We start from the raw sequence: 54,224 nt of genomic DNA on the forward strand, positions 1-54,224 counted from the left end.
TCCAGGCTGTTTAATAGCGAGACTCCCTCTAAGCTGCATCCAACATGAGAACGCTGCTTCCAGGGTTACGTGTGTGTGTGTGTGTGTGTGTGTGTGTGTGTATGTCGGTTAATTACTTTGTGTGTGGTGCCTGTATATGAACTTGCGCATCTCTGGGTCACAAATCTTCCCTTTATACAACCCAGAGGTGAAGCTAAAACAACAGTTTGGGTGGATGGATTTTTATCAAATATGAGATATTTTTTTAAAAATTAAACACACAAAAATGAACTGCAAGTAAATTGTAATTTCCTTTTGATGCATTTTTTTTTTTTACAGCAAATGAACTCAAAGGAACTTTGACGCAGAAGTTATTATTTTGCACCGATTCCAGTCTGTTGATTAAAGATACTCCTGATTATTCATTTATTCATTCAGTAGGAATTTATTGACGTCACGATCAATCTAATTTGCCATTGCCGTGGTGCCTTTTTCACAACAACAATAAACACAGTAATTTACAGTGTGTGTGTGTGTAAATGTCACACACACACTTAGGCTTCAGTGTGCATGTGCTGCTCCCGGAAGACGGAGTAGTGAGATTTCCACGTGGTTACATTCAAGCTACGTCACAAATTTCATCACAGTGTAAAAGAATGCTTTAAAAAATAGTCTAAGAAATATTGTGTTAATAATACAATGCTTTGGACATGCAATATCAAGACAAATAAACCTGTAGGCTTCATACTTTGCTTCCCCCCCCCTTTTTTAAAAAAAAAAGAAATAAAATCTGTTTAATATCGCTTTTGAGCCTTTAACAAAAGGTTGGTATGAATGTCTTGCACAACAAATATCTCAAATGTTTAGAAGAGATCTGTAAAATTAGGGTTAGATCAATCCTGCAGCCTTAATTTGTTGGGAATGTGCAAAAACTACAAAGATATTTCTTGGCTCCCCTTACGCGCTAATTGTTCGTACTCTTAAGTGTAAACAGAAAAGGAGTCTGCGTTTGAAACTCATTTGTCTGTGTGACGCAACAGGCTGTGGATTCAAGTCGATGCCTGACTAAAAATCAGAGCGAGTGGGTGGGCACACTTCTGCTAATCCGCCTACAGCAGGCCAACATTTTTCACTCGGCACTTTTGCGTTATTGCTAAACGTCTTGTGCAATTATAGACTTTATTGTCATTCAGCTGCACATTTACAATGTGCATATTAAGCAAAGTTCTGCTGCAAGGCTCCAATGTTATTAGCTTCTCCTAAATTAAATTTTTCCAAATAAATTCCAAGGTGCTAATTTACTTGGCTGTTTTGTGAATCTTTGCTGGAATAAAATTTGACGTCTGTGTTGAGCTTTTGGTTATTGTCTGTTTAGATTTCTTTTCAAGAAGACGTCTATAGTCACGCTCTTACTCTGAAGTCCGCAAAGACCGCTTACGCAGGCCTTCCATTTCCTCTCCTAATGTTCTCCACCGTTAACGCGGTGCAGCAAACGGCGCGTTCACACCAAACGCGTCCAACGCTTCAGGTTCAACGCGTGTGGACTCTGAATGCAGACGCTTAACATTTCACTCTACACCTAGAGTTCTGTGCGTCAGGTTTACATTCACAGTCTATGTTGGGGCGTGTCGGGGTGGACGCTCGAGCCGTTGTTTTCTGTTGTCGGACGTGTTGGATGCTCAAATTCTTCAAACGTTTCAAATCGCCGGGCCCTCGACACACCTCCACTTAGACTTTGAATATAAACTAGACGCACAAAATGTGTTTGGTGTGAACGCACCATAACCATAACTCTACCCAGAATGCATTAAAAATCCATTGATGTCAGGTGTGCTTTCTGACCAAAGCCCTGCTGTGGGCAATTGGCCACAATCTGCTAACAGAGTTAGCAATGCTCAACACTGAAACCACGAGTGACTGGTCTGTTTCAGAAAATCACTTCTTGAAGCGCAACCTGACACAGTGCAAGCAATTACTGGCTTTAATGCTTTAGCTTTAGCTTCTGCCAGACACTATGTTGCTTTAGTGTGAGCGCAGCTAACGTTTATGATTAGTGGTTTAGGGTTAGTGCAGCTAACTTTTAAGCTAGCAGTACCCACCACTGGCACTAGCAGTGCCACTAGCCTTGAGCACAAGGTATATGTGCTAAAGGCACATAAACCTTTCCAGTGTCCAACTATCTACTAGGTTTCCATCTGTAGGACCAGCCTGAGACGTATTAGCAAGTCAACAAAATAAATAAATGTGAAAATGGTTTAAGACTGAATATGGCAGAATAAAAAATGACACAGACTTTGTGCTTGGTTTAAATCCTGAAAAGTCAGGCATAGACTAAACTTTGAGTTGCTTTTTTGACTGTTTCCAGCTACATTCAAGAGTCCCAGTCCATGTGAAGGTCGGAACAGTCCAGGAAGTCTGCTGAGAACACACTCGGGGGCGTTCGGGGGACCAGTGTGGACGTTTCCCATTCGCTCTCTCCTCCCACGGGGAAGCCCAGCCATTCCTTACGGTCCGCGCTCCGTTCCCTGTCCGAGGAATCCACGGCAGCTGGTTCCAGGATGCAGGTGGTGCACATAATTTGGTCATCAAACAAAGTGAGGAGGCTACCTGGTTCCACCCCATGGAGAGGCTTCCCAGGGATACCTTCCAGAAAGTCCTCCAGGCGTCCGCCGCCACACAGATCGAAGTGTTGCTTATAATCCAAGCCTTTGGCTGGAGTCCAGGGCTGCAGAGGAGAGTCGTGTTGTAGCGCAGCACTGATGGGGGAGTTGGGCGGTGACAACAGGAGGTGGAGCGGTGACGGGCGAGGTGAAGAAAACGAGAAGTCTCTGGCGTCTTTCAGTGTGTCAGGTGTTTCTGAAGGCAAAAAGGAAAACCTTCTTACAATGACTTACAAAATTATTCACATATCTTAACCTTTTTTCTATGATTTACAGCTTTACAACAACGTGCATCAATGTGTTTGATGGGGTTTCATGAGAAGTGAACAGCACAACGGTGCAACGTTTTCAAAGAAAAAGTGAAGTGTTGCCTATGAGATTGTCAGACAATATTAGATAAACTAAAGCTCTGCTGCCAACATGACTTCTTATGGCGTTCATTTTTGACACGTTTCCACCAAGGCCAGATTCGTAGAGAGCAGGACTAATCCTCGTGTTGCAGACTCATTCTCCAACCTGAGCTGTGGAGCTCTGCAGCTCCTCCAGAGTCATGGTGGCCTTCGTAACTTCTTCTTTGGCTGACCTCTCAGCTTCGGTGAAACGATGTGTTTTCATGGATTTGTGCCTTTTATGTACTTCTTTCCATTTCCAAATGAGGGATTAACAGTCTTGCACGAGACGCAAAACTCATGCAAGTGATTCTAAGATGCAGCAACTTGAAGCTGCAATTGTAATACGGGGGAGTTTTTCCCCACTTTGTGGAATTGTTATATTAGTCATTAAATTTTAAATGGTAATTATTGAGTTTTATTATAGAGCTAGAAAAGATCATTATTTATTCTAGACGGTCCACGGACTGTACCTCCAGTCTGCAGGATGAGGTCGATGAAATCCTCGTCTCTCAGCTGACGACAGAGAGAGAACAGCAGATTTTACCATCGAATGACTAAAAATAGTTATATGAAATCAAAATCATACAACTGACTGTGAAACCTAAGCGTGACTTAGAAAACTACACAGTTAGACTTCAAAACATTGTCATACTTTATCGTGAGACGGCGAGGCTGCCGTGTCGACCGAATCTGACGACAGAGGACTCAACAAGACATCCAGACCTGGAAACATCTCCTGTAGGTCACAATACATCAGGGAAATAAAAAATATGTATATATATATATATATATAAAGAGAGAGAGAGGTAAAATCTGCAGTGACAATCTAGATGAATGTTCAGGTTGCTTACAGTTTGACAGAAAGGTGAAGGGGAGTTTTTCCATGTTTGAGGACTCTGCAGCCTGCGTGGCGCTGACGGACGATGGGCCGCTGCTTCCTGCAGCTCCACGCGTTCCTGACACGCCTCAGTCTTGTTCTTTAACGACGGCGTGTCATTAAAGAACTTTAAAGAAAGCGAGTTAGATTAAGAAGATAAAACAGAATTTGTTTTTTTTTTTTTTTACTTAATTTGGCTGCCTTTAAATGCTTGTAGGAAAATGTTTGACATATAAATAAACGAGCAGGAAACTAGAAGAAGTCGGCTCATATTTTAAATCGCAGCATTCAGCGTACATCAAGAAGAACGGCGAATTGAAAAGAAATTGCAGCAAAAAATAATTAGGATGATTAGTAAATCAGTTGGAGAAGTGTTTAATACGTTCATATTTAATTCAAACAGACTTTATTTCTCTGAAAGAGAAATGAAATTGTGTCATTCAAGTGTCTTGGAAGAGTCGTTGTGAATGAGTGATGCTGTGGGCAGGAAGGATCTTCCATAGCAGGAGATTTTAAGCACTAATCAGCTGATTCCAGTTTTACAGAAACACTAACCTGTTGGTGTGGTTAAAATCAAAACAATTATCTCCCCTTCAGTGAATCAGAGCTTCTCCCAGTGTTTTATAAGCCTGGTGGGCCACCAGGCTTTCCTTGCTCCCCCACCAGGCTGAGAATTGTTCATTTAATCACTATAGATTTTTTTTTTTAATAAACCCATAGCAGTGACGGGATAAAGAGTCACTTTGGTGAAACACAATGGCAACATGGTAAGGTCAGTATGTGAACACAAGAAGACTTTTTATTCACCACTTCCTGTCTTTACCGGTTCACATGGCAACCACTTCAGCAAATAAAAGTGACAAATCGTGGATAAGGAGAAAATGATTTTGGACACTTTTAATTAGGATGGAACAACTGAATTGCAAATAATTGATACTAATTTTAATTGTATTTTTTTTAAATGTATGCCTTTTTGACGATTTCTTTTTGTTGGTGTTTAGAAATTGTTGATAATGTTTTCCAATAACACATAATTACCTCGTCTTATTTTCACATTTTCGGCCAACTTTTAATTTTTTTTTTTAACTTGCTGGTTGCTCAACCTGTCCACCTGCAGCGCCGGGTTTTCCAAATGGAACCCCCGTGAATAAATGTTCTCAAATTAAATGCTTATTTTTTTCCTAAATTTTCAGTGTGTGACATTTCACTAATGCAGTAAATAAGTTCACTTATGTCCTTCTACATATCTTTACCAGGTGTTCTAATACCGTTTGTGGGCTTTAAAAGTCCTAATCTGCACATTCAAATCTAATTCTGCTACTTTATGACAGTCAAAAACCAACGAAGGAGAAAAACAGTCGACGTGTTCCGCGTAAAGCGCCACTTCACATTAAATCCGGATGTTTTTAAGCCAGCCGGGGACGCTTGTAGAGCCTCTGCGGACCAAGATGTGATGAAGTCTTTGTTCCTCATCTCTCAACACCATTAATCATAGTAATGGAGGATGCTGTTAGGGTAATTAGCAGGGTAAAAATAATCAGCATCAGGCCAGTGTCAGACACTTCTCAAGCACTGCTGCTATTGTTTCAAACGGCATAGGCCATTAATTTCACAGCAATCAGACTGACGACGGCAGTTTCCTTACGCTCTTATTTCACCGCGGCGCATTAACAAGCTGTTCGAATTTTCTTTTATTGCGCAGGCAACAAGAGAATGGATTCAGGAACTCTGTGGTTCGGTTCCAGACGGATCTTCGAGGAAATCGTTAAGATGCTGTGCTTGCTGGTTAAACTTGGGTGTTTTAATGGTGATGTTTTTTCCAACAACAACAACAAAAACACATAGAAAATTCTCACAAGTTTTGCAAAAGCCGGTAATATTTTGCATCTTGTATTCATGCCACAAGCCGTGTTGGGGACGCAACAAACAAACGAAGGTGTTCTGGCCAGATGTGACCAAGAATTTCTGGTAAGACCACAAAGAGTCTTAAAATGTTAAAACCCGTGTGGGACAATTCCCAAAGGACGGCTGGTTCGACCAAATATGAACTCTGGGTGCTGAATACAAACACCATTTGAAAACCACTTTTCTTCCACTACAATCAGATGCCACCTTGTGTTTGTATCGCACATAAAATCTGAGTTTATAACATAACCAACCATGAAAAAAAGGTCAAAGAGTTTGAGGTGTTGCATCAACTGTCTTCACTGAAATTTGACTGTAGATACACGTCATCTAGTAAACAAATGATTGCAGAGGTCGTTCGACGCACCTGAGGTAAGTCGGGATTTGACGCCTTTCCTCGGTCTCCAGTAATGTGATTGGTCAAAGGAATCAGGATGGGCTTCCTCTTGCTGTCACCGACCACGGCTGGGCGGGAGCCGTTGCTCAGAAGATCCTGCGGGACGAAGGGAAAGTCTGAATACATCTTTTGATGTTCTGTACTTGTGTGGAGAATGCAGAACCTTGTAATCAAGCCAAACTATCTAAAGGAAAAAAACAGAGTCCGAGGTGGTGATTGTCTAAAATCCGTGTTGCGATTGTCCGTAACGTGAAGTACGTGAGGTTCTTCTTCTCTACTCCTACCTGCTGCTGCTGCGGATGCATCCTGTTCTGCGTCTGGACAGGTTGCAGTTTGTTGTTCTGCTGCTGGTGCTTCTTGGCGACGCTCTCTTGTTTCCTCAGCAGAACCTGTCGCTCCGGCCTCATTTTCTCCAGCTGGGGGCGACGCTGCTCAGACTGCGTCTGTAGGTGCCGTTTCTGAGATCTCCTTTGCTTCTGCGGACGGGGTTTTCGGTGGGCTTCCGGCGCCTCGTTGACGCTTTGAGCGGCGTGCTGCGGCTTCTTAGTGTTACGCTGCATCAGCAGCAGCCTACTGATGGCCTGTTGCTGAGCCAGCTGTCGAGCAGAGTCCTGCAGGCAAACCTGCTTCTGCTGGAGCTGAGGATGCGTCTGACTGTGAGGCTGTTGAGTTGGGCTAGACGCCTGCAGCGGCATCTTGGATGCTATCTCTTCCTCCACGGTTTCCTTCTTGATGGCTATAACCTCCTCTTCACTGAGAACGACTAGAGAAGGACTTGTTGACCTATCGGGAGGTTCCTCCTTCACTCTTTTGAGAACGTGCGCCTCCGGAGCGTCTCGGTTACTGTTTCCCAGCTGCATTCTCAGCTCCTCCACCAACCTGTGATTCTGCAACAGCATCCTGGTGAGCTCCGCAATCTGCTTATCTTTCTCCTGCAGCATTCTGTCTTTGTCAACAGTCGCAGGAGGAGTTGCCGCGGTAATAGCGGGGGCCGCAGAAGAGACCGAGCTGCGTTCCTGCAGAGAGGTAGACTTTAAGGAGAAGCGACAAGGCGCCGGGCCGGAGCGTCGGCGCTCCTGTTTGACGGCAGCAGACGCCAGAGCCGTGGTGAGCGGCCGAAGGCTGGGATCAGAGGCAGGAGAGCTCATCTGCAGAGAGAATGAAATGAAGCGCTGGTGATACTCCCGTAAATTATTCATATACGACACGTAAGGCGTACGAGCCTTCTCCGGTTCATCACCGTTCCTTCCGGGGATCACTTTGACTGATATCAGTGCTGTCTATCCATTATAATTTTGCACGTTTAACATGCTGCCTAATGCATCCCACACACTAAGAGTTGCCATAATGATTAATCACTTTCGTCGGCCTTAATGCAATGCCAAATCTGAGTGGGAAACCCAATTAAATTGTTGGAGAAGCATTAAAAACGTGGAAAGAGCTGCAGCAAGGATTTACTTCCTTACAAATTCTTCCTACAGTTTTCTTCTTTGTCTTGTCACACTTCAAAGTTTCAGATCATCAATAAATTTTAGATGAGGAAAAAAAGATGCAAAACTGTGTATTTAGGGAGAAAATAGCATTCGAACCAACTTACACAGAAAAGTGAATTGCCCCGCTCCTTAAATAATGACGTAGCTGTGACTGACCGCAGTCAGTTTGCTGTTTCACTCACCACACCCAGTCCTGGTCGCTGTCTGAGCCTGGGCTGTTTGAGGTTAACATCTCTCAAAAATCCCCCAAATCATCATCAGATGAGAAAAACAAAATCCCTGACAAGCATTAGTCTGGAAAGGGATACAAATGTGTAACATCTCCGGTTCACCACAGTAAGAGAGATTATCTACAAACGGAGAACGCATGGAGCAGCGGTGAACCTGCCCAGGAGTGACCGGCCTTCAAAAGCTGCTTCAATGATCATCAACAAAATATGCCAGAAGAATATTTAAAGCATTGCAGGCTTCGTTTGCTTCAGTTAAGATCAAAATTCATGATTAAATAAAAGCTTGGTAAAATGGAGAGAGATCCAAGGTCAAGACTTCTACTGACCAAAAAGAAAATAGAGATCCAGCGAATAAATTTGGGGAAATGTTCTGTGGACTGACAAGGCATTTCAGGACCGAACATCATACTAATAGCAAAACATGGAGGTGGGAGTTAAATAGCAGCGTTGATGGACAGGAACGCCCCATTGTTATGGACAGAAACATGAATATCTGTCAGCTGAAGTGTTGACCATTATGCCAACACAGTGATCCGAAATCCACCAACAAGTTCACATCAGAATGGCTTAAAAATGTCAGACTTTAGGAAGTTTCACCTTAAACGTGTCGTTCATCCTTCAAAGGTTTCCAGTATGGCTGAACTGAAACCATTTTGCAAAGAAGAGGGGAGTAAAATTCTTCCACATCCATTGCTGGTTATTGGAAACGCTTGATGGCAGCCTTTGCCACCACTAAGCAGTTATTAAGTTTAGGGGAGAATTACTCTTTTCTTTCTTTATCCTTCAAATAGGCTTGCTTGAATAGTGTTTTCTGACACGCTCGTAGCATTAAAAATACACATGTAGTCTGAATCTGGTTTTGAAACATTTTCCGCGACACTTGAACTTGAAAGTCTAAAGCCATTTCGAACTGAATCCAGCGGAAACATGGACATGAAATGAAGTAATCTTGATCAGCACACACAACGTTTGTGACACAGCTCATCTTGAAAGTGAAATGATTTGAACAGTGAATGTTTCATGTCTGACCAGTTCTCCCAGTGGGTCAGAGTTGAAGCCGATTTCTGCTGGATTCGCGCCGTTCGGCAGGCCGGGCCCGTCACACCTCAAGAGCCGCTGAGGCGACGGCTCACTGGCACCGAAACTGCCGCCTGCAGCGCCAATACAGAAAGATTCGAGCTAATTTAGTCTTATTTATGCTCAACAGCGGTGTAAACTGTGAAGAATAAACCCTGGTTCACCTGTTTTGGAGCGCGGTCGTGCTCTTCCCGGCTCTGGCTCGCTGGGTCCCCCTGCTGTTGGAGAGGCGGTACTGCAGAGTTCCTGGTACGTCCTCAGCCTCTCGATGAGATCCTTCCTGGTGCCAGAGACGGGCAACCTGCGCAGCTTCAACTCACACTTCAGTTCTGCGACCTGGCGGCGGACGGAGTAAAGGACAAATCGAGAATGAGGGAGGGAAGCGAGGAGAAAGCGAGATAGATGAAGGGAGAGGGGAAAAGGTGACAGCTGAAAAAGAATTAGAGCAAGGAAGAATAATCTGTCACTGTCGCTGGGGCTATATTTTATGGGGAAAAACTTGTTCCAAGCTTCAGTTTCTGTTTACTTTAATGAAGTTTCACCTCGAAATGAGGGTCAGTTTTTTCCTCCATTCAGTCTCAATAAGCCTGGATTGCTTAAATACAATTATTTTGTTGCTTTCTTTCGTTTCTGCGGTTCTTCTGATTCACTTGTGTTTCTTGCTGGTCTCCAGCTTACCTGAGTTTTCCCATAAAGTGTCTCTCTTGTTCATGTCTGCTTTTATATTAAAGTTGTTTTCAATGAATGTGTGTGCCAAGCACCAGTCAGACGTTTACACACACACTTCACAGAAGCAGAATCCACCTAAATCGATTGAAGGAAGCCGACGCGTGACCTCAGGAAAGAAACACGTCCCACACTGTCAGACACGGTGGTGGCAGCGTCAGGCTGTGGGGCTGTTTTGCTGCTTTCAAACCAATGAAAACTGTACAAAAACATTTATTTCCTGTTTGCTTTAGATGTCTAGATGATGTTTATCGCCACATTTTACTCTAAATTTGGGCTGCGCACAAACACAGTGACTGTAGACAAATTGTTCTTTAAGGGATTGATAAACCTGGATCATAAATCCAATGTTCCAGCATGGTGGTGGCAGCATCATGCATAGGGGCTGATTTGCTGCCAGCGCATGGAGTAAAATGAAAAACTTTTTGAATTATTTAAAATGAAAATAATCGTCTGTTCTACCATGAAAAATAAGCTATCTGTTGACCTCAAGCCCTGTTGGAACTATTATTAATATGATTTATTGATATTAATATTTTATTAGAAGTCTGTTGTGTGCCAGAAAATCTGAATTTTAGCGTTTCTGAAAAAAATAATAGAAACTATCATTAAAGTTGTTTTACAATCATTTCCCCCTGGGAAAAAAAAAAAAAGTTTAATACGCAAAATATTGGGAATGAATTTTTTATTTATTCACTCATTCATTTGTACATTTACTTACTTTAATCTAAAGCAAAATCGAAACCTTTTTCTTTTAAAGATATATCAGGATATAACGCTCCACATGCGAAGGGAAATCTGTTAGGTTTCTAGTTGGGACTCAGATAAGTTGGATTGCTACACCACTAGACAAGACACGGCCATAAAAGCAACAAAAAAAAAAAAAAAAACTGGGGATGAACGAACCTTCATTTCGTCCAGATTCGGACGGAGCGATGAGACTTTTGTCCCAGAACTTGGACCTATGTGGATGCGAGGAGAGGAGTCAGGTGGGAAGGAAGTGGAGGTCAAGTTGGACGGAGAGGATGAAGGAGGCGGGTCCCGATCCCTGTCGGTGATCCAGAAAGTCAAACATGAAACCTCCACAGAAGGCTGATTCACGGATCCGTAAGAACTGTACGCTTACGCGGGCAGCCGGGCGTGGTAGCTGTGCTGCTGCTGACTGAGGATCTGAAGCTGGAGGAAGAACTGCTGCTGCTGGAGGATCTTGGCGTGGGAGGAGTCCAGATCGAGAAGAGGCCCGGCATCTCCCTTCTTGTCAGGAGGAATGTACTGATGGTACTTCAGCTTCTTTATCTAGAGGGGAGCCCGTTCATTCAGCGTCACAAGATTCTCCCTCCAAAACCAAAGCGACAACACCTACCTTTGGTGCGCTGGCTTTTTCTGTCTTGTGTTTCTGGGTGGAGAGGCGCTGGGACTAAAAAACACAAGACAAGTAAGTTTTACTCAGACACTCATGAAGCTCAGTTTTTCGTGCTTTTTTATGCATCTTACCTTAATTTGAGGGACTCCAAAAGTCCTCTGCACAGAGGAGTTTGGACGAATGGAGGAGAGGTGAAAAGGAAGAACTGACGGAGGAACCTGATGGGTGGTTACAGACGGAAAGTTCTGGTTAAAACTTTGAGAGAGAGAGAGAGAGAAAAAAAAGGGTTCTGGACGCATAACACTAAATGCATTTGAGCCGAGTATCCACGGTCGGATCCGTGCGGTGAAACCTGTCAGGATATCGTCTACGTCCAATCCACATGCCCACTCCTGTAGGAGTGACCGTACCTCAGTTGGAGAGGCGAGGTCGCTGCCGGCCGGTTTCTCTGCTGAAGGTTGAATGCCCAGAGGACGCTCCCGGCTTTCTGACTGACGTGGAGACAGGCGGTCATTACTGTCCTCGTCGCATGATGAGTTCCCCCCCGAGGGCTTCGGAAACCGCCTCTCTAGGAGAGGCAGAGGAGTGGAGAGAGAGTCATTTATATCCTGCTAATTTTAACTGCAGAAGAAACAGGAAGTGCCGGCCATCTTGGAGTTCATGTAACTCACCTGCTTCGATCATTGGTGCATAAAGTCTTTTTTTTTTTACAAAAAAGAAAAAAAGTCACAGTTATTTTAAGACTTTACGCACCAGTGATCGAAGCAGTAAAGGTTTTACTTTGAGTACATTTATTCAGTGGTGAAAAAATTAATCAGTAGTGTTGTAACTGTTGGTTCTCCAGCAGGTAATGCTTCAGGGACAACTTTTTTGTCAATAGCTCAAAACTTATTCTTTAAAATTTCACAGTCGGAGCATCCAGAGAGAAATGTTTGACCGTTCCTCTTTGTAACCGTCTCTATTATTCAACCAGAGTTCTGGTTCCTCTCTTTTAGCATCTTCTCCTAAGTTGAATTTGTGTCTGAGGAACTGTTTTCTGTCTTGATTTGGTTAAATGTTTTGGACACTGAGCCAAATCTCAGAGAGTTTGTGATGCCGTGCGGTCTAACAGGGTTCCTAGTGCCTTAGGAAGAGAAACACTTTAGTTAAAAGGACTCAGGAGTAGCCAAACACACCTGGAGTGTTTTCTGCCTAAAATTTGTCTCTTTAAAGCACACAGTTCCAGTTAAAGTCCCTGTAGAGTTTGGCAAACTCCGCATAAATATGGTTTTAACAGGAGGAGAAAACAGAAGTAGATTATTTATCACGGTTGTTGTGGAGACGTGGCAAAACACAAGACATGCTGCATTTTAACAGCGAGGCGTTTGACACTGCGTGGCGGCGGCAGCAAAATTAGCTTAGTTTCCGATTCAGTCTACTGACCACAAACTAAACCAACATTATGTACAGAGCATCACACCTGGAAACAGGAAGTCATTGATTACGACTTGGAAACTACCAGAAACTTTAAAACAAAGATATTTGTTGAAAGTGGTAATGATTTATTTGTTTCAGAGGAATGATTAGAGGGATAAATGTTTGTGCTACTGGTAAATGTTTTTCCCCAAACTGACATTATGCTGCTAATTCAAATGGTTTCTTTTGCACACATCCAAATCTATTGACAGCCCAGTTCGGCTCTGAAGTTTGCAGAGAAAGAGAGAGAGAGAAACAAAACAAAAAGAAGAGAAAACACAGAGCAACTTCCTCTTTGACTGCCAACTGATGCCGGCAATTCACAAGGTTGCCTAGGTAACACATGCCCTGTTTTCGAGGGTGATCCACACGCCTATCAGCATAAACATTTCACATTAGAGCTTATTTAGGAGGAGTTCTCCTCTCTGTCGCTGCTTCTCATTGTATTTTCTTCACATAATGTTTTGCAGGCAGCCAATTAACAACCGGTGAAAACAACAGAAAATGTCCCGCGTCAGCATGAACAGTTTGGACAGCTTGAGTCATCCCGCTGGACATCCAGGCTAATTGTCCCTCTTCGGGCGCCCCGTAGCAAGTCTTCCCCGGGATTCAGGGAATTTCAGCGCCTGCTAGGCTCCCCCGGACTGCTGCGGCGGCTTTTCCCCACTAATAGATGTGTGTTATTTAATTACACGAGCAGACTGCTATGGAGATCACACTCCTGGCCGATAATTCACCATCAGCAGGCGATGATGAAAACACAACGTGGGGCTGATTTATTATCCTGTGATCCAATAATGTGCCGAGTTACCCACCGCTGTGCTTCATGAGTGTGTGTGAGTGTGCGTGTTCGTGTGTGTGTGTGTGTGCAGTTGTGTCTGACAGCAGCAACATGTACTATGCTGAAGCTCTGCACTGTGTCTCTGGTGAATCAATGAAACCTGCCGTATCGGAGCATCGCTGACACGGGGACTGTTTACATCAGAATCAGTTTTGTTAGGCAAAAATGCTTGCACATCGATTTCTAATCTCTTTTCTAAAGATTTCCTTTGGCACCGCTGGCCTTTATTGAACAGTAATTTGACAGGAAAGAGGGTTGAGAAAAGGGGAAGACACGCAGCAGACAACATTATTCTGTATTCCTTAGTTGAAAGCTCATGTTTAGCACGTCTCTGTTTGACTGAAGAGCCTCCTGTTTGTCCAGTGATTACATTTTAGGATTTCAGGTGTTTCTTTTAGAGTCTTTCGTTCAGGGTGAACGTGCTCGATTGGGCGTATTGGAAAGTTGTTTTGAATGTTCCACTTGAGCAGTCAGGAGAACACCAAACTAAACAGAACGCACTTTCACAATAGCAATGTCCTGCTTTATGACATCTCTGTATGTGGATTTTTAGCCACTTAAAGTGAAAACAAATTAAGCACCGTCCCAATTTATGTCTCGCCAGAAATGGATTTTTGTTTTCCAGCCTTAAAAAAAGTTTTAAAATGTCTTTGCATCAGTTTTGTTTGGTAATAGGACATAAATTTCTCAGCCCCGTTAAAATTAATATGAAATATACCTCCAAATACATAAGCAGAATTTTATCGGGCTGTATTTTTCATACTTCCTCTCGATTTTGACTCAGTTGCTGTTTGAAACCTAGAGGCTTGAGCTCGATAGCTGTGTGTGAGAGAGGTCTTAATTCATTAATTAAGAGTGCCGGTTGAGTGCCGCGCGATTACTTAAAGATTAATTCCTGTATTCACAGACGCAGCGGCTGCTTAAAGGTGACAGCAGCGATGGGAGTGAGGAGGGATTCTCCAACTTGTTTCTCTCAAGCAAAGACGAGAGCGCATAAATGATTAACGATGTCTCTGCGTTGGGTAAAGCCGAGGCGTCTCTCAGACCTGGAGCAACATGCTGCCCATGTGGGTGTGTTGTTATCACAGCTTCAATATAGAAACACACCTCCTCATTTATTTACAAAAGATGAGGAAACAGAGGTAGATGGTAGGAAAAATGAACAGAGCAGTCTTTAGAAGTTGAAATTCCTGGTGGGAAAGGTCTCGACAACCTTAAATCCAATATGGCTGCCATGTAAAAACAAAACAACGTGTATGCTAACGATAGCAGCTGATCCTCCTTAGCCAGGGTTTAAAGTTTTCACTCATTTTCAACCCGCTTTGCTTTTTTTCTGCTTTTTCTTGCTACATTTCTTCAAGACTTCTGCAGTCGACGGCAAACGCTTCTGCAGTTGTCACTAAAAACCGCTCAGCCTGCAGCGTTCACACCGCGTTTGCACAGGAAACGCACATTTTTCTAGCTATCTTTTACGATCACATTCAATATTTGATACACACATTATTTCACCCCCCCACCCCCCCTTTTTTGTGAAAATCATGCCACAGTGTTTTTGAGAGCAAAAACTGCAGAGACCACAGAGAAATAAATTACTAGCAAAGATTTGTTAGCCTGGTGGCTGAGGATAGCATTTGGCTAATCCAACTAATTTCGCAACTCGGAACACAAGAACAGAGTTCTGATGAAATTGACTGTCATCCGCCAAATTAGAGTTGGCTTATCTACGCTCATATTGCAGCTAGCTATAATTTAAAAATCAGTTGCTCAGTGAGAACTTGTTGATTGGGACAGAAGCGTTTTACCAAAGTTTTGTTCCTGGCGTGACCGGGGGAAGTGTTTTGCAGATGCACAGGTGTTGCAGCGGTTTAGCGGTTTTTAAGTGGGCCGAGTTTGGGAGACAAATGGATCCTGGATTCACGTAAAGGTTATTGGAAGCTTTGAAGAAAAGCGTTAGATCAACTTCCTGGACGTAGAATGTAAATATGAGATGATCGTGACTCGCATTATTGTTTTAGTTTCTCTAAGCTTTTGTATCGATAACATTAAATGCATTTACTCCCTGGATTTCTGGGGTAAATTAAAATGTTACTCTGAGATTTCATCATCTTCAGTTGCTATTCAGCTGGATAGCATGGGACATCTCCCAGAAATGAAACGTGGCCAAAGAAAGGCAGAAAACTTTTCAAAGCTCCCTCTGTTGGCTAATGTCAAGGAGTTTGTTAGCCTCTTTTGCCCTTGTTTACATATAACTTAACATATTTTTCACCTGCTCTGTTTAGCAGCTTTTAAATAGCCAAATGAAAAATGTATTAAACCTGTGCGGTACATAAGTGAATAGTTTCTCGATATTTTTTCGGTATTTGGGTGGACAGTTTTCTCATAATATAATTAATGTCGATGCTGTGCTTTATGAGACAAACAGAAAATGCTAGCGTGACTCACGCGTGACGGCCTGTTTGAAACACGCGTCCACAGGCAGGATGTTTCTGTGGACCGGTTCTACAGGCCCCGCTCTGTGGGCCATCCTGTTGTTCGAGTCGTCAGCAAGGCGAACGTTTCTGTGCTGAGCGTGTTTGGATGGAAGCTTCTCTAGAGAACGAACAAAGCAAACAAGGTCGTTTTGTTTTGTTTTTTAAGAATGAGAATGGGGCCTTAAATGCTGAACAGTATTTGCCGTACCAGCCTGAACTCGAGTGGCTCCGCCGTGAAGCAGTGTGTCACTTACCATCCAGGATCCGCATCCTGATTGCCTCGGGACTCCCTGACTCACTCCTGATCCTCTGCTTGCGACCGTGCGCAGACTGCAACACAAATATTACAATTATCTAATCACATTAAGACTAGAACATTGAGAATTTCTAGTTTAGAAATAATGACATAAAGGCCAATGATACTGGCAAACCTGTCCAGATTAATGAATCCAAGTCAGAATGAGGAACTGATCAAGTGACTGTAGGGTCAATTGCCAATGAACTTTGTTTCTGGTCTACAAATTCCAGCTATTATTGTTCAAATAGTTCTGCCACTTTGCCTAAATGCTGTGAAAACACACGGGGCCCATGATACCGGACTTGTAAAAAGTGGGTTGAGGTTTCTGCTGTGGAACTGTGAGGTCAAAGGAACGTGTTATTTCTCCGTAGACCAGCGTTTCTCAATCCCGGTCCTCGGGGGGCCGCACTGAGCACCGCAGTGTTTCAGGTGTTTCCCCTTTCTGCCACCACCAGACTCCAATATGTGGATGATTTAACGAGGAGGAGGTCATGGAGTCGTTTGGATCAGGTGTTCTGAAACTGAGATATATTTCAAATATGCAGGACAGGAGGACTGGAATTGAGAAACGCCACCATTAAGGTGAAGCAGCTCTATATTAAACTCCATGTTTTATGAGTCGGATGTCACTGAGGGTCGTGTGTCCTCAATAGTTTTGGCAAAGTAGTGCCCTTAAGAGTTCGGTATTATTTTCAATTTATTTCTGCTGTCCACTTTTTGCAAAGCTGAGAGCTAGATTAAATGTTTCAAACACTGCTAACCGAAATGCAATTTATGTACATTCTTACTTGCATCTCTATTCAATTCAGATAACGTAATCGAGGCGCAACCACAGATTTAGTGAATGAATGTGCGTCAAACCTCATGCTCCTGTAACATTATTCATACTCTGAGCAGACGGTTATATTTCAGCTCATTTAGGGGTTTCTTCCCCCCCCTTCGGAATTTCTCTATGACCCAGAGTCACTGGAATGACGCCGCTTGTTGCTAAGCCTCTTAAAGGCAAAAAAAAAAAACAGAAAAATGAACCAGTTTCAACTCAGGTGACTGCTCTGCTCACCTGTGCTCGATCCAAGCCCCGTCTCTGCTGGTGGAAGGCAGCTGAACTTTTAAGTGCTGGAAGGATAAAGACATGAAACGGAGAGGAAAAAGCACAGTGGGCATTAACGCTGCTGCATGCCGACTGATGCACCTGAGGAGAGCGAGATGGCTCCAAATGGATCTTCCCTTCATCGGTTAAGCACAAACAGAGTGATTGGTGGGCACAGTTACCGCTGTTTTTTACAGCCAAAGCTCTGCCTGATTACCGTCTCAGCACAGTTAATGTCTGCTATCGTTTTGCAGCCTTTTATATCTTTGCACAATGATAAAATAAAATGCGGCGTATTTTTGGGAAGTGGTTCCGAGAGCAGCTGCTAGAACGGGTCAGAAATCACTCGAAGTGCAAATGCGACGCGTCCAAAACGCTGAGCTGAGGCAGCCGAACTTCTGAAAACTACAAGTCTGTGAACACACAGGAAATTACAGGGCTGGTAGTTCCTGCTGTTTATTTCTATTGAACCTGGTCCTACAAACTTTAAAAGTGGCATATGAGCAAAAGAAATGCTGACATTGATGTCACTTTATATAAACCAAAACAAATTCTGGGGCTGCTTTCGTTAGACTTATATTTCTATCACGTAGGATTTAACTTGAGTGGTAGATAAATGGATAATAAATCCAATATATTGACAAATATTGGCGTTAATACCTCCAATCTTGCTGTACAACGGGCAGTAGCTCATTTTTTCTTAGATTTTTTAGTCATGCAATGAAAATGTCTCTCAGCATTAGTAGGTAGTATTAAAAAAAGTCAACATATGTTAGTATCATGCTAGCTTTTTGTTTACCCAATGCCAGATTTCCCCCAGAATTGTCACCAACAAAGTATTCAATCATTTTGCAGTGGCTGGCCACGAGGTCAAGAGGTCATCGAAGATACCAAGTCGACGATTTCATGGTCTCAGTCAAGCCCCGTCTACTGGAGCTCGCAGCAGATAATGCGCTTTTGTCCCAGTCACGTCCCTCTTGATTTTTAGACACACACACACACGCACGCACGCACACCCACACACACACAGCTATTTGACTGGATTAGCAACTCCAAGCGACACTCCGGGTACCTGCTTAAGCCTCAGTTCACGTCGCTGCACACTGTCACTCTGCTGCTGCACACCCCGGAGACATCAGCCCCTCTTTAAGACCCTCACTCTTTCACAAAGGGGGCGCTATGCTGGGTATGAACCTGCCTGAGTCAGAATGAGTGCTGGGTGTGACGGAGGGGAGTCATCTTTTGTAAAGTGGAAGGCGTAGAAATACATTGAAGTGTTAAGGCTAAAACAAAAGGAGCTAGCGAGAAAGAAAAAATAAAAGAACAGCAGACCAAATGAAAAGTGAAGAGAGAGAAACAGATCAGGTCAAAGAGGAAAGACCCCATTTAGTCCATGAGTTAGAGGACAAAATGTCACATTTTTGTCCATTTCAGGGTGGCAAAGTGTATCGATATTTTTGAAAAGATACATGTCTCTAGTTAATAGAGACATGTATTAACATTTAGCCCTTCCAAAATGGTGGCTGAGTCATAGTTATCAGCTCATGAAGTAAACAATCCCTTTGGACAAATGCTGTTTTTTGAGACTGGTGTATGTCTGATTTAGGCTCATGGTACAGGCATTTGTCAAAGGTCTATAATATAATGTTTGGTATCATCTTAAAGGGGACACTCTTGGCTTTCATTTAAACCAGGTTTTGAGTCTCTCTGACTAACACAGAGGTCACTAGAGCTTGTTAAACCAAAAATAAGACACATTTTTCCACACCTTTTCACCAAACTAGATACATTTTGTTCAGAGTTAATAGGTGCATATTAAGTCTGCACCTAGAGTTAGATGCTCTAGACTTCTTTCAGATTAGCTCAAAAACAGTTTGTTGGATTTCCAGGCGGCTGCATCCACGCATCACATCATCATTGCAAAACACTGAATGTTCTTCTATAAACCACGTCAAATCTGGACTCTAGACCAGTTTCTTCAGAGTTATTTCTGACTGCCAATCCAAAGGACAAGTCTGGACTTGGCATTGACTGACTGCTTTGGTGCAGGAGGGTTTATATGTGGGGCGTCTTAAGCTCCCAATGCTTTGTCCCAGCAAGACATTTTGGATACTTATATCCTCCCAACTTACGGTTTGGACAATACCCCTAAGCAAGAAGAATATAGGAACATGGATCAGGAAGTTTAGTTTATAGGAGCTTGACTGGCCTGATAGAACATCTCAGAGATGAATTAGAGCAGAGACATTCTTGTCCAACATCAGTGTCTGACCTCCAAAATGTGCATCAGAAACAATAGTAAAAAAAAAATCCTCTAAACACACACCTATGTAAACCTTGTTGAAAGGAGGAAGTCCTTTGTCACTCCAAATGTCACTCGAGGTCACATTTGTGTCCTCGACTGACACAAATGTGTCAACTATCTGCTTGTAGACATTATTGTTTAGTTTTAGACCAACAAGAGAGTCATTGTTTTAAGAACTTGTTCATCTGCTTTCTTTTTTTTTAAGCTTGAAACTTTTGCTTTTATTTTATCTATCTGTTTCTCTGTGTTTTTACGTCTAAAGTGCAACAGACGTTACAGAAGGTCTGGACAGAGAAAAAGTTTCAAAGCAGACAAAGTTCAAGAAAACCTAGAGAGCACTACTTCCCAACGCGAGCAAGAAATGAGGTGAGGCTTAAAACCGGTGCACAGTTGTAGATGGTGCACTGCTCAGGATGTGGGTACACATGTATGGGAATACCACAGTGCAAAAAAAAAAAAAAAAGTAGCAAAACCAGAAAAAACTCAATCATACGACCTGGTTTGAAGTTTTTACGTCTTTCTTTTAGTAAAATAAAATACATCTCTTGTCTTTTCCGGTCTGAACATTCTGAAAACGTCTGACAATTAACTTCTCTAGTTACAGTAATTGAAATATTCACTCGCAATTTAAAAGAAGAGCTTGATTCTCTTTATCAGTGCAACTAGACCCGACACAAAGACTCTGTGTAGAAACAATAATAAAAAAAAAAGAAGATGTTGGTCAACACGTAGGCGTACGAACGACCCATTTTCATTTCGCCACTGCAAACCAGAACGATACGATAAGAGCAGAGATAAAGCAAACTGCGGCCACGCTGCGCCGTTTCACCGAGGCTTCTGTCGCAACTCGCCATCACGCCCACATGTGGCGCTTTCTCAACAAGCCTGATGATGAAAACATGAACTGCTCCAATTGTCACCGTGGCAAGCTGCGTTCTGCGCGTCTCAATTTTTAAAGGCTCTGACTAAACCCAGCATTGTTGTCGCTGCTGCCTGGCAACTAAGATAAGAGCAATTGCGTTAAACTGCAACGGAAGAAACAATCTATGTATTGAATGAATGTAGAGGAGGCCCGTCTGAGTAGTTTTCAGGGGGTTAATTCAGCTGTGATGAATGAAAAACAAGATATTTGTGTCACATCAGTAGAACAACTGCGAAGGGCAAAGATAGAAACCCGCCGTTCACGAAAATAAATAATGGCTTTAAATGAGCAGATGTATGCAGAAAAAGGTAGCGTGGCTCGGAGTAATTAATTTACATCTACGCAGAAATGTGTGAGAACACGGATCGCATTAATGCATGCGGTGGGAAGCAGCATAATGACACATTTTCTAAAGTGCTTTGTAATGAAAATGAACAGAAGGGAGAGGAGGTGAGGTTTGCTGAGCTGAAAGCTCTGGAAGCTGCTGAAACGTAGCACTTTTTTTTTCTTCTTAGCTTAATGGGAAACGGAAAATCATCCGGCGAGCGGCGTCAAAGCGGCTTTTGAATATTCATAGCTGTAGCTGCTGCAAGACATCTACGGGACGACGTGCTTTTGAAGACGGAAAGTGCCGTCTCGTCGGGCGGACGGCGGATTTGTCTTCACCGCAATCCCACTCAGACCAGAAACAGCCGGAGGTGATTCTCACAGTGCTGACTGAGAAAGAGAAACCTCAACCTGAAGTTGCTGCACCTGCGTTACGGTTAGACACCGAGGCTTTTCTGCACATGCAGCTGCCAAGGAAACACTGTTAAAATTAAGTATTAATAGGAAAACAGTATATACTTATCATGAATGTTGCTTTCTGGTAAGTATAGCATTTTTAAGTGCATCCTTTATCTCCACAGTTTGTTCAGGATTCAAATGTCAAGGCCTATTTAAATCCCTTCACTCGTGTAAATATGTTCGTCCGTTATTAAGGTAGTCAAACCTCGTTGCACTCATGTTCTCAATACGTTTATAACGTTAGCATGATACCAAGAGCAAAATGTCATAGCATTAGCAATGCAGCACAGACAGCTGTCCCAGGAAGTTAGAAAAGCAGCAGTATCCAGTGTTCACGAGGCATTTTGGTTGATCATTTTTACCATTACTGTTTTTAGAACTTGTTTGGGTCATGACGACATTTATTTAAGGTGGAGTCGTAACAGGTGCTGGGATCAGCAGCAGCTTCCTTATGCGCCATACGGATGGTTGCCCAGAGCAACACAAGAAACGGGGGCAAACAGGGAGGCGCCAGATTAAAATAACAATATAGTAAAAACAGATAAACTGGCAAACCAATGAATGAAAAGGAAATATATTTAAACATATACAGTATAACACAGCGCTTTATGCTAAATCCAGACTTAACCCATAAATGGTTGAATTTATGAATAAATAATTAGCAGTATTTTTTTTTTTATTTAGCAACGAATGCCCGGTTGAGACGTGACCTCATCATTCGCCCTCGCGTGTGTAACATTTTTAACCTTGCTCGACGTGAGCCTCATCCGAACACAAGCTGCTTCAACATGGCTATGTTTGCTGCTGATAAAATGTGGCGTCTTTTCCAATCAGTGATTTAGCAGTGAAAAGGCAACAGTCGAAAACTGTAGAGAACGTGGCGTCTGCAAAGTTCACACTTAGTGAGCAGAAGTGGATGAAAACTACATATTTAGTCTTTTTTTTAGTTTGACTGGAGTTAAAACTGCAGACTGAACCGGGTATGTTATCACTTATAAAGATGTCATTATACAAAGAAGTCTTTATTGTCCGGATAAAAGAGAAACACATTCGTATCTAGACATATCCCTGCTTCATTTATATAAAAAAAGCACAAATTGGTTGCAGGATTTACTTACGAGGCATGGCTCCACAGCTCTCCACCGCTTCTCTGCTTCTTTGTTGCAGCTTCAGCTGAAGAACTGAACCACAAAAAGAAGACGCAAACGTCAGTCCCAGGTTTATTGGGATGCATCATTAAACCAGTGATGCATCATCTCTCCCCCACCTTTGCTCCTAGACATGCAAAAAAGCTCAGAAGTAGAGTCATTGCTCAATCAAGCAGAGCACGAAAGAAAAATACGAGAATGCCGCTAGCTTTTGAAAGCAACAAGTTTGAGGATTTTATCGTCTCTAGTCAAAAGTCGTGGCCCTCTCTGAGAACAGCCCCGGCGACTGTGTCACACAATACAACGGGAAGTTGAAGAAGCTCACACTCGAGCTGCTTCCTGTTTCGAGTTTTAGATAAAACGCTGGCGCGATAAGCGGTATCACTTGATCTTCACTGACAGTCTGTAGGAAAAAAAAACCAAAAAAAAAAAACCCACAAACAACAACAAAAAAAGAAACTGAATAAAGGTATCACACCCGAAAGAGCTTCTGAGTTGAAGCCCCATGCAAAACTCTTAAGATCTACTCAGCGTCACGGTTTTCTCAGAAAACAACAGAGCTTAACTTCCAAGGTGACATGAAGTTATGAAGGAGCAGGAAACTCTTGTCTGCAGATCAGCGGTTTGAACTCTGAGGCGTAACAACACGAGGTGCCTGGGAGCATTTTTACTACCGAGGTTTGTGTCACACATCCTCACTGGGGTTATATGTCAGCACATAACTGTGCAGCTTTTTTTTTTTGGTCTAAGCGCACTGAGGGGGTCACCTAATCAGCTGTGCCTCGAAGGAGGATCAAGCAGCTTAAAAATGTTAAAAACTAAACGTTTCTGAGTCCTTTCGGCTCACTTCCCTTTTCACCGAATAAGAAATCAACAGAGCTGTGAAAAAAGTATTTCCCCCCTTATGGATTTCTTCTCGTTATTTTTGCCCTTTTTTTCTTTTTGTCACACTTACAGGTTTCAGATCACCAAACTGAAAATAACACGAGACAAAGAGGGCAGAGATGCAGCTTTTCAAATTGATTATCACATAAATTCAGGGACAAAAGCTTTAAGAAAACGACTGAGCTTGTGCAAAAAGGAAAGAAAAAGAAAGAAAGAAAGAAAGTAGTCCTGTTTTGTTTTACCAGCCCTCTCATAACATGTTAGCTAAATTACCATAAAACGAAACACATGCTAATTGCTCATTTTTATGCAACCTTTCTGGCATTAGCAAAACAAGCTAATAGTAAAAAAAATAAAAGAATTTGCCCAGGATTTCATGCATGCAAACATTAAACAGTCACAGGCTATCTGGTGACTCATTTAATGAGATGGAAACAGTAAGAACGTCATCTGAGCTGTTTAGAAATTCAAGTGTCCCTGTGTTTTAGTCATGCGGCGGCCATGTTGGAGCTCAACATTGCTACAAACCTCAAACTTTCCAACTTAGGACGCTAGTTTAACTTATCTGCTTAGCTTAGGAATTCAGTTTGTCCAAAGGAGAAACAAAACACTGCATGGTTGCAACATTCATTATTGCTCTTTATATCTAGAAACATTTTGTAAAGTCATCCAGCTTTGTAAAGAAATGAAAACAGCAACGGGTCCCTTTAAAGAAAAGCGCTGTAAGGAGACTGTACATTGCAATTTCCAGACATGGTTTTTGCAAAAGTTTAAATGGAAATCTTTTCACCTGTTTCTCCCTTCTTTTCCATCCTCAACTCTACATCCACTTTTCTCCTGTCATTTTGTAAAATCTCTGTTTACCTACATGCAAAAAAAAAAAAAAAACCAACCAGACGACTCCTTCCCCCCTTTTCATGTTGCTAAAATAATCCGGTTTTGTGTGCACTTGATTAAAGTCGCGCCCTCAGGTTTAGAAACCGTGTTTTATTGTATTTAAAGAAGCACTAATCAGATGTCTCGGAGTTTCCCCAAATCGTCCTGCGGACAATATATGCGCGTCATTCCGCAGCCTCGGACACAAAACAATTCCTGCGCTCTGATTTCGGAGCCAGACGCAGGTCGAGTTCTGTGTTTCCGCCTGGGAGGGACCGGGCTGGCTCCTGCTGCAGGCCGGACACCAGCAGACTATCAACAGCCCCAGCACGTCCGATGTTTGCAGGCACAACACGGACGGCCGCAGTTAACAACCACAACACGTGTGGTTGTTAAAAAAAAAAATAAAAATACAAAACCTGCGCTCGTATTATACCAAACACTTGTCGTGTGATTTACGCTCAGAGATGGCAGGGAAGATGGCAGTCTATTTCGGGAGCGTGTGCTCGTTGCTCAGATGTCAGCTGTGCGGCACCGAGCGTGGCTCTGCTCAGCAGTTACAGTCCAAGTGCAGCGCCGTAATGAATGGGGAGCCATTTCTGAAGTCTCAACGTTTCATTTACCCGTGATTTTTATTTTATTTTATTTTTCTGTCGGGGGTCACAGAGAGGGAGCAGCTGCAGACTCACTTTTGTTCTGCTGAATTGTTAAGAGGAAAGAGAAATAACGTAGGGGTGTCAAAATGTGTACAAATAAATGTACTGTATATCTGAATGGTGTGGCATGTTTTGTTTTTCAGCAATCCTAAATTTATACTGCATGGAAGCAGCAGTGTGGAACAGTGTGTTCGGGGTGACAGACATTGTCTTCTTCATGAGTGGTATTTTTGAATGGAGATTTAATTATGTGAGTTTCTACATCATCGGACCCAAACGTGTTCTGCCGCGTCCCATACGTGACTTTTGGCGAACAGAACTCATCTTTTGTTGTTTCTCCACCTGAAAGGCCCGATTTGCGTCTGACCGTTGGCCCGTCGACAAATTTCACCATCTGAGCTTTAGATCTTTGCAGTTCTTCTAGAACGGGCCTCTGAAATTATTTTCCAATTAATGCTCCAATCGCTAAACCATACTTATTGCTTGTAGGCCAAGAAGTTCAATTTTAGACAAAATTTCAGTCTCTGGACACATACTGTGACACCCCCTAGCTTCTCACTCGCTTGGAGAGCCGACGATTAAAGCGGTTTTCCACCAACTACTCAGACCGTTCTGAAAAGTGCGTGTGGTTATGTGATTCTCATATAGATCCACCGGCAGGAGGAGGTCACTCAGTTATTTATAGCTTACCCACAGATCTGATTGTTGAATTTCAGAAGAGTCAGCTGAAAATAAGACAGAAACTAATACAGTTAAAATATATCTCCAATTTAAACATTTTCCATGGTCATTTGTCTCCATGTTTTTGCTAAATGGAAGTAGAGCAGCTGAACTGGCCCCCTATGCTGCTCCGCTTGCCTGTGTTGTTGCAAAATTCTTGTAATGGTGGCAGAAAATAAAAATCAAATAAATCAGCTTGATGAAACGCTGGAACATTTATCTTTGTCTTTCCACGTGCATTTTTTTTTCTCCCCGCTGTATTTACAGTTTGTTTGTCCCCGGGGAGACACGAAGACATTTAAATTATGGCGTTAATATGTTGCCGTATATTTAACGCCCAGCTCAGAAATGTATGCAGTAGACAGATCTCCCTCTGGAGTTTGGCTTTGAATGTCTTTCACCACTGAGACATCTATTAGATATGTACAGCATCTGCCGGTGGCTTTCTATAACTCTGCGTTACAAAACAAACATAATCAGTCTTCTGTTTTGCAGATTTGGCAAGCGCTTCCTTCCGTAAACGTCCCTTACTTTACTTTACTTTGAGCTGTTAGTGTATGAAGACCGTCCTCCTCATTCTCCCTCTGCTCAGTTTTCTGCTTGCAACCGCTGCGATCCTAATCCCCCTGGACAGAAAGATGAACTGAAGAATAGAGCATTTCTGGAAACTTCCAGCACACACACAGGAAGATGTCATGTATAAAAGAGACCTGCAACTATTGGCAAGAGAACTGAGGAGGAATATGACATTGCAGTGAATGAAAACCGTGAATATTGTGGAGGGCTTTATGATATGAATCTCACACACTTGAATGTTTTAATATCTTGTCACTATAAGTCCGGTGCTCCCCCACAGGGAGCCAATCAACAAAATCTAGACTTTAAACTGGGAATCAGTGGTACGACATGTAAACAATCAAACTGATTGGAGAGAAAACGACTTTTTGACTTGTGGAAAACCACAGCCTTAAATCCCTCTGATGTACGTTGAAGTTTGAGGCTGAAATGGGAACAGTTCCCAGGGTTTAAATGCCGGTCGCAGCTCAGGTTGATGAGGTCATGCACTGATGTGTGCCTCACTGTGCCGGCTGGCTGGGGCCCATCTGACGCCCAGCCACATGCAAGTCATCCGATCACCTCAGCTCAGAAAATAAACCTGAATGGCACGTCGGCTCTGAAGATACACCTTAGAAATTAAGCTGCGTTTTGTGGGTGCTGTGGTGGTGCAGGGGTTAAGCACAGCCCACATAAGGAAGGCCTTAGTCTTCAACGTGGCTGTCGCAGGTTCGAATCCCGGCCTGGTGACCGGGATTCGAACACGGTGACCACCCGGCCTGGTGACCTTTCCCAGATTCAAATAAAGGTTCAAATCTGTACTCCACCAAACCTCCCACCTTTTCTGAGGCTGAGGCAGGCGCGACGCTCCATCGCAAATCTCACGGCTCGTTCATCCATGTCGCTGCTGATTGGCTGAGCGCTGAGAGGGGCGGGGTCGATGCAGACGCCCTGTAGGTGCTCCATCTGCCACAAGTCTTCAGTGTTTTAGGTCCACAGGGGGGGAAAAGAAATGAAAGAAAATCCTGCAGACTGAAGAAGTGTAAAGAAATAAAAAATAAAGAAACAAAAAGAAGTGTTTTCAGCAATCACAGGTGATCAAAAACGATTTCCATCCACTTGGTTAAATAAATAAATCAGCCACTTTCAAACCACCGTGGAGCTCAGGAAGCGCTTTGCCTGTTGTTGCAAAGGCTGACTGAGACAAGTGTGTGTGTGTGTGTGTGTGTGTGTGCCTTCATGTGTGTCGGATGTCGGTGAGTGTGTGATCAAGCAGGCTGCCACAGCTGTTGCTTTACTCAGTCCTTCAGCCAGTGATAGACACTAACAGGCGCGCATCCTGGCCGCGCGCGTTCAAACGGCAAATACCGCTCACTTAGCGCCTCTGATGAGATCAGTGCGCACCCCGCTGCTGTCATCTTGATCAAGGCCTAAAGAAATCATTATAAACACACTAACACTACAACTGTGTCGACTTTTCCTTCTCCCGATGTTTGTTTCTGACTGTTTCCTGCTAACAAAGTCGATTTAGACTAAAGATCATGTTTGATTTACACAGCAGAGGAAAAACTAAACCACCTGTTTGACTGGGTGGCGCCAGTGAATGCAGAACGATGACTGAACTGCTGCTTGATTGTAAATCCAAATCCATTACGAGAAAATGAGCCACTCAGAAATGTGGTTATGCTAATAAAAACGATGCAAATCATTCCACATTATCTCTACGTCTATGATTTCTCTAAGAGAGCGATTAGCTGCATGAATTTCTTACCAGCAACGTGAGGAAACTGTAAACTTCCCCAATTTAAACTATCTAAAAATAATAATAATAAAGGTCTGTCTGCAGCACATCAGCAGTAACTGGAAATGATGACATAAAGAAGAAGTTGAGCAGAGAGCTGACAGCAGGCCTGAGAGACGCAGCGTCCTTCACTTCATCGTCTACTGTTTGCTAGTTTCAGACAATTTTATTTTATTTTTTTACATTTTGTCATCATATCAACTCATTCTACATAGTTTTCCCAAGTCTAAATATATAGACCCGAGTCGTTACTTTGGAGAACCATTGTTCTCTTTCAGAGCATCTTTACATTTTTCATCAAGAAAATGAGATTCTTGCTCGTTTTTCTTTGCAAATGGGCTCAAGTCAAGCTAGCTAGCGAGAGATGGACAAACATCTCTGAACATCAGTTTTCAAGCTTTCAAGATAATTAGCTAGATTTAGGACTGAGGTTTTACTAGGCCATTCTGCCACATAAACCGCAATATAATGTTTATCAGTGCAATATGACTGCATATAATGTCCAAATCTGGGAAGAACTTCCTGGAATCCCATTAAGTTATATAATTGTCCAAGTACATTCTTTCATGCGCTGCATGTCTGCAATGGTTTTGATTAAACCTGTTTAAATGCAGCATACAAATGTAAACCAAGGAAAGAGGAAATAAAGAGGTCAAGTTATTAAGAAAATACAACTAAGGTCATGTTTCCCAAACTCAACTTTTCAGTAAAAGTTTCTTTACTAAAATGGAATGATTTTTTTTTTTTTTTTTTAGTAATTTGATGGACTTTCTGTGGTCTGCTATTAGCCCAAAGTAAAAAGAAAGGGACACTTTCAGTTTGCTTATTTACCGCAAGTCATATCACCATAGCAACCGTTGCTACTGCCACCGCCGTGTTGCACCGTGTCGTGTTTGTTTTTTTTTTTCTTTTAAAAACGAAATTCGACCATTTACAGCGATATCCGAATGTTTTTTCCTCTACGGGGGGGTCCGGGGGTTGTTTTATTTGTAGGAAACGAGAAAGACCGTTAAATGATCTGTTTTGATGTTGCGTCCGGTCTGCCGGTGTTTTACGGGTCATTTCGGTTGCTAATGGGGTCAGCGCTGTCTCTGTTGCTTTCTGTCTGTCACCTCCTCAAGCCTCCGGGTTTGAATCGTCCGTTCACCTCCGCTGACACTAGAGGTTGTCTCTGTTATCAAGGCTCTTTCCCAGGTGATGTCCCGTAATGTGACGTGGCGTTAGGAGGTGAGAGGGGCCCGTTTCCAAGGTAATAACCTAAGTAGCTTCTTCACGTCTGTCAGTCGGGATTAAATCCAGCCAACGGCTTGGTGTTGCGTTCAAGAGAAATCGGCAAGTTTGACTCGAACACAACAAAGCTGGCGAAAAGTGAGAAGGAAAACGCCTTTAAGGGGCTTTATTATCAAGGTTTTGTGTTAAATATGTTTTCTAAAATAACTCATCAGTCCATCAGGAGAGAGGAAGCACACTAAAAAAAAAACAAACAAAAAAAACACACAAAACCTGACCAGGTATTTTAGTCTAGTTTCTAGTGTGAATATTTCTACACACAGTGATGGTATAATTACTTTGAAAAAGTAACTTTAAATCAACGAATCGGATTACTGATTACTCCTTGAAAAAGTAACTTAGTTAGTTTTTTCACTTATTACATTTGAAGTAAAAAAAAATCTACCAGTGGAACTAGTACTTTAATAAAATAATAAAAAAAAGAATATTCAGGAATCATAGACTCAAAACAAACTCTTGTATCTTGCTGAAAAGTTACTTGTAAGTTACTTTTTCCAACTAAAAACTAGAACAAAAACACAAAGAAATGTGCAACACAGCGTTGTGTTACAAACAACCAGCCAACCTTATCAGGCTCTTCAGGTTTATTTTTATGCCGTATCAGCAAGATTCCTGGAAGCAGCTGCTCTTAATTCAGTCGGTGACCTGATCACCATCAGGGAGGATCAGATTTATGACGGATTCTTAATTTGGAAAGAACAAATTGAGCATAAACGTACGCAGCTTGACCTTCTGGACGCCGTGCTGTTGTTGATGTCGGTCTCTTTAGGCTCTGACCTCGTTTCTGCAGTAGTTTCAGCTCTCATGCAGTTTATTCTGCCTGGAAGGAATTAAGAGCAACAATGACTATGACAAAGAGCTGCTAAGGACAGACATCATTTCAATCTACATCAAACAAGTCCGCCCAAAAAGTGAAAAAATGTTTCATATGTATTTGTCTCTCACTATCTGGGTTTTGACCTTTCAAATAATTTCAGAAAATCCCGACTCTCAACTTGAACCCAATCTACTGACAGCTTTGTTTGCTCTATCTGAGATTCAGATTTGGCCAGACTAAATTTGAATATAGTCATTCTAGTCTTTTGTGCATTGGGAGAAAAAAAATATTTTCCTATTAAGAGAATGGAAGTAAGTTTTTTAAACCATGGATGGCAACCCAAAAAATTCAGATGATGTGTTTGTTTCACATTATCATTTGGATTTATAAGTGGATTTGAGTGTTGCCCAATCAAAGGCCAGCTGTATAATTCAACTGAAAGGTTGTTTGTGTGTGTGTCATTGTAGGTGCTTTTCCTTGTTTTCTTTTTCTCTTGGGAAAATGGTTGAATGAAAATATTTGAACATTTAAATCTGCCAGGCGTGTTGGATAATTCGGGAAGGGTTCACCTCTTTGCATGTTGCAGTTTTTTGTTTTGTTTTCTGCTTGAGCTGGGAACGCTTCGGCAGGGGAAGCAGTCGAATGTTATGGGCTAGATGGAAACGGGGACGCGTTAACCACAGCATCCTGTCAGCGCAAGAACATCATCTAAAATAGAGCCTGGCATAAATCCTCCGACCATTAAACCATTTGGTCTCGTTGAGAATTAGGTCAAACTGATTCGAACTGAGTTTTGAGAACGTGTTAGAAAGAAGAAATGAACAAGGAATGAATTAAACAAATGAAGTTACTAGATTTTGCTCCGTCGTTAATACAACACTCAACAACAAACGACTGCTCAGAATATGTGCCAGAACCAACTTCGGCATATTAAACTAATGTAACTGGAGTCTGAAACCAGATTGCTAATACTAAAGCCACGCATCTCACATTTTGATGTACTTTTGTAATTATCTTCTCAGGTTTCACATCACACACGGGTCGTGACTTTGTTTTATCTAATCTCATAAAAAGTCACAAATCTGAGCCTCGTCTTTTTAACGGCGAGAGCTTGGTGTCATTTTTCTACAACACGATAAAGCTGTAAACAAGTGTCAGATTAGCTCAAAGTCGCAGCTGCTCTTCCTCCTACACCTGCTCTTATGATTCTCTGATGATTATTTGTCTTGTTTGCGCCTCGGCAACATGTCCTCTATTTCTTTAGGGAAAGTTGTGAGATCCCTACAGGAAGCTGCTCGATTCAAAACGGTCAAAGATTACCACTTTCTCAAGTTCCGTTAGCCTTCGTTTGGCACAAAAGTTAGTTTAGTTTTTCTTCTAACATTGTCTGTTTGCAGCAGTCAACAATAATAGCATTAGCACGGGAAATGACCACCCCTGTAAATCTTCTAAACAAGCAGAAGATGGTTTCCTTAAGGGAAAACCAACACTGCTCATCGCTCTGAAGACACCATCTTCATAGCAACACAGGGTGGTGGCAGCAGCTCTTTTTTAGCAAGTGAAAGGAAGCTGGTCCGATACACGTACCTAATAAGTGTATCATCCGATAAATGATACAGTATCGTGCCCTGTATCGTGTGTCAGATACTGGCCTGTATCTGATACATGACAAGATACAGGGCAGTACCAGAGCGAAACTACAAAGGACTTGTAGTTTCTAGTAAGACAACAACCTGAAAAAACAGCCTTGGGTACAACGAAATTGTCTAGATCAAAGTGGATTTGCGTGTTGCCCAATCAAAGGCCAGCTGTATAATTCAACTGAAAGGTTAATCCTTTATACGTACGGGCCAAGTCAAAGTCTGGATGTGTAGTTCACAGATATGATTTCAAATGCATTATTTCATAAAATCTAAATAGCATCAAGGAGTGAGTATCAACAAACTGAATAAAACTTCTGCACTGTCTATTGCAGTATTTGGTTGTGATGTCCGATGATTAGAAGTGACACTCCTGACTAACTTACTTACTGTACACTCAACTGACACCACCCTGCCCCCTCGTCCTTCTTCTTCTTTCATTACATATCTCATAACCTCTGTACTCTCTGCCAAAGGTTTAAATAGCAAGACCAGCTGGTCTCTTCGATCTGATCTGATCTGTAACAGATTATTTTCATGTGATTTGCTGGTTGTAGTGTGTGTACTGGCCTCAAGGTGGAGACTTGAAAAGAAATGCAGCAGAAATGTATGAGTCTAACTGTAGGTGTAAGTATGTAATAATTACTGCAGCCCTCATTCTGAGACTGCGCTGTGAAATACACAGCTCATGGAAAACCACAACAACAACGGCGCCCCCTACTGTTGAGAGGGAGATAAAGCTAGCCACAATGCAGAAGGGAAACCAACCCCTGTCCAGCTTGTTTTTACAGACGTATCTTAGCCAAATATTTTTGAATATGCTTCACATGAATAACAGAATCCTGATCTTCTACTGTAAGGGCACCTGTTCATTAAACATAGTTTTTAGATTCTAATATACTGTTATTTTCTGGCTGCATATGGCATAGAAAATGACCTGAATTAACATAAAGTAAATAAACAAGGAACTACAGACCGCATTAAATGAAAAGAAAATCCAAGAAAATGATAAGATTACAAAAGAAAATTCATACACCTTTTTTAATAGTTTGGGGTTGGCGTTCAACGGTCCGCCGCTAGATGGCGACAAAAGCTGACGCCACAGGCTGAGAACGGAACCAACATTTCACTTGCAAACAAGGGGGGGACCATAATCATGACGGACTATGATGGCAGCCAAAACAGTTAGCAAAACATGTAAATGTAGTGTGTTTTAAGCATTAAATAACTGTTAGAATGTAGATATTTAAAAACGCACTCGTTCATTTTGGCGTCGACACAGCACGCGCAGTGAATTGGCGTTTATTTCATCGCGTTATCTGCTCAGGTAAAGCCTGCTGGAGTTTAGCTATGTGGGGGGAGATCGACCCTCCCGTTAGAGCCCAGCCCAGGCCGTGTGAGAGCGAAAAGAGGACGGTGTTACCAGAGGAACCTGCGGCTCCTGTACAGACATGCGACCTCTACATACCCAAACACAGAACAGATACCCAGCCGGTCGCCCAGCTGGACCCCTCGGTGAGGCTCCAGGGGTTTTTCCTCATTTGTCTATTTTTGGGTTGGATTCTTTGTGCTTCTCTGCTAACTGCGTTATTAACCACAGGCAGAGCCCAGCTGCGTTGGAGCCATGATAGAGTCGGTAGCCATGAGCGGGAGCCCCGTGAAGAGCCAGCAGATCGGAGAGGCCGAGCTGACCTTCGGGCAGCGGAGGGAGGAGCTGCTGCATCAGTACCGCAGCAGGCCGCTGGTCTTCCTGGAGAGGTACCATGTAAGTGCCAGCGGGACACAGGACTAGACAGCAACGAGGGAACAACAAATAGATCTTGCACAGCTACTGTATGCGGAAGTGTCCTTATGTGTCTTCTGGCTGCCAATCGAAACGTGGGGAAAGATTTTAAAGCTTTAAAGATCGGACTGGGACAATTTGCCTCTGATTAGTGATCCGAGTTTCTTTCTCGTGATGCAGCCTCTCCTGTGCTGCAGTTTGGATGTTGTTTTCAGGCGTACGAGCCTCCCTCGTGGAATGGTGATCATTATAGTCAAATATCTCAGTTTCATTTGATCACTAGGAATGTCTCCGTTTTTTTTATGTTTTTGTTCCTGAGAGCATTCACAAACTTTAGTCTGGATTTTCACAATGCTCGTGGAGCTGTGGCCTTTCAGAGCGTGTCTGTAGTTTGGTGACCAGCATCAGTGAGCACCAAGTTTTTGCTTTTGTTTTCGGGTCGACTCACACACTTGGCACCAACACACTTTCATCCCTGGGACACTTAGGACCCACTTTAAAGGCAATATCAAAAAGAGAGAGATGGCATGCAAAAAGACCCAGAAATATTGAGATAGGGAAACATAAATATCAAAGTACAAATGTTGTAGTGTACAAATACAATGAACTGTAGTAAAAAAAAAATGGCAGCTTTTAAACAGCAAAGGGTTCCACCAGATCCTCAGGACAAATGAAACAAACCGAACTTGTCCAACCTGACCTCAAGGAGGCCTGCAGAGGTCATTCTTGTTTCACTGACAAAGACACAGTAAATAAATAACAGCAGTAATTTAAATAAAAGGAAAAAAAAGAGCTCAACTTACTGATGTCATGTCTCTTGTGTGATGTACCTTCTTCCATCATCAGGGCCACCTGAAGCCTGAGCACCTTCCTGCTTTCGCCCACGTCAGCTTGGACCCGAGGGCCCAGCACTACAGCCGGCTGGTGCAGACGCGACCTGCGGGATGCACCAACAGGACCAGAGTCAGAAACCAGCGCTACGCTGCCCTCAGAGCGCTGCAGAAAGGTACGGGCTGGGTTACCATGGGGACCGCTGTGGAGGAAAAACTGGTGGCATCATCCATCAAGAACCATGGTGGGATGATTAAAAGTCAATATTTTTCCAGGGTTTTAACTTTGGCAAAATAAAAAAAAACAACAAGAACTTTGTATTTGAGAAATAGTTGTTTCTTTCTCCCTTATTTAACAGAGACAAATAAGTTAAACGTAATTTACTAAATATACCAGTTATTTTTAACGTTGATTTTGATCCGCAATTCATGGATAGAATATGAAACATACACTAACAACACTTAAAATCTAAGTGAACAAAAAAAAAGTCTAGAGACAATTACATACAGATGAAATGACCAGTCTTAATGCACAATCTGGAGGTGTATGTGCCTCTGTCCATTTGGGAGCCCAACGTGAAATGAAGTAAAAATGGAGGCATTCAGATTAAACTCCTTATATTTATCATGAGGATTTTCAATATTTCTATGTATTCTGGGTAAATCATAAAAAATATAAAATAAATCCTCACTAATTATCGTTTTCACTGCTTAAAGTGTTTCTCTAAAGCATTTCTAATAAACTGGAGTTGTAAATCTTGATTATTTGGTTTTCTTATTATTATTCTACTCTTCTGGCAGACGGCGAGTATTTCAGCGAGGAACAGATGCGGATGAGGGAGCCGCTGCTGTACGAGCAATATATTGGCCAGTTTCTGACTGATGAAGAGGTCACTTGTATTTTCTTAAATTGACAATATTTATGTGTGTGTGTGTGTGTGTGTGTGTGTAGCTTCCACGAAGCCTCATAAAACCTGCTGGCTTTGATTTATGTTCCAGGTTTTGGAGCGCTCCCAGGAGGCCATGCTGGACGGTGCGCAGGAGGGACAAGGAGGCGGCGGCTCCTGTGGGCTCGCCAATCTCCTCCTCAACTCCTACCAGGAGCGGCTCATCCAGAACCGCCTGCAGGAGGAGCAGGACAGAGAAGACGGCGCCCAAGAGGAGGACGAAGATGACGACGGTAAGGAACTGCTAAAAGAATACCCAAAAATATGAGTTTTTGTTTTGTTTTTTTTACGTCTTCTGCTTCCCGTCTCAATCCGGCTGCTGAACGTTTGTTACACAGAAGATGGAGTCCAGCAGAGGGGATGGGAGCCCACTGCAGAGGAAAAGGCTCTGCTGAGGGAGGAGTTCATCAGTCGGATGCATCAGCGATTCCTAGACGGAAAAGACAAAGATTTCAACTACAGGTCGGTCACAGTTAGCGCAGTAAACTTCTAGAAACTTCCCCTAAAGCGAGTAACGTTTTACTTTTTTTTAAAAAATGCATTTACAAGTGAGAATAAAATGCTAAATGTAATTTATTTCTACAATTCAATAATAATAAAGAAGTGAAACCTAAATACGACAGTATAAAATTCTCTCCCAAACTTTTTCATGCCATCGCGCCTCAAATAGCCGTAGCTTCTGTTCTGGGAAAAGCCACAAATATGTAAAGAAACATCCACTTTTGGAATTTTTTTCCTTAACTTTTATTCACTATTCAATAATCAATACATTCATTTAGCAAAAGAACAGTTCCTTCAGTTTTCTTCTAGTCAGAAACGTGCCCGTTTCATGCTTGCTATGCTAGCTTGAGTAGCAACGCAGTTTGATGAATTTGACTGGCAGCCAATCAGAAATGAGCATGATAAATAACAATTTAAATGTTGCTTATAGTTCAAAAAACAGCTTAAATTTTATGATTAAAAAATTTCAATAAAATCAGTCTTCTTATTTTTGCATTTTTTCCCCTCCAGCTTTCTGAGGGCCTCCACAGCTCCCCCTGGTGGCCCACCAGATAAATGCTTTTAAGGCTTTATTTCTGATCAGTTTGATAGATTTCCACTTGTAGTTAATGAAAACATTTAAAATTAGAAAATTAGATCATACAATAAATAATTTAAATGAGGAAACGTATGAAAGGTATATTTAATTGCTTTTTAAAAGTTGTCCATTTTCAAGAGGTACTCGCAATCTGATAAAGGAGCTAATTTGTTGGATTCGACTGCAGTTTCACTCTTTTTTTGTTGTTGAATTTGAATATTTTCAAAGAACATTTGGATATTTGCTTTCAACAGTGAAAGTAACTCCTGGAATGTTCAGTAAAAATATTTCACCCCTAGAACATGAAGCACTTTAGTGTTTGTGTGTTTCAGCGAGGTGGACGACAACCCCGACTACGACAACCTGGACATCGTCAGCAGAGACGCCGAGGATAAATACTTTGATGAAGATGACGAGGAAGAGGAGGAGATGGAAAAAGATGATGATGATGAAGAGAAAATGGCTGAATAGGGAAGAGTTCATTAGAAACAACTGATAATCTGTAAATAAGAGCGTACAAATATAAACTGCTGGATGTTGTCGATTTTTTTTTTTGACTGCATCAACAACCTGCAATAAAACCTTATTGGTCTTTTGCTTTCCTGAGTTTTATTTCACTGTTTGAAACTTTCAGCTACAAGACAACTTCTGCAGGCGATACTTGGTACCGGATTTTCTTTTGGAGCATCAGAGCAAAAGGGGATGAGTGTAAAAAAAAAAAAAAAAATGTAGAGAACACATTCCAGATTTTCATTCGTTGATAAATGTTGGCGACCATGTTTGGTTGTCCTTCTCTTCTACAGTTGGCTTTTCGCAAAAAAAATAAAACCTTAATACAATCCACTCCAGTTTGCGGTTGTAATGTGATGAAATGTAATATTAAAATAATTTTACGTTCCTTTTTTTTAAATTGCTTTTCTATTTCTTAGGAGCTTTTTCTTGAAAAGGCTTCTTTAAAGTTGGAAACCTTTCTTTTCAAAGAGATGAATTTGTGAAGGTTATTAGATTATTTGGGTGCTGATATGTACGACCGGCTGACTTTGTTTTAGAAAAGTTAAGGAAATTGTCCCGGCAGACATCTGATGTAAACATTTTAAGCAATCTACAGTTTTTATTTCCACCTTGAAACAAGACAAATGAAAACTTTAAACAACATTGTCAGAAAACCACCTTGTAACATAATTATGTTAAAATTAACAGGAAGACAGTGAGCAAAATGTCATGTTATCTGTAAAACAAGATACTTTAGAAAACTTAAAATATAGCCTCTCTATATACATCTCTATTTACATATAAAAACAATACCCATTCAAAATTAATGTCCATTCACATTATTTTATTCCCTGGGATCCTAGTTTAATTCCACAGATGATCTCAATCTTCTCTTGGCACTGCAATGATAAAATCCTCAACTCTTTTTGTAATTTCTTGCAACAGGAAATGCTTCATCCCTCCCAGAGTTTGCTAAAGTTGCATCACAACCTACATGGATGAACTGAACCGACCGGCTTTCATCTGAACTTGTAAAAGGCGCAATTTCAAAGTGTAATATTCCTTCTGTACTCTCGAAGCCTCCCTTTGTTCTCTTGCAGCTTCCAGCTGCGTTTTTAGAGTTTCTCTCTGCAGCTGATCCAGATCCATCGTGTCCACATCGGAACCGGTTAAGACCCCCGACGTTGGGGTCTCCACCTGCTCCGAGATGTGAGTGCTGTCCGAATCGCAGACGCTTCTGGGAGGAAAGGGGAAAGCTGTAACCCCGGGGCGCATTTGTTCAGATGGCACCACTGAAGTAAATGAACTCCTACAATTTACCTCGTCTCTGACATCGTCTGGGATTTGAATTCGTCCAAGCAGCTCACATCTGTGTGAATGTCACATGCGCTCGGACCAGGCATGGTCAAAGTTTCAGCAGAAAGCCCTGCAAACTTGAAATATTGTAGGTACCGCAAATTTTAACGTTTTTCCACTGATCTTGCATTTGGTTTGTGTACTCACTCGGTAATTTGTGAATTTTCTGCTCGACCGGTTCTTGTTGGGGAGAAGTGTTCGTGGCCACGTCTGCCGTTTCACTTTCCACCGGTGGCTCGAGCTTTTCATAGTAATTCATCTCTGAATCTCCGTCTCCTTCCTCATCGTCTACGGGAAAGAAAATTTGGTTTAAAGAGAGAAATTTAAGAACCTCAGAGTGGAACAGTTTATCAGACATGGTGAAAATGTCGGTTAGCTTCACCAAAGCATCTCGTAAAACCATAAAAGCTCAATATGTTAAAAAAACAGAAGTGAATACCAAATTAGGTAAAATCTCCCATTTTACTGTCTTTTACAGCAGAGAATTCATTTTAAATGGGCCTTTTCTGGCAAAAACAGTCAGAGCCAGTAAAATATTATTTTCCACAAATATATACTTTGTGTAAAAGTTAAATAATGACCAGAGGCATCTGTGTTTGTGAGCATAAATTGTCTTAGGTAAGACAGTGCTGCTTTGCTAGTTTTTTAAATGTTTTTAGCAGCTGCTTTGTGGTTTGTGTAGTAGGGCTGTTGTAAATGACTATTTTAGTAGTCTTGTAATCTGTTAATTATTCTGACGATTAATCGAGTAATCGGATAAAAAAAATATCGATAAATGCTGCCATAGCAGCAGTATTAATATCGGATATCAACATCGACCCAAATGTTCATATCTGCGCATCCCTAACAATTACTTTTCTGTAGTTTAGAAAATTAAACCTGGAACAATAACATATCATTATTTAAGTTAACCTGGACAAACATTATACAGAAATCTGAAATTATATTCAATTTTATAATAAAGCAGCAGGCTCACAAAGGCACTTCTAACGCCCCAGATTTTATTTTACGTATTAATCTTCAGTCAGTTTAATAGATGAACTCTCGCTTTGCACAGCCTGTAACGTTTTAGTCATTGTGCGCGGCTGGATTTGGCTCCTTCACACACAGAAACACATCCTGACATCATAACGCAACTCCTGGCTGTGTTTCCAGCTAACCGCGGCTCGTTGTTTTCATGCTCTTTTTCATACGCATTTCTTGATCGCGATTGAAAAATGATACAATCAACCATATAAATTCTGATTTAAAACAAGTTCAAATGAGGAGGTTGTGAAAATATGGATATATTAAAACGTATAAACCTTTGAGTCGATGTACCACAGCGGCGGTCTGACAGCGACTCCTCGTCTAAAATGACACAGAAGAGAAAACCAGATTTAACAGAAAACCTCCACAGAGTAAAATGACAATCCAACATCAGCTGGCATATCAGTACTTCATAACATCTAGTTTCATATCAGAAACAAACTTCTTTCTGTGTGAATATAACCAACTCTTCCTCTGATCCATTCGTGTCAGAATATTTTAGTTCATCAATCAAAGCTTTGACTTTTCATGGAGATGAAGAAGGCTTTTTATCCCATTTCTTCTAACGTTTTCCTTGACATTTTTATATTATTGCCATTGGGCTGCAATGAAAGTCGGACTCAGAAGGCATATCTTTACATATATGGTGCATTTAAAGTGGAAATATTTTCAAAGAGGAAGATATTTACCTCAATAACCAAGAGAGCAGGCAAAAACCTGGGTGATGTTGTAAAAACAATTGGATAAATTCAGCTGCTCATCTTACCATTGACATTCTTTCGAGAAGGACAATGGAGTTCATCTGCAACGCGAGTTTTTCAGGTGTTGAGATGATCAACCTCGGATCCGGTTCTGAAACAGAGGAGGCGTTTTCAGAAATCCATCATTGGTCAGGAGTAGCGATACAAACTCTGACTGAAGGAACAGACTTTGTTTGAATGATTCGAAAGAATATGTCGTTTTAAGGACGCTGATGGAGAAAAAGCAGGCCTTGAAGTTAGTTGGTGTAAAGGCGAAGGATGCAGAGGACAGGATTAAATGGAGACAGATGATTCACTGTGGCAATCCACAACAGAAGAAGAAGATATTACCTTTAGGAGCACAGAGGTCTTTATTGTTATCATCCCTGTCGTCTTCCATTTCATCTGGTTTCTCATCTTGTTTTTCCTCTGGATGGTCTGAGTCGTTTCTCTCTTTCTCTTCCTCGGTCCTCAGTAACCGGCTTCCAAAGCGTGAAGGAATCCCATCGTCGTTCTCAGAGTCGTCCGTAGCTTCTGTTCCTGACTCTCCTGCTCCTGGAGCGTCGCGTCGTCTTAAATTATGAGCTGGTGTAGCTCCATTGTTCTGAAGTGTTTTACCTTTCTTCTGTTGGACGAAAAAATAATAGTGTTATTGAAGAAAAAAAATAAAAAAAACAGGTTTTGCATCCAAGTGTTACTCGCTTACTTTATTCGTCTTTGTCCATTTTTTGTATCCCTCAGTGTCCAGAAGGCCTTGCTGTGATGAGGGAAAATGTTCATTAAATGAAAAGAAAAACAGTATTTTATTGAAATAGGTTCATAAAAAAAACCTAGATTACATCAAACCAGTGTTGTAGAGGTTTTCCATCAGAGTATATGCTGAATTTCCATTTTTTAGCTGAGCCTCTTCCTGCAAACTCCTCAAAGGCAGGCGGGGTGAACATGCGGCCCTCACACTCGATACACTCCTCACCTGCACAGCGAAGTCGTACACGCATCACAGATAAGACGTGGAGAAACAATTAAAAATGAATTTGCTTTTAATATTTACATAGCAGGATGTTTTTCTCATGCATTTGCCATCATAACATTGAAAAATCCCCTAAAAAATAAGGGCATTTCTCCACTAAACCCCGCTACCTTTAGCTTGTTGTCACGATCCGATTAATCATCTCACACAAACTCGACGTTCTTACTTCTCGCCAGCTTTTGGACGTCCATCATTCCCTTTCTGTCCCCACAGCTTACAGGCCACAGTTCTAGATCTTGCAGACAGAAAAGCCAGTTTATTCCTCAAATATTCCTCAGCAATTGAAGCGAATACAAACGTTTTGCTGTCTCAATAAAATACAGTTTGAAATGCTTAAAGTGACGTTTGCTTTCAGCAGAGTGGATTGATTTAAAAACCGGATACCTTCGTGTGTTAGAAACCGGTAGCAGTCGTCTTCCTCGTAATAATAATAATCTTCATCGTCATCATGATAGTCGATGCTCTTTCTTTTTCTTAGATTATGTTCTGCGTCTAAACTTAGCTCTTCCTGTCCAGAGTCGGACCGTAGCGAAGACCTTCTCTTCATTTTCTCCTCTTACTCACTGCAGTCTGTCTTGAGAAAGAAACCGTTTAGAAATTGAAGGAAATGTAGACATAACCAGTTATTCCATAAAATTAAAAAAATTAAAAAAATACTGTGAATACCCATGGTGAACTTTTGTCTCAGCCTTCAAGATTTTAGGTTTCGCTGTGATGAGACAGACTACATTTGTTGCAATTGTCAGGTTTTTAATGCAGTGCTGATAAAACAAAATTTCATATAGTTTCTTCTATATTGGCTTAAGTTTCAAACTTCAAAACATGTAACATCAGAGAAAGAAAGAACCACAGAAATGTTTTTCATAGGTTCATCTCTTTCTTTATAAACTCTCAATTGTCTCAGTCGGTACAGAACAGGAAAACATTTACAAGTTTTCACACTTTGGTGCATTTTAATGTGATAATGTCTTTAACAATCAAAGGTGATGTTTAACTCTGGACACAAGACATACGTTTATCTGCTACTGTTATAAAAAATAATAATAATAATAATCATGGTTTCTCATGATTATTTCCATCTGTGAAAACAACAAAACTTTTGCTGATTTTCTTTCCTCTTTTTGCTGTTCGTGCATCACGTTCAAACCCAACTAAAGTCTGTTTAAGGCTGAAAACCTAATGGTGATAATCTCGAAACGCTTTTATTCTCTGTACCGTTCAAAACAAACGTGTCTTTCAAGGAAATCTGCAGCATGTTTTACTTACATTTTTATTAGATCCAGAGAATCATATGGGCCTTTGTGTGCCATTGCTCATAAATAGAAACTCATAAGTTTCAGACTTAAGAAAACGGGTATTGGTCGTAAATAAAACTCTTCTTGGTTCATGACTCGTAAAAAAATACAAAATTGAGGAAAAACATTTGTACGGTCCAAGCATGAAATAATAATAATAAAAAGAATAAAACTCAGTACCTTCACCACGAAATGATTTCATTGCAGGTTTGTGTCCTGTTCCAGAGACGTGCTCAGCTCTCTCTTACACGACACATCTGGATCCTGCTGTCACATCTGCCGCCTCTGGAAAGCAGGCGGTCCTCGTCTGGACCACCGACCTGCTGTCTGTGACTGGCTGGTGGTTTATCTGCAAACAGCCGTCAGTGAACCAAATAACTGCTTTGTTCTTGTAAAGGTTCAGTCAGGATGCGTTCTTACACCAATGCACAGTATAAGAACTGTATATTACACATAGATGGGGGGATCATTAGTACAAATCAAATACAAAGGCAGCTGAATGACACCTCTGCTGGAGTTTTTCCTCATTTTAACAGTGTTACAATCTCATCATTAAAGTGAGAAAGAAGAAACTTGTAAGTGCATCCAACGTCTGACTTTTTTTTTTTCACTTCTCATTTAGATTTATTACTTGTAAGGGAGCAAAAACAAAAAAAAAACTTGAGGGATTGTTGCTGCTTTTTGCTCCTCATCCTGAAGATAAAATATAAAATGTAATAATATTCCATCCAGTAGAAAGGGTGTTTCATGAAGGCGTATGAAGCCTGTAGGCAGACATTTTTTGATTTTTTTTACCTCCCCCCCCCCACACTGAATCAAGCGAAGTCTGCTGCCATCTGATATTTTTACATGATCTACAAACTTTTCTTTGTTTATCTTGTAAAGTTTTTAAAGTCTAAGCTCAGATCGGATCATGTTTAGTTTGGTCTACATGAGGTTGACATGCAGCGTCAACACTAAAACCAGGTGAACTTGGTGCCAGGCTTGTCACGATAACACATTTTGCCAGACGATAAATTGTTCCAGAACTTATTGCGATAAACGATAACATTGTTGTTTTGAGGCAATTTTCAAGTAATATAAAAGTTAATAATGGAAGAACAACACAAGAATACATTTGCAATGATCAATAAACTTTAAATTCTGATGAACATTTAAACATCGGAACTGGATTCTAATCCAATATCCAAAATAAATAAACAAAACAACAGAAGCAACAAATAAAATGAGTCGTGAAGTCTCTGTAGACAAAATTGTCTTTCAAAAAAAAAAAAAAAAAGGGAGAGTTGAGACCAAAGCACCAGACTGAAGACCATTTGCGGTAGAAAGAGAGTGGAAAAATGTTGAAATGAAAATTATTGAGCTTGTTTCAGTTTATGGATTCATTGTTTATTGTGACACGCCTACTTGGTGGGTTTGCGACCTGCAGCGTCCCCTCTTCAGACTAGAAGAGGTCAGTAGGAATCGGAGGAGCAGGTATGTGAGGAAGGGACAGTTATGAACAACAAAAACCTTTCTGAAATCATCAGCATATCCAACCTGTTAACCCGTTTGCACTGACACACTTCGTCAGAAAACCCAAATATTCATGGGTAGCACAACATGACGCACTTGATTCCTTTATTTTATTTGTTCAAAATAAAGTTAGTACAACTTTAGGATAAGATAAGATTGAAACTGTATCAGGCAGGGGGGGGAAAAATCATTTTTTCTTGTAATTAAATGAAACAGATTTTCAGATGGCTAGACATTACTCCCACAAACTTTTTTATTATTGTCTTGCAGAATTTTTTGACAATGTGTTGTGAGCTGAGCCGTCTCCTTCTACCTGCTTTTCTAACCGAATTTAACAGTGAAATGAAAGATTGATAAAGACAAAATTGAGAGTTTATAGATTTTGTTTGTTCAAATACATTTTGTAGTTGAATATTCAGACAGCTACACAGTTTACCAAAAATAAAAGTTTTACACTCGTATCTCTTGCTGTTTTATGAGCGTCACACTACCCTGGTAAAATTTGAGAAAAAAAAAAAAAAGAATGTTAGAAGTTTGAGGAAGACGATAAATAAATTTAATTTGCTGAATGTTCAGTTTAACCGACCATAGATAACGTTTTACTGTTCAAGTAAAAAAAAAAAAAAAAAGTGCAGCTCCTCCTCCATTTTTTCCTCATCTACATGGTAAGTCTGTAGTTAAAACCCTCCTACTTCCTTTGCTCTGTGTATTTAACATAATGTTTTATTTCATTAGACCGAGATCTTAGATTTATATTACATATCATAATTGTAGCGACGTTTCTGTCCTAGATGTTTAATCTGAAGGTAGGCTTCCACATTTAGTCTGTTTAAAACGTAACCCTTTAAAACGAAAGAGGTTTATTTTAAAACTAAATAAATAAAACTACACCTTTAGGGAAGACGTCACCACAATGTTATTTTTTAAGCAACTTTTATATCTGCTGTTTAAGTTTGACAAGCTGCCGATTTGATCTACTCTTTATTTTCGGAAAATATGAGCCTTTTTTTAAAAGAAAGGCAGGCTAGTTCACGAGGTTACGTTTGTTTATAAAATTTAAAAAAAATTTTTTATTGTGGTTTAAAATAATTATCATATACTAGTGTAAATGGTTTTGTAAACGTTTAATGGTTTAGTAAATGCCTTGATGGCAGATCCAGATATCCTTGTATGGAAGTAAATATGTGCCATCAGTATTTGAATTGAAAATGCCTCTGAAATTTGAATGTTGTATATTTGTACTTACTGTTTCAGTAATATTCCTTATCCTTGACTTTATTAGTATTATTTGGTTGGATTTAAGGGGCTGCTGGTTTATCCGATACGAGCCGAGCGCAGCGCAGAGAAAGAAAAACTCTCAAAGCTATAAATATAGATAAACCGTCTCTATAATTAAACTATTCTACTTTTTTATTTTAATTGTAATTTTAGACGAGTTTTGTTTAAAGATTCTGCGGGTCTGGCACAGATCAGGTCCGGAAGCGTTTTATGAAACTGAACTCTGCTTTCACAGGAAGTGGTAAATTTCAAATAAGTCGTGATTCGACGAATTATTTGAAACGTCCGTTTCAAATAACATGTTCAGACGACAGTATTTGGTATATGTTCAGGTGGCTTTCTCTATATTTTAACTTCAATCAGTCAATTATTTACTTTCCCTTTTGTATTAATAAAGTATTTTTGAATTTGAAATCTACTCTCTCTCTCTCTGTGATGTTAAAAATTCGTCTGTTGACCTGAAACATTTCAGTGTGACGACATATTAAGCAGCCTGTTAATTTTAGAGCAACTGTCAAAAAAACTGAGGAAGTTTCTTTTTCTACTCACCATCTTGCAACCAACAATATTTGAAAGCCACAAATCAAAAAGATCTTTAGTTAACTTTGCTACTGTCTGTCATCAACCCTTAAATGTAATATACTCTCTTTTTGTCACCGGTCCGCCCCTTTCCGTCCAAACAGAATTACGAAATATACTTCAAAAACAGTTAAGTCTTCCAGAGATACGTCCACTGGATGGATATTTTGTTTTCAGGCAGCTATCAAAATGATTTCCCTCCTACACATTGGTCCAATTCACTTATCTGTGGTCCTTACAAAAAAAAAACTTGACATTAATTCAAAAAAGTCTTAAGAACCAAAGAAAACTTACGAATCAACAGCGAACGTCTTCCCTCTGCTGAGAAACGAAACAGAAACTTCAGCTGCAGTCACGCCCCACGTCGTCTTCCTCCTCTGAGAACCAGACGGATCGCAGCATGCCTGAATTTAAGAGAGTGATTCATGGAGAAACCACAGCAACAGAGCAGAGCCGAGAGACGCGCAACAACGTCCAAGGGTTAAAAAGGAAACCAGCTGTTTCCTGGCATAACAAACAATAAATAAACTTTTCAGACAGAAAAAAAAAGTTGTGACATTTTAAAACGGAATACGTCATTGCTTCAGATGCTTTACGCATCGCCGGTCACCACTTGTGTGCTTCAGCTGTCGTTGCAGAAAATAAATAAAACGGGAACAAGAAGTTTGGTTAATTATTTAATACAACAAGAAGAAAAGTGAGTAGAAAACTTGAGACAGACCTGGATACAGCAGCATTTGACATGTATACTAAAAAACAGAGACATTCTTAGCACAGTGTGAGGAAAAGCACCAAATGCAAAATACAGTCAAAAGAGCTATAAACAGCTGAATGAATGAGATGTAACAGTAAATATTTATTTTCTCCTCAGGGTTATTCACAGCTTCGTAATTATGGTATTTGAAAACACCTCTTTCAAAACTGTAAGATAACAAACGGGTTAGAGATTTCAGATTTCCAAGATTGCTTGCCAGTTTTGCACATATAGGTAATAATAATAATAATAATAATAATAATAATAACACATTGACCTTGAAAGGTGACCTTCGGAGGTGACCTTCTGGCAATCATGTTTGGGAATTAGAAAAAGAAATACTTTTCAACCTGTAAATGCTACTTGTGAAAAGTGGAAAATCACCCAACATTTTCTTAACTTGTCATGTTTGAATGCGAGCTATGTAAAGACGTCGAGATAAACGGAGCTTAAGTCGTGAAACGGCGTAAAAGAATTTGATAAAAATAAAACTATAAATACCCACATCCTCACTAGTAAAATACAAACTGATGACATGAAGAAAAGTGAAGCTTAAACAACCGCTGCAGAGCTGTTTGGAGAAATGAGAGACCAACGTTTTTGGTCGTCAAAGTAATAATGCCGGTCAGAACCGGAGCAGAAATTACATCTAACTGAATGCAGGCAGACAAAATTTTAGTGTTTTGAATTACCGTTTTTATAACAAAGAGTTACTCACCAGCAGGGTGAATTACAGGTAGGCGGGGCAAACCACAGAGGGCTTTTAAATTCCACTGTGGGGTGCCGGTTAGATATGTTTTTAAGCTGCTGTGCTCAGCTCTTCTCATTTCCTCCACTTTTCTGTAAACTTCAAACTATATCATCGCTACTTTCTGTCTTGTCTCTTTGGCAACTTTCAACTGTGACATTTTCTGATAAAAAAAAAAGAGAGTGATATACAATGTGGAACACATTTAAAAAGAAAAGTTGTAAAAATGATCCAATAGGCACATTGTAAAAAAGAAGGTTAACTGGTCATTTACAATGTTGACACTAAAACCTTTCTAGTCAGTTTCTTAAGTTGTTTAGCATCAGTGTGTAACATTCCTCTTGCAGTTTTAAAACTTTAAGCTGCATCTTTATTTTTTCCTTCTTCAGCTGATTGATATCCATTGCATCCACGTCGGAGCCGTCTGAGACCCCCGAAGCTCCGTCCTCCATCTTCTCTGAGACTTTTGGACAGTCTGAGGCTCTGATGCTTTGGGGGGGAGAAGAAAAATTTGTTTGGCATATTTGCAGACTTTGTTGACTGAAGCAATGCGTTTCATCTCACCATGTCTCTGACCTTTCTGATTCTGCTTCGTCATGATCCGGTTTGGCTTCATCTGCGTCCTTCTCATTAACCTCTTTATTAACAAACGGAAGCAGCAGGCTTACAGGTGCAACAGAAAGACCTGTTAAGTAATCAAAAAACATTAAAATGAAGGTTTTTGCTGCTTCTTTTTTTTTATTACTGATCTAATTAGTTTCTGAACTCACACATCAGGTCACTTGTTTGGTTCTTGACAAGTGGACTTGAGGTCATCTCTGCATCTTGAGGTGACCTCATATCCAACACTGCATCTTTCTCCTCATCTTAAACAATGCCAAAATATAATAAATCAACTTAAATATTTTCAAAACGACTCATGAAAGCTTTGTTTTAACTAACAGAGCCTTACCTGTCTTGTCACCGTTGCTACTAACGACGAGCTCTGCAGAGGAAGCGCCGAGGTTCTCGCTGATCAACTGGTTTCCTTCAGCGACGGTCGTGTCGCCTTCAGTCTCCTCAATGTGTGCGTTTTCCTCCAAAGGCTCACACCAGGCACCTGTTCACAAGCAACACAATAAAATACTTACTTTGTTTAAATGAAGGGGATTTGAGAAGTTACTTGAGTTACTCACAAACCTTTCGGACGCCATTTCACCTTACAGGCTCTCCACCTCTGTAAAAGAACGCAGAATGAGTGCAAAACAAGCAGAAAGACTCCATAAGCTGAAGGAATGTAAAAAAATAAAATAAAATCAACCAAAACAAATTCAAAATGAAAGTCAGCAACAAGGACGAATCAGAGCTAACATAACAGAGCTACTCCGACATGCTGCCACCATGAGGACCGTGATGTATGTAAACTTCTGACTCACTGAGGTCACTCTCGCCATTTTGTTCCCCTCAGTTTTATTTTCTTCACAGCACGACTTCCCTGTTTCCAATCGATTTGACGGTCAATTGCAAACTTTTTTCTGTTTGTTTCAAACATATAAAAATGTGTTTGAAACAAAATTCACATTTAAACAATCCGCATGCGGTCTACCATCTCTACCTCTGCTCTCCGACTCACCTCTGAAAGCCTTCCGATGATCACTTTAGTTTTCCTCTTCATCTCCTGCTCCTCGGCTCCGGCAGCGTCCGAGTCCTCGTGTCTTTCTGCAAAACAGAAGAAACATTCAGAAATACAAACTCTTGAAAAGCTGCGTACAGCCTTCAAACTCGCTCACATTTGAATACACGACAGCAAACGGCAACGTAATTTAATGGCATTTTGTTTTCCCAAACAGATTTTCTTCAATGATTTCAACATATTGAGCTCCATTTACTTTCTGACCATGACTGAAGAGAAGCATCCCCACAGGATGGTGCAGCCATCGCCTTGTATTACTTACTAAGGAAAATTTATCTGGAGGAGTGAAATCTATTTCCCCCTTTTGAAGAAAAAAAACATTTTATTTTTTAGGTTTTATGACCATGAATTATTTCGACTGAGTGATTAACAAACTTCACTGATTAATTAAATTTGTTTGAAGATTTAATTTGTGTAAAATCAGGATTTCGTATCCTATGTATATTCGGGCCACTCTAGATGCAAAAAAAAAAAAAGGGAGGAGTAAATTTCCGTCAAAAAAGTTTCAGAAACTTTCTAGAAAAAACGTTTTGACTTTTGAAGAAAAAAAAAAAGTTGAAAATTTTCAAGTTTTGAAACTCAAACTTGCACCTTTTCTTTTATCGCAAAAAAATATCAGATTGAGATGAAAATTTCAGTTTTTTTCTAGTAAATTTCTGAGAATAATCTAAAAAATTTCTGAGATTTTTTGACAAAAATTTACTAATAACCCATAGTAGGTTTCCATTGTTCAGAGTGACATTAGCCTAAACATGATAATACATTAAATTAGAAAATGGTTACAATATTATTAAGAATATTTGTAATTTAGCGAGAGAAAAAAAGTGATTAAAATCGGATTTTGTATGTTCAAATAAAAGTTTGAGATTTAATTTTTAAATCACATCCTCCAATCCCATTTACCACGTAAAATAGTTTGCTTTCTAGTTAAATTAAAGAACTTGAAACGTATCTAATTTTCAGAGTGAGAAGAAAAATGTCAAGTTTTTAAGGAGAAGAATAAAACCACATGTCTCCAAATTTACAGAAAAGCAAGGCACCAATCCTTCTACCAACACTGGTATCAGCAGTAACTTCAATAAATGATTTTTGTGGGAAACATCACCTCTGGCATCGCCGTGGTCGTCGAGGTAATCAGCATCAGCAAGCACATTGCCGTTGTCCGTTTTATTTTCGTCCTCAGCATCTCCTGTGTTTATACCGTGTTCATCATTTCTCTCATCCGGATCATCTCTATTTTTTTGGTCTCTCTTCAGAAACTCGTCATTGTCGGACTGCTTGTAGTCATCTTTAATATGACTTCCCTCAGGATCCTGTACAAGCTGTACTTCTGCCTCTACTGCCTCTCCAGGAGGGTTAAAGCCTCCTGGAGAGATGCTTTTCTGGGTCACCGAGGTGGAAGATCTCTTATATTTACTGCGCTTAGATCCCTGGAACTTGTGGAAGCTTTGTGTTGGCTTGCTTTCCATTTTTCCTGATGAAACCGTAACCTTCTGTTGTAGGAATTAGGAATGAGTTAAACTCAGAACAAACATAATTACTTAATAAATCATTTTGCTAATGCTAAATGTAGGAACAATACCCTCATAGGCTCGGCTCCTCTTCTTTTATATCCAGTTGTGGACAGAATACCTTTCTGTAAGATCCAACATATGTCGATTAACTTTTGTTTAAGACTTTATCGATTTAAGTTGACAAAACAGAAAAAGAATGAATTACCGCAAACCAATGGGTCAGAGGTCTTCCTTCATGGCATATGCTGGTTTTCCATTTTTTGCAGGCTCCTCGTCCTGCAAACTCCTCAAAGGCCGGGGGAGTAAACCACAGGCCCCGACACGCTATGCAATTCTCACCTAAAATCAGACCAAAATCATAGATTATATAGATTGTGACAGACACCAGCCCCACTCACAATCCTGCAAGTAAGTGTGTTTAAATAATTGATGGATGGATATTTAAATTGGAGCTAAATATTTAGCCTGGAAAATAAATTTTAAGTTTGGTGCCATCTTGTTAACTACATAACCATATACTTAGCTTGCTAACTACATAGTCAAATATTTAGCTTGCTAATTCATAGCCAAATATTTAGCTTGCTAGCTACATAACCAAATGCTAAGCTTGCTAGCTACATAGCCACATATTTAGCTTGCTAGCTACATAACCAAATGCTGAGCTTGCTAACTACATAGCCAAATATTTAGCTTGCCAATTTATAGTCACATATTTAGCCTGCTAACTACAAACCAAAATATTTGGCTTGCCAACTACATATTTAGTTTGGAACTGTGGCAGGCCAAATAACTCAAATTATTGCTGTTATTATTTGGCTGTGTAACATCCCAAACGGCACCTACTCATAATCACACCGATATTCTTCTACAATTTCATACATGTTATTAAAAATAATTTAAATTGCATGCTTGTATAATTTCTTTTTCTCACCTTTTTTCAGCTTTTCTATATCCATAATTCCCTCTTTGTTTTCACAAGTCACAAACCAGATTCCTAGGAGGACAAAAGCCACAAATGATAGAACAGTTTATTTCTACATTCATTATCAGAACATTAAAAATGTATATTAACTGTGAAATAATTACACTTTAAATGCTTGGTAAGACTTTTCTTTTACCCCAAAAACAAACAAAAAAGATGAACGCAAAATATAACACCTACCCTGAAAAAACTCACCATTTTGCTTTGTAATGCCATTCTCTTTAATCAAATTCTTCTTCCCATCACATTGGTTACTGTATACATTAAGAGTTTTAACTCTTGCTTGCCTTAAGCCAAACTTTCTGTCCCTAAATTTCTCTTCCACTTCCTCCTGTACACAACAGGATTTCAGCAAAGGCCTTCTTCTCTTCGACATATTTTCTTGCCAAACAATTTTCCGCCTTGGAGCCGGGTCTAAAGAAACTATTTCAGGAGAAGTCTGGGAAAATAACACAAAAAAACACAGTATAGTAATCATAAATGACGTTTTGGTTCATGCCAAACATTTCTCACAAGTTGAATATCCCCGGTATTTTATTTCCTCCATCCCCCTTTTTCTGCTGGTCATGTTCTTTCAACTTTAAATTTTGAGCGAAGTTCTGTATTTTTGTTCAGCCAGACAAAACCACTGTTTGCATTCAGATACATTAATGAATCCCAACAACCTTGGTGAAAATATTTCAATAAAGAAAGCACAAACTTCCTATTTATTGTGCGTTTCCTCCAACATACAGAGATAAATTCTTATAAAAGTCTTTATGTTTATAGATACAAATTAAAGTGATCACAACTGCCCAGAAACTGATCATTTCTGAGGGAGCCTGTTCTGAAACACGTCTCACGGGTTTTAATTACTAAAGAACTGAAAATTATTCTAATTTTCCTCTCCATTAAAGCTGATTTAACTCAGCTTCAGATCTTAAATCACCGTCAGTCTTAATTAAGTCTACAGATAAAATGACTGTTATCCCAATTAGAGCTGTGATTTTTCTCGTTCTGAGGTTAGACAGACAAGCAAGATTCGCGGTTGAAATTTCAATATAGCAGAATTGTGAAACGCCCTCTGTGAGTTTAAACAATTATTGGAGAAAATCAACCAACATTTTACATCATGTTGGACAATTGAAATCGGAGAAAACGGCTTCAAAAGAGAGATGTTGTTGATATTTGTTGTTTCTCACGCCTGGGGGGGGGGGGGGAGAATCCATGTTTTTCCCCAGACACGAAATATGAGTTTGTCTTCATCCTGGGAGCAGCAGAACTCCTCCAGTAATCTGCGCCGCCTCGCGGCTAGCATCCCAACAACTAACAAACAAGAAGGAGTCGCGCGCGTAGCTACAGCTGTTCGTTTAACGGAACAACTTAATCCTAACTCGGAAATCACGTCCACCTTTTTTCTTTTTAATGTCCATGCTGCGGCGGTGGAAAATTTATTTACAGTCCCGGCTGCGTCCGCTCACCTGAAAACACGGGAGTGAAAACGCCTCTCGCGGTTGGAGCTGCGTTAGCGGCTGCACTCAAAAGCCACGCGCGCGTGCTGAACACGTTGCTACGTTACGCTGCTACGTCGGTGACGTCGGTTGTTTTGGCTTTCTCGAAACTTTATTGACAACATCGTATTTATGTTACATCAGGGGTCTCAAACTCGTGGCCCGCGGGCCAACTGCGGCCCTCCGGACGATAGTTTGTGGCCCCCGCCTTAGTATAAAAGTTTAATGTTAGTGCGGCCGGCGAGTTTGATATAATTGGCACTTTTTAGTGTTGTGTGCGGAGCCGAACGAACTTACCAATCACGGTGGAGTATATTGCTCTCGGGGGCGGGACATCGGCCGGGCCTATTTGCATTTTCTATTTGTCATTATTTGCATGCAGTACATGCGCAATTTCCGCGGCCGCTCCTGCTTCACGTGCTTCAGCATCCAGTCTAGACCCGGAAGTTGCTGATCAGTGTAACGTAATTAAGGTTAGGCGCTGTAACGCTTGGGTTGTGTTTAAGGGAGGAGAGGAGGCGGCAGATTCGTCAGGACGGTCAAAAAACCCGTAACATTACTGAAAGGTTAGGGAGCTAACATGTCCGTCTAGCCCGTTTCTCCCACGCTCTCTACAGAGAAGCCGTGGCGCATACTTCTGACATCATTAGCAATACTAGAGTATCTTAAAGAGACACTACACAATTATGGCTGTTACAGCGCCTGACTACGGCCAAATATGGTAATAGGCAATCAGAAAGGTTCGGCTGAGGAGACCGTGTGTGTGAATGCGGCCCAGCCTCACCCAGACTCTACCTCCAGCAGCCCCCGGGTAAATTGAGTTTGAGACCCCTGAGTTACATGAAACAGGTGACTGATAAAGCCAGATAGAAGAACTCCCAACCAAATATGGGATGTTTCCTCCTAGAATTTCTTGTTTAGGACTCAAATATCAAATCCATCCCCAACAAGAAAGCTGTTTAAACAACAATTTTTTTTAAGATTAATAACTTCTATGGATGTTTTCAAGTCACCCCTGGTACTTTGTAAATCTGCTGTTGTTGGCTGGTCAACAGCCAGTGTTTCTGTATGTCCTACACTTTTCAATAAAACAAACAAAAAAACACAATTAACGTTGCATGAAACACTTGATGTTTTATGTAATTCGGACCGGTTCAGAAATGTGTGCACACGTATATGTTAGCTTTTCGGTATTGAACGTTTTTCGCCTACTGTTTAGATAGCAGGGAAGAAAAAATGCTAATGCCGATTCTCTCGATATGGCTCATATAGTAGAGTTTAGATGTTTTGGGGTTTTTTTTTATGTGTTTACCATAATAAAAAACAACTGATGTTCACAATACATTGCGGAGGCATTTTAATTTTTTTTTTACCCCTCCAGGGGGTCTTTTGTGGGCTCTAGTGTCCCTTAAATGACAGTAGGCTGACAGGAAACTGGGAAGGAGAGGGGGGGAAGA

At 40.9% G+C, this 54,224-nt stretch overlaps 4 protein-coding genes across 13 annotated transcripts; 1 reads left to right on the forward strand and 3 right to left on the reverse strand.

The window, feature by feature from the left end:
- Nucleotides 1–371: 371 nt before the first annotated feature.
- LOC102233930 (MKL/myocardin-like protein 1) lies at nucleotides 372–34,321 on the reverse strand. Of its 5 annotated transcripts, XM_023348629.1 has the most exons (20): nucleotides 34,242–34,321; nucleotides 29,918–30,018; nucleotides 26,947–27,139; nucleotides 22,386–22,448; nucleotides 17,225–17,280; nucleotides 16,121–16,196; nucleotides 15,838–15,984; nucleotides 11,510–11,667; nucleotides 11,231–11,317; nucleotides 11,100–11,153; nucleotides 10,863–11,032; nucleotides 10,643–10,784; nucleotides 9,175–9,346; nucleotides 8,963–9,084; nucleotides 6,495–7,358; nucleotides 6,181–6,306; nucleotides 3,883–4,035; nucleotides 3,684–3,767; nucleotides 3,502–3,544; nucleotides 372–2,835 (listed from the first exon to the last, which is right to left on the reverse strand). In XM_023348629.1, exons 3-20 carry the CDS (start codon nucleotides 27,071–27,073, stop codon nucleotides 2,351–2,353), a joined length of 3,129 nt encoding a protein of 1,042 aa, XP_023204397.1. In that variant the 5' UTR covers nucleotides 27,074–27,139; nucleotides 29,918–30,018; nucleotides 34,242–34,321; the 3' UTR covers nucleotides 372–2,350. The 5 variants fall into 5 exon arrangements, with proteins under 5 accessions (XP_023204397.1, XP_023204399.1, XP_023204400.1 ...); XM_023348631.1 differs by lacking the exon at nucleotides 15,838–15,984; XM_023348632.1 differs by lacking the exons at nucleotides 29,918–30,018; nucleotides 34,242–34,321 and adding an exon at nucleotides 26,084–26,178 and having other exon boundaries at nucleotides 373–2,835; nucleotides 26,947–27,025.
- ccdc97 (coiled-coil domain containing 97) lies at nucleotides 32,785–36,890 on the forward strand. Its single transcript, XM_005806060.2, has 7 exons — nucleotides 32,785–33,170; nucleotides 33,256–33,420; nucleotides 34,285–34,444; nucleotides 35,070–35,158; nucleotides 35,268–35,448; nucleotides 35,554–35,677; nucleotides 36,626–36,890. The coding sequence occupies exons 1-7, from the start codon at nucleotides 33,006–33,008 to the stop codon at nucleotides 36,762–36,764; spliced, it is 1,023 nt and encodes a 340-aa protein (XP_005806117.1). The 5' UTR covers nucleotides 32,785–33,005; the 3' UTR covers nucleotides 36,765–36,890.
- A 97-nt stretch (nucleotides 36,891–36,987) lies between these two features.
- Nucleotides 36,988–46,192, reverse strand: LOC111611595. Of its 4 annotated transcripts, none has more exons than XM_023348639.1 (12): nucleotides 45,902–46,192; nucleotides 42,416–42,584; nucleotides 41,325–41,510; nucleotides 41,107–41,175; nucleotides 40,750–40,883; nucleotides 40,617–40,667; nucleotides 40,262–40,535; nucleotides 39,937–40,022; nucleotides 39,446–39,491; nucleotides 38,289–38,429; nucleotides 38,106–38,211; nucleotides 36,988–38,022 (listed from the first exon to the last, which is right to left on the reverse strand). In XM_023348639.1, the coding sequence occupies exons 3-12, from the start codon at nucleotides 41,485–41,487 to the stop codon at nucleotides 37,776–37,778; spliced, it is 1,317 nt and encodes a 438-aa protein (XP_023204407.1). In that variant the 5' UTR covers nucleotides 41,488–41,510; nucleotides 42,416–42,584; nucleotides 45,902–46,192; the 3' UTR covers nucleotides 36,988–37,775. The 4 variants fall into 4 exon arrangements, with proteins under 4 accessions (XP_023204407.1, XP_023204408.1, XP_023204406.1 ...); XM_023348640.1 differs by having other exon boundaries at nucleotides 36,988–38,019; nucleotides 41,325–41,514; XM_023348638.1 differs by having other exon boundaries at nucleotides 41,325–41,514.
- A 79-nt stretch (nucleotides 46,193–46,271) lies between these two features.
- LOC111611594 lies at nucleotides 46,272–52,958 on the reverse strand. 3 transcript variants are annotated; one of them, XM_023348635.1, is made up of 12 exons: nucleotides 52,738–52,958; nucleotides 51,458–51,716; nucleotides 51,227–51,289; nucleotides 50,501–50,634; nucleotides 50,364–50,417; nucleotides 49,887–50,274; nucleotides 48,722–48,807; nucleotides 48,289–48,325; nucleotides 48,062–48,208; nucleotides 47,880–47,975; nucleotides 47,686–47,794; nucleotides 46,272–47,598 (listed from the first exon to the last, which is right to left on the reverse strand). In XM_023348635.1, exons 2-12 carry the CDS (start codon nucleotides 51,651–51,653, stop codon nucleotides 47,409–47,411), a joined length of 1,500 nt encoding a protein of 499 aa, XP_023204403.1. In that variant the 5' UTR covers nucleotides 51,654–51,716; nucleotides 52,738–52,958; the 3' UTR covers nucleotides 46,272–47,408. The 3 variants fall into 3 exon arrangements, with proteins under 3 accessions (XP_023204403.1, XP_023204402.1, XP_023204404.1); XM_023348634.1 differs by having other exon boundaries at nucleotides 47,674–47,794; XM_023348636.1 differs by having other exon boundaries at nucleotides 47,674–47,794; nucleotides 51,473–51,716; nucleotides 52,738–52,957.
- Nucleotides 52,959–54,224: the final 1,266 nt, after the last annotated feature.

Source organism: Xiphophorus maculatus, chromosome 16 (genome assembly GCF_002775205.1).
Source record: "Xiphophorus maculatus strain JP 163 A chromosome 16, X_maculatus-5.0-male, whole genome shotgun sequence".
Lineage (NCBI taxonomy): Eukaryota > Metazoa > Chordata > Actinopteri > Cyprinodontiformes > Poeciliidae > Xiphophorus > Xiphophorus maculatus.

What these genes read in the sequence shown, in the direction of transcription:
- LOC102233930 (XM_023348629.1), bottom strand. Translation starts at nt 27,073, where the DNA reads ATGGAGCACCTACAGGGCGTCTGCATCGACCCCGCCCCTCTCAGCGCT. An exon ending in CTGACCCACTGGGAGAACTG is followed by an intron (nt 7,359 to 8,962) that starts GTCAGACATGAA and finishes TTCTCTCTGCAG; the next exon opens with ATGAGCTCTCCTGCCTCTGA. An exon ending in CTTCACCTTTCTGTCAAACT is followed by an intron (nt 3,768 to 3,882) that starts GTAAGCAACCTG and finishes TGTGACCTACAG; the next exon opens with GAGATGTTTCCAGGTCTGGA.
- ccdc97 (XM_005806060.2), top strand. Translation starts at nt 33,006, where the DNA reads ATGTGGGGGGAGATCGACCCTCCCGTTAGAGCCCAGCCCAGGCCGTGT. An exon ending in TCGCCCAGCTGGACCCCTCG is followed by an intron (nt 33,171 to 33,255) that starts GTGAGGCTCCAG and finishes TATTAACCACAG; the next exon opens with GCAGAGCCCAGCTGCGTTGG. An exon ending in AGTTTCTGACTGATGAAGAG is followed by an intron (nt 35,159 to 35,267) that starts GTCACTTGTATT and finishes TTTATGTTCCAG; the next exon opens with GTTTTGGAGCGCTCCCAGGA.
- LOC111611595 (XM_023348639.1), bottom strand. Translation starts at nt 41,487, where the DNA reads ATGAAGAGAAGGTCTTCGCTACGGTCCGACTCTGGACAGGAAGAGCTA. An exon ending in CGTCCAAAAGCTGGCGAGAA is followed by an intron (nt 40,884 to 41,106) that starts GTAAGAACGTCG and finishes TTCGCTGTGCAG; the next exon opens with GTGAGGAGTGTATCGAGTGT. An exon ending in GAAAATTCACAAATTACCGA is followed by an intron (nt 38,212 to 38,288) that starts GTGAGTACACAA and finishes TCAAGTTTGCAG; the next exon opens with GGCTTTCTGCTGAAACTTTG.
- LOC111611594 (XM_023348634.1), bottom strand. Translation starts at nt 51,653, where the DNA reads ATGTCGAAGAGAAGAAGGCCTTTGCTGAAATCCTGTTGTGTACAGGAG. An exon ending in GAGGAGCCGAGCCTATGAGG is followed by an intron (nt 50,275 to 50,363) that starts GTATTGTTCCTA and finishes TTCCTACAACAG; the next exon opens with AAGGTTACGGTTTCATCAGG. An exon ending in GGTGAAATGGCGTCCGAAAG is followed by an intron (nt 48,209 to 48,288) that starts GTTTGTGAGTAA and finishes GCTTGTGAACAG; the next exon opens with GTGCCTGGTGTGAGCCTTTG.